This window comes from Anarhichas minor, unplaced genomic scaffold, assembly GCF_050575085.1.
Source record: "Anarhichas minor isolate MPS153535 unplaced genomic scaffold, ASM5057508v1 ptg000030l, whole genome shotgun sequence".
Classification (NCBI taxonomy): Eukaryota; Metazoa; Chordata; class Actinopteri; order Perciformes; family Anarhichadidae; genus Anarhichas; species Anarhichas minor.
Window position 1 is genome coordinate 3,480,967 of NW_027466476.1, and position 72,089 is coordinate 3,553,055.

The 72,089-nt window shown below is 42.6% G+C and overlaps 1 protein-coding gene across 2 annotated transcripts; it reads left to right on the top strand.

Annotated features, from left to right (window-relative positions):
* The first annotated feature begins 1,883 nt into the window (after positions 1-1,883).
* lmx1bb (LIM homeobox transcription factor 1, beta b) lies at positions 1,884-45,358 on the top strand. Of its 2 annotated transcripts, none has more exons than XM_076104960.1 (8): positions 1,884-2,761; positions 3,235-3,421; positions 39,309-39,541; positions 41,467-41,642; positions 42,149-42,226; positions 42,601-42,718; positions 43,915-44,076; positions 45,201-45,358. In XM_076104960.1, exons 1-8 carry the CDS (start codon positions 2,623-2,625, stop codon positions 45,356-45,358), a joined length of 1,251 nt encoding a protein of 416 aa, XP_075961075.1. In that variant the 5' UTR covers positions 1,884-2,622. The 2 variants fall into 2 exon arrangements, with proteins under 2 accessions (XP_075961075.1, XP_075961076.1); XM_076104961.1 differs by having other exon boundaries at positions 42,601-42,667.
* The last annotated feature ends 26,731 nt before the right edge of the window (positions 45,359-72,089 follow it).

Consider the following 72,089-nt stretch of genomic DNA (forward strand, 5'->3'; position numbering starts at 1 on the left):
ACTTAAGGAGACCATTGCTTTCTGTACTGCACACCTGCTGCAACGGTTTTTCTTCCTGCCTTATAGCGGCAGGCGAGGGAGGGCTCGTCACGTAGAGGCTCATTAAAACACCGCCGGCTAAAAGTTGGCGGATTGATTTATTGAATGAATGTTTGATGTCCTCATACACACAAGTGACCTGGCCGATAGGCTAACTGCTGAATGGACACAGGGGGAGGGGAGCGTTACACGTGATATATTAGCCTATATGTTTTTAAAAAAATGTATTGATTGTATTGTATAGTGCTCAGCTCGTAATGCTTCTTAGTGGTAAAATAATCCAATTTTGTGTGAGGCGGAGGTAATTGACCCCATGCTGATAGAAGTGCCTCAAATAGAAGAAAACAAAAACAGCTAAGCCAGCCAGGGGTGGATGACTTCATGACTGGCAGGTATACTGATTCTGGTTTTAACAGAGTAAGTGTACTACACGTGTCCGTAACTAAAAAAATATAGAATCAGGATTCATATCATATTTATTTGAGTTTTAAATGTCCCTGCGGTATGATTCAAAAACTGTGACAATAGGTGAAAATACTCATTTCTTGTCTGCGTTCTGCTCCTCTGAATCTTTTAGAGACCTTCAGCTGTTCTCCCAGTGAACGGCAGAGGGCAACGCCAACAGTCCGCTCTCTGTTTCTAAACTGGGCTACAGGTCATCGCCTCGATGCTCCCCAAAAGACATCAAAAACAGCAGCTCGGCCTTTGGATGGGAGGTAAACGCTGCGCATGAGATGTGCAGAAAAATGTGTTTCCTTCTTTTATTCCTTTCAATATAATAAGTAATTGGAAATATAGGAGAGATTTATTTCCTGAAGATTATCTCAATTTATTGTTATAATAAATATTATTACCACCGTTGCTGTCGTGTCTCTTCATGTCTTCATTGTGTATAATTAAGCAGCAGGTAGTTCTTTTTTATTAAGATTAAAATGAAGGCTGTCATGAGCTTATCTGATCATATATAGCAACACTGCTTTACAATACGGTTCCTTAAGACGTGTGTCCCATGTGTCCGGTCCTCAGTGCGTCTCGCTGCCTGTGTCTGTGCATAGCTTATTTAAAGAACTTGATAACAATGAGCCGCTCATGCAGCGTGTCGTGAGTAGCAGCGCACAATCCCTTTAGCAGCCCTGCAATTTCAGACAGGCCTCAATTTAACACACCTTTGCAAACGTCTTGATACCATCTTAAATACATGTACTGATCTCTCATTAATTATTATATATATATATATATATCATTTTAAAATAACGCTCATTTAGTTGTTTTGGGATTTTTAAGTATTCAGATTGGGTTTGACACGAGGGCTCATTAACATATTTAGCTGCTGTGTCCCTGCAAAAACAATTACAGGACAGGCCTGTATTATTATTACTATTATTATTATTATTATTGGGGCTTCTCCCTGACCCAGAGATGGATAGCCATGGTTTGTGGTGCTGGACAAACCGCTGTTATCACCCCTGATCGCCAGGTGCATCAGCTGAAAGGGGACAGCAGCTTCAACTGGAAACAATACACAAAGGAGCAAGGAAGGCATGTGATGCTGATCGGTATTTTTCACATACTGACGGAAATATAAATATAAATGTATGATAAATATATAATGTTTATTCTCTCACTTCAAGATTGTATAGTTTGCTAAATGGCAACATAACGTTATAGAATGGTTTTCTCAGTAATACCGTGACATAATACGCCTAATGATTCTCTTATAGTGTATTAGTATCTGTTATTATTAGTAGTAATAGTAGTCGCCATAGGGTTATGGGTTATTATTATTGTTATTGTTATTATGACATTGCATTGTTGCTTCCGTGTAAAGGCAGGCGTCTGTAAAATACCAGCTTTCTCTCTGCTCTTCTTCCATGTGTGTGTTGTTATTGGACTGTGTGCAGCGCACTGTACTCCTCTCCAATAGCATCCCAACCGCAGTGAATGGAGGAATGAAAAAAAAGTGTAGCCATGCATGCAAGAGTGGGAGGATCCACTCGCTTCAATCTCGATCTCAGACTTTTGCAGCGACAGGGGCACAACCAGCCAACCGTCTCTGCTGCTTCCTAAGAGTTACTGCCGGGACATATACACACATACACCCTCCTATTTTTGGATTTGTTGTCAAGTTGTGTTGCTTCCTTTTTTTTCCTCCACTTTTTAACAAAACTGTTATTCCGTGAAGAAATCCCCGGCTTTCTCCCGTCGGCTCGAGGACGAGAAGTTAAAGCTTCCTCAGTCCTCAAATCATAACAGGTGACTGTTGAGAGAGAGGGTTTTTTTTTTTTTCCACGTTTATTGCCTCCTTTCTGTCTCTCCACGCTTCTCCTGACGCGTCGGGGATATGTGTAGCCGGTTTACACTTGCCTCTGCCGTGTAACTATTGCGAGCATCAGAGTCGAGCTTTTTTTGCGTTCCATCTAAGCTCATTATTATTATTTTTTTTTAGTTTTCGTCCTCCGAGCTGCAGGCTGTGTGTCAAGCGGAACTCGAGCGCTCTCAACAGGTCCCAGCCTCGTCCTCGCTCTGCCTCCAGACAGCGGTGTGTGCCCGGGATTCTCCTGTTCCGAGTTTGACCGTATTCTTATGGATATTGCAACAGGTCTGGTGTCACTGGAGCGCCTCTCCACGAGAGAACAGTCCGAGACGTGCATCATGCTGGACGGCATAAAAATCGAAGACCATCCCCTGCGATCGGGACAGGCCACGCTCGGAGTCATGCTCGGTGAGTCTTCTTCTTCTTTTACCCTAAAAAAAAAAAAAAAACCCTCAGCGAATCACTTTGAACCATACATGCACAGGTCAAACACAACACTGTTACCCCGGTCTGGATGCCATTAGCCTAGACTGTGCATGCACACTGATGTTTTGCTTACGATCATCAAAAGTTAATATTAATGCATAAAACAGGATTAAAAAAAAATACAGATAATAATGAAAAATCTTATTTTCAATCTAATTGTGAAGGATGCGACTCATGCATGTGCAATCGGTTTGAATGATGTCATCTCCAACCCTTATTGTAGAAACAAATATGACATTACATCCTTTTAAACATGCTTTTTTTTATTTGATTAAAAACACACACGTCAATTGATTTATTTACACTTTAGAGTTATTAATCACAGAGCACAGCTCTTGACTCAGGCCTTCTCTCTTTTCTGACGGGCCCCAACTCCTCTCTGCCGTGTTTTCCAGGGACTGACTGTCACCATCCCTCCGTGTGTGAAGGATGCCAGCGTCCCATCTCCGACCGCTTCCTGATGAGAGTCAACGATTCCTCGTGGCACGAGGACTGTTTGCAATGCACCGTGTGTCAACAGCCTCTCACCACCAGCTGTTACTTCAGAGAAAGGAAACTTTACTGCAAACACGACTACCAACAGTAAGCACAATCCTCTGAGAAAAAAAAAAGAAAAAGCTCTGCTCTCCCACCTTTTTTCTGCGTTTCTTCAAATTGCTTCAATGGTTTAAAAGAAGAAGAATAATAAGAAAAAAAGACACCGTGATGGTTTTGGTTGGCCAGGAGGCCTTGTGTGTGTGTGTGTGTGTGTGTGTGTGTGTGTCAGTGTGTCAGTCACAGTGCCAAAATACAGTCGTTCAGCTAATGTGAAGTTCTATTTGAATTCTATAAGATTTAACAAACATATCTATCAACATGAATATGTATTAAACTGATGTCATTATTTGCTCTGCCGGAGTTCAAACGACCTGCTTGAGACTGCATTATAAAACCAACAAGAGCGAGTGGAATGAAATCTGAGCTTTTTGTGAGCTCGCTCAAACATTTTGAGTTATGAGTGAGACATGGAAATGTCCGCAGCAGAGTGCTCACACTGGCTGGTGGACGCTCGGCATTCGCGGTCATATATTATTGTCATATGCTCGGCTTTCCTATTGTCACGGTGGCCCACGGTGGTGTTTCCACGCATTCGTGTCTGCGGAACGAGCGCATTTCTAACAAAAAGAGATGTGATGCAACGCAGGCCCGATAATGTGCAGGCGGTTGCATCATGTGGCATTTCCTCGTCGTCATCAGCCGCTTCAGATTCATTCAAAATATGGAAAGTATAATTTCTGTGGGTTTCTTCATTGAGTGAGAATCCACCACGCACTGTAGATTTATTTTCCGATCGGCCCAAATTCACTTTTTTCTGTCGGTCTGATGCCTCGATTTGCCTGAAATATAATATTTTCAAATTTTGTTTTTATTTATTTTACGTTTTCAATCAGTCGTGTTTTCATTTAATTTTATGCTATTTTTATTTAATTTCAGGTGATTTAATTTGTATTGGATATGACGTGTTTTTTGCATCCGGTATATGAGACATGGCAACAATTTAACGGTTTAATGAAAAACAACTTGCGCTTTTTATGTCAGTTATACCTGCAAGCTAAATGCCCTAATGTAGATTTAATAAGTAGTAAGTTCATAATTAGAAGTTTCAGCATTTGCGCACGCGCGACTCAAGTATACACAAACACACGCACACAATTGTAAAGCCATTCAAAATGTAGTGTTACATTATCCAGTAAATTACAAGTTTCACCGTTAAAAAAAAAGAAAGAAATCGAACTTATTTTTGGTTTAAATGCTGGAGTTTGGTTAAAACAGCAGACTACTGTGATTAAATCCAGATTGTTAATTTGATCATTTATTCTGTCAAATTCACAGCAACACAATAAAAAGCAAACATACTTATTAATATTACAGCCACTAAAATAATAATTCCAGTAATTATAGATAAATTGAAATAATTTAGGAATTGCCCCCTTGTGCTTTTTGCTTTATAGGTAATTACAATACATTTTCACATTTTATATTGGGCCTGTGACAGGCAGTAGCATGGCAGCCATTAGCCATGGAGTAGGATAAATTAGTAAATTGAATTAGAAAATGATCACATAAAATCAGCAGCGATGGCAGATATAGTAACAGAAGCAACAATGCTGTTTGGCCTGCGAGGACCCCGGGGTGCCCTGTGTTTCTCATCGCATGAGCGCTTTTCATGCTTGTCACTACATTTTCAGCTTTTTGTGTCCGGCCTGTTTAACAATTCTACTTCGATTACCAGGACATTATGGCTCTCTGCTAGATACCTCGCGAGCAACAAAGAGTTACATCTATAGCCGTGCGTGCCATTCATCCAGCTTTGTGACGGCAGTGTAGTCGCCTGATAACAATGGAAAATTCATAGCAGTAACTCTGGGATACCAGACCAGAGCCACGGCGTCACGGCTCAGAGGTGGCTGCAAGCTGAGACTGTCCGGCAGGGAGAAGGATCTCTTTCTCATGCCTGTTATACAGCGCTCTCCATTTGTAGTTGTTTTTTTGTGTGTAAAGAGAAGAAGACAGACATAAACACACACAGGCAGATCTCTTTTGCCTCCAAATGATACTCTTTCCTGGCATTTAGTTTGTGATGTGCCTTTGAAGCACCATATTTGGTGCACAGCTGACCATTTCCCCCGTTTCTGTGCTTCGCTCTGAATGCTGTGAGCTTGTGTGGCAAGTCCGCTCACCCCAGCCAAACACAGCAACCTGCTGGGCAACGTCCTGCTCTCACACACTGTTATTCATCACATCTTTTAATTTTTCACCCTCCTTCCCGCACTTATCTTTTCTTAAAAAATGTTTACCCCTCCCAGGTTAAATGCTAGCTGGAGGGTCCCTCCTCACATAGACAGAAGTATCCCTTTTTTTGTTTATTCTATGTGCATTGATGGGATACTTAGAGATGTAATTGGCACCTTTTTGACTTTTATGACACCCATTTAAGATGCATTTGTCAGCCCACAAACTGCTTTGGGCTGTGTAGAGAGCTCCTTCCCTTACAGAGGTCTTCGTGCCTAATTACATTCCTATAGCAACTGATTCATGCCCCGTAATCAGCTCTCACTAGCTATAATAAATCAAGGAATTGGCAAGCAGTCTTATTTCTGCACCTTTGGAACAGGTTTAAGTGCAGACGGGGGAAAACAATTGTGTACTGTGTTATTAAAACTCCCACCAACACAGTTCAACACATCTTGCTCCATATAGTGCAATTATATAGTAACAAGATTGGATTAGATTGGCCTCTTTTTATGCCAAGCAGCTGCCCTGTATTTATCGTCCCTGTCTTGATACAAAATTTGTGAATAAGGAATATTTTTGACGGGTTTTAAGATGCAGGGTCCGGAACAATCCCACACGTACAGATTGTCGTGCATGTTTTCCAGAGGAGGGGAAATAGAATTTGATATATTTCAGAGGAGGAGAAATACAGCAGTATAGCGCTGCCTTTTGCAAGAATATTTCAGAAGGAGTTTGATATAATTGAAGGCAAAAAGGCAGAGCTGTCAGTTGGACGGGGGCCATAGCCGCAGAGGAGGAACAAGCTTGAACGAGACGGGCGGTATGTAAAAGGTAGAGTGGAATTACACCACCCCGAGAGAGTTTGCTGTGCCCTGGTGTTTGGAGGTCAATTATACATCATTAGGAGGAGGGAGATCTTTTCCCCCAGGGAGACCTTTCCTCCAACCGAGCAGATGCTTTGAAAGGAGCCATGTAATAAGGCCTATCACTTGACCAAAGTGTTGGACAACACCCCTGTAATGGACTGACTTGTTAGAAACTGCCATGGGCTCCATCTACAAAACATAACATTAACTGAACTGTATTTTACACCACGCTGTCTGCTTCTGGGTCCTGCTGATGTCTAAACTTAGCATTTCACCGTGGATTTTTTCTTCTTCTTCTTCTCCTTGCTCTGTAAACTTTTACTTTCTTGCAAAATGTTATTTTAGATACATCGGCATGCAGATTTTTTCCCCAAATTTTCTAATTCACGTGCCGTAAGCAAAATTAAATTCAGGTCACGGTAGTAGTAGAAAAACACAGCGGTGATGAGGCCATAAAAGCAGAGCTCCCAGAACCTGTCTCACCTCCCATGTACGCTGGACGATCCCCCGGTGTGCTGAGAGGTGCTTTTTTAGAAATGTTTGGAGTGCCCTCCTGTGAAATTGTTGTTTTTTAATTAGCCATGCTTGGGACTCTGCAGCAGTGTGTGCCGGATAGATGCTGACGGCTGGGTTTCTGTGTTAGCTCACCGAGTGTGTGTTTTACTCATTCTAGGGCACTCCCGCGTGGCCTGGCACTTTGTGAACGCTCATACGCACACCCCAAAAAAACAACAAAAAAAAAAACAACAACTAGGATGTACTTTGTGTTGTCAACCCAGCTGGGTAGTTTTGCAGTTAATTAAAGACTGTCCTCAGTTCTTCTAAAGTATTTCAGGAGCAGCTCTGATATGCGGGTGCACGTTTCTTTGTGCAAGCCATTCTAACTTTCTGCTATACTTTTTCTTTTTCTTTTTTTTATTTCTCCCTAAAAAGGGTAAAAATGTGTCTTTAGCCACTGCTCTTGGGTAAATAAAAGAAGGACCTCTACAGAGAGACAAATCTAATGTTAGAAACACTAAGCCAGATAATATTGCTTCAGCTTGCTGGGGTTTTTAGTGCTCGGCAAGGAGCTAGCTGAAGCTGGCCCCGTTCCTCTGTAAGGAAGTATTGGGTTTTATGTCAACATGGCTCGGCCTGTCCCAGCAGCATACTAGGATGCATCATCTGTCATCTCATGCTAACTGTCCCCCCCACCCCACCCCACCCCAGCATATTTAGACCCGTTAAAGGACCTGTTGGAGTGATATTTATTTGCATCACTTGCTACAACTTGAATTCTCAGTTTTTTGTCCTTTCCGGTTCCCACAAATAGCTCTTGAGTGATAAATATTTGATTTCAACGTATCGTTTTACATGAACCCTTGTATATATGGATTGTGCTGTTATAAATTGTGCACCATCTACATCTATGCAAGCTTCAATAGCCTTCTGTTTATATTCACTTCATGTTTTTTGTGAGGCTGTCAGTAAAGTAAAGTATTATGTTATGAAATCGGGGGATTTCATAAAGGTTTGTATTTTAAAGGCATTTCTGTGTTTTAGTAGAAATGAGTGAGAGCAGTATGAGCGTGTGTGTGTGTGTGTGTGTGTGTGTGTGGAGCTATAAGCATACTAGTGTGTATGACTGTGTATGTAGCAGCAGCTGGAACACAAAGCACTTTGCAGGATGCTCTGGGAAGCCACAGAGGCTCAGCCACGGTAATGCCCATCACCACTTTAGAGGCCAGACTGGTGGCGAGGGATGTGGAAAGAGGTCTCTGTGGCTTTGTGTGGGGGAGCTGTAGTGCAGGGGAGGAGAAGGATCTGCAGAGGGATCTGCCTGGTGTGCTCACATTACACTGGATGATAGCAGAGGGGTGCAGAGGAACTCAAGCATGCAATTTGTTGGTAGCCACAATTTAACCTCATCTCCTAAAGCCGGCTGTTAGGCAGCCAGTGGGACATGTCAGTCAATCGGGAATACTAATCAGTGACGGTGGAGAGAAAGCCCTCGGCTCGGCAATGTAGTGATTTTCATTACTGGCTCCAAGTCCACGAGCCTTCAGGTTTATTTTCACAGCATGACAACTCTTCATAACAAAAAGGAAAGCAACCACAAACCATTAAATGCAATTTACAAATTAGATTTTGGCTAAATCTGTGAAATACTGTTATAGCTTTCTTAAAGTAGCCAGCCGAGGAATACACACACTCAGCAAATGTTTTCAATTTCAATTTGCCAGATTACGTGTTTAAATCGGAAGAATGAGCATTTCTTTACTCGCTGGATTTTTGCTGCGCTGAAATTATTCATTTCAAATATAATTTACGGTGTGTGTGAAAGTGTAACATTCGCAGAATTATTCCCGCTCGTTTCTTGTATTTTTAATGACATTTTCATATTTCTCATTGTCTCATTCTGCTCCTGTAGTTTGGAAATAGCCCCGGCTTGTGTCTTCCAGGCAGCCTGGTCGAACGTGCATGAGAAATTGAGACATGGCCTCCGCTGCTGGCTCGCAGTATTGCTTGCTGGCCCCAGCTATGTATATGTGATCCCACTCTGGAATGTTTTTCCAACACTAGGCTTTTCACAGATACACTAGAGAGGGCTGGCATCATAGTGGCAAGTGCTGCATTCAGACTGTTGTGTGCCCAAGGCTTACTCTCACACTCACGTCACACATTCTAGCTCTACATGGGAATGGGCAGAGCAGTGTGTTTGTCTACATACACCCCAGGTTTTTATGAGGGTGTGGACGTGTGTGTGTGTGTGTGTGTGTGTGTGTGTGTGTGCACTTGCTTCCTCTCTCTGCTGCTTTCTTTGTCTCTAATCTAAGCTCTCTCCTCTGCCTCACATTTGCTGTCTGTATCTTAAAGATATAGCTCAGCACCTCATCTTAGTTACATGTCTAAATTTCAGCACTATAGATTTTTGTACAGATACACATTTCTTTATCTTTTTTTTTTTTCCTACCTCTTTTAATCTTCATCAAATGAGATTAGCCCCCAAATACCGGTATTCCTGCCCAAAGTGACTGACAGAGATTTGCACTTTTATCATTAAGTGTGACACTAAGCTGCTCGCAGCTTTGTCTTCAATGGAGGGTCTGACGGAAACGGGGGCTCCTAATCCTTTTATTTGTGTCGGACCCAGAAATAGGGAAGAATGGGGCCGGGGTGGGATGGGGCTGCCGAATGCCACGGCCCTTCAGACCCCGGCCTCCACAGCCAAGTGAGCATGAGACTCATCCTATGTGGTCTATGCACTCGAGCGGACGCATACACACTCATGCGCACACAGGCACACAATTTGTGCATCTACAGTATGTTGAAGTGTGTGCTCAAGCAAATGCACACGATCGTGAATACACCGTCTTGTGTTCGAACACATATGTTCACCCGCTTTTTGCCTTCCAATCGCAGATGCGCCCACACATGCACAGTCATTTTGTGACCTGCTCACGGCAGAGCATGTGACTGTCTGTGAGTGCATGGGTTGCAATAAGCAGGAGGTTCAGTCTAGGATGAGATTAATAAAGTTTGCCGGTTCCCTGGTCGAGGTCCAACGCTAGGCTTTTGTCTGCGGCTCACATCGGGGTTGTGGGGCTTCAGCTCCTTTTGTGTGTGCACTCTTGTGGTAATCCATCTCCAGCGGGAGTCCCCTGGGGCACTTTATTTACTCATTCAACTGTTTGGAAGTCTGTTAGACTGCAGATCAGATGCAGTGAAACCAATGTGATTACTTTAACCAGCACTTGCAGATTCCTGCCCAGCATCTCCTCTCACCCGGAGCTGGTGTGCCCTGCAGGTGGGAGGGAAGCGCCACACTGGCTCATCCCGCTCTGTCTGTCCTGTTTACCAGCCTGGTTCGAGGGCTTATGAAAGTTCTGCATTAGTTATTGAACCTCCTGTGCCTACACACTGTAGAGCTGACTTGAGTCCTTTATTATCCTTGTGTATTTGAGTTTATTATTTTTCTCCCTTGCATCTGAAAAGATGTGAGCTCCAAAACTGGTGGCTGACTGAAATTTGTCTCTCTTGCAGCAGATCATAATTCAGCGCCATAGCAAGTGTGGTGTCACGGTGTAAAAACTAACATCTATGTTTTATTGCAAACAATGAGATGGATTTGGTTATCCATCCATCAACATAAATCCAGAGCTATGTATTTGGGACTAACCCCCCATGTTAAACCGTTGCAGGCTGTCAGGCTTTCTGAATTTACTCTCCGCCTCTTCCCGCTGGCGTGGCTGGGGAATATGGTTGAAATCAGCTGCCAGGACCGGCATCTACAGTGAGAGCTCCCCAAACTCGCTGTTTAGAACCAACCGCTGATTGGTGATGGCTGTCTTGGCGAGGAGAGTAACCCCGTATGAAAACAGTGCAGATTGGGTTTCCATGCATCTGACTCACTCTCCTCTTCTCTGACGCCCCCCCACGGCAAGCCAGCGTGATTTGTGCATGAGGTCGCTTGACCCATGGAAGCTTCAAAAAGCAGCGAGGGGAAATATTTGGATGATCCTGATGGGGGAGTGGAGACGTGGGAGGGAGGCAGAGATGATGATGGGGGGGGGGGGGGGGGGCTTGGTAAGAGCAGGGCTAAGCGGTGTAAGGCAACGCAGATGTGGAGTCTCTGCAGTGCAGCCGTGATGACAGAGGAGTGTGTGCGGACAGCAGATGACTGTCCATCTTGGACTCTTATCCAGACACCCACCACTAGCGTTCCGTAGGACAGCTGTAACACAGACGTCATGTTCTGCATAAAACGGTGGCTAACAGTAGAGCAAACCGTGCACAAGGGGGGTTGGAAGGAGTTGCAATAGAAGAGGCATTTTATCATCAGGTACCCATGCGCTGATACTGTTCATCTGTACCTCACCCCCCTGCTGCACCCCCCCCCCCCCCCCCCCCCGATCCCTCCTCCTCTCCCTTTACCTTTTCTTCTGCCGGTTGGATATTAATGTTTCCCAGAAAGCTGCTTCTCTGGAAATTCCATGAATCATGAACGCTGCAAAATGATCTGGTGTCTATGAAATGGATGGATAAGGGGATAAAACATTAAGATTCTTCAAAATGTTTTTTGTGCATGTGTGATTTCGGAGTGCTCTCAAGATGGAAATTTCTATTCGGTTGCCTTGAGAAGAAAAATGCGTTGCTGCATTTGAAGGCTGAGTTGTTTGCTCCATTCATCTACATTTTCTCCTCTCGCCGATTGTATTGTTTGATTCAACCTCACAGCCTCATAGCACATTATTTATGCACAGAATCTGCCTCTGGGGCCAGTTCACTGGAAACCCCATTGAACAGAAATAGCTGTAGTAGACTGAGGCTTGGTGCGAACCCAGACTCAGCAGTTAAAATAGCAACGCTTTGGTCTGAGGCAGCTCCAATCAGTCTTTGGCCTCTATGCTCGTCGCTGCCTCCTACTGAGAGTAGGTGGGTTGACTGACCCCTAGGGTGTCTGTCTGCCTTAACGCCGGCCCTGCAGGCCCAGCCTCACAGGGGAGCGCCAGCCCCGGGCCAGAGTTGTGCTCTGAAACCAGAGCTCCAACGTTGTGTTGTGATCCCAGCTGGAGAGACAGCTCTGGCTCTGAGCGGAGCCCTCTCGCAGCGTGCAGCCGGGGTCACCGGTGGCCTCTCAACCTTCATCACTCCACTGTGCTTTTGCACAACACCGACTAGGACTACGTTATTTATTGACCCAACGTCTTTGGTTCTTCTAAGACTCTGTCTAGCAACAAATATCAATCAATTACATCTGTAGAATGGGAGGTTAAGCTACACAAAATGTTAGTTCTGCCTGTGCAATTTTCAAGACGAATGTTTCGCATGACTTGTACTGTCAGCAATAGCACTCTGTCAGTGAAGTACAATGTCATCTGTTATGTCTGTGTTGGATGGTCTCACTTTAAAACTTTAATCTGTAAAGTAACCATCAACCACTTTTGAGCGTTTGTGGTGTGAGTGTGTCTTCAAGTCTGTGTTTTTGCAGTTTCTCAATACAGCATGTTTATCATATGCTATCCTATAGGTTCCAGCCTCGCTTTGCATTCAATCGTGTTTTTTTTGCATTCCTGTGTGAATGTGCTTGCATGTGTGCAGCCATATGTGTGTGTAGCGTGCCCTCTTGCTTGTGTGTGTGTAGTGGGTCTGTCACTCGGCCAAGCATTGGACATGCTGTTGGCAGGCGACACAGTCTGTGGATTCTCCTCTTGGTCTTGCTGCTCTGGAGGCAGAAAGCGGTGCGTGCCACCCAAACCACCAGCCAACCCCCCCCCCCCCCTCCCTCCTCCTTTCTATCATCAGCAGACCGGCCTTCTCCCTGCTCTCCATGCTCTCCTTTTTCTGGGCCCCAGAGCCTGGGCTGTGGCCTGTGGATGAGTGCTACATCCTGGCTGTCAGCACAGGGGTTAGCTGGGGATTGGCCTGTGGTGGAAGTGCAGTATCAGGCCCTGTCTGTCAGCTCCTCGTTCCACTTCCTCCCGCCCCTCAGCGCGCAGGCTGCAGTCAGTGGCACAAACATACGGCGAGCTGTGACTGCCTCAGATCTCTGGCTTGAAAACGAAAGGATCACCCTCAGAATAGGCATATTCATAACCATGCCAATGAAAAGTGGCTGTTTAAAACCCTTAAGTGCTTGGGTGTTGTGTTTTTAAACAGACCGCGAAAGCTTTGACATATGGTTTACTATTTCACCCGGTGTTTCATTTCAGGTACTTTTAACAGTCGCTGTCTGACTTCCGAGGAAGGACCACTCACCCATGTGTGTGTTCGCATACAGTTACAGCTACCTGGCAACCGCTTTTTACTGGAAAGACCTATTTCCATTTATCAGATTGATGAATGTTGTTTCTCAAGATATTTCATAAACCTTGTGGGATATATATTTTCTGCCAAGATTCAGATTTTGTGCATATACATGGAGCCTCTGTGTACAGATGATCTGATACACACGTACATACATGCTTACACACACATGGACACACATCTGTACTGCACATGGTCGCTGACAGGCCTACACATGTCGGAGGATTTGCAACTATAATCAGATTAATTGGACCATCTCTCCTTGGAAACATCACACGTACACATAAAGGCCTCTGGTAGCGTTCAGCTGGATGCTGACTTTACACTAACCAGAGGCCAGGCAGCAGGCGCAAGGTCGGCAGGGTCGCAGCACGCTCTCTGGCATCAGCATCTCTTTATGGCTTCCATGTTCGAAAAATTATTACAGCACTTACAGCCTTGTTCTGTCTGACAGAGCAGGAATTTCTATCTGTTCCTCTTGAGGGTTCCGGCTTATTTAAGCTGAAACTTTTTCCCCCCCCCACAACATAAACATGAAGGTCGGTGTTGCTTGGAAGAAGCCTCAGCGTCTTCAAAGACAGTGGCAAGACACGCTTGGGCCTTTGCGATGAATATTATAAGTACATTAACCATAATCCTTATGAAGATTCTCCAAGCTGTATGCAGGTTCAGCGCCTCAGTACGCACTGTATGTTTTTCTTATTGCCCACAAGTATGTCTATGTTAGGGACTATTTACACACATGCTGCCATTCATGGTTTTATTATAGGTTTTAGCCTCACCACAACCCATACATAGGAAAGACTAATGCTTTCTGTCTCCTTTTCAAATTGTGTAATGTCATGCTATCTATATATACTTCTATTGGCATGTATTTGAGTAAATATTGAGTGTATTTAGGGCAACTAATGAGTCATCATTACTGGCAGTAAACGGTGTTAATGGTCGGTGATTCACAACCAGGGGTACCTGTGCCCAGGGGGTACTTCAGGTGCTTCAGTACTTCAGTGGGTGCGTGTAAATATATTGCAGAAGCTCAAGTAATTTGGGAAAATAGAAATAACAATTTGATTTAACAAAAAATACTGCTACAACACGTGAACACCATATATTGCGACTAAGAGTTGGCCCTCTGTGAAAACTAGTAACAGAGGAGGTAGAATTGTGAGCTAAAAGTAATCGAAGAATTGTTGAATTAGTTAACTGAAAGTAATAGACAAACAGTTGAAATATCAAAACCTAACAGGGATGCACCGAAACCGAGATCGGATATCGGGCAAATACTGACTCAAAATAGCTGGATCTTTTTTTTAATTCCAGAATATTATATATTTAGTATATAAAAACAATTCAGCAAATATATATCTATATGTCAAAGTTTTGAAAACTAACGTTTAAGTCTAGCCATCTGTTGCCTGACACATTAAAGAATGATCCCAGTCACTGCCACACATTGAGGCATCTTGTAAATTAAACTCTGGTATCGGATCTGTACTCGATATCAGACGATACCCTGAACCCAGGTATCAGTATCGGGACTAAAAGAGTTGGATCGGTGCATCCTGAAAGGATAAACAGTTGAAAAAGTTAGATAAAATTAATAAATAAGCGGTTGAAATAGTTAGCTGTTAGGTAAAAGTAATCAATATGCAGTTGAAATAGTAAGCTAAAAGTAAAAAACTGTTTAAATGGTTAGATGTACCCTAAAAGTAATAAACAGTTAGCTGAAGGTAATGGATACACAGTTTAAATAGCTAATAAATAAATGGCCTCAATAGCTAAAAGTAGCAAATAAATGGCCAAATATTATAACAACCACTGTTGTATCAATAATAGTTCACTTCATCAATAATATCACTTCTAAAACTGATGTCACTGAAAGGGTACTAGAGTTCATCTGACAGGGCTGCACTAGTTTGGGAACTGATTTTGTGGGTAGAAATATGATATTTATACACAAGTACCAACTTCCTCCCAAGAATAATGGCTGTATGAATTTAGTTTAGTGTCATTTATTTTATCCATCTCCAAATAGCAGTGGGCTGTGGTTTACCAAATCAGAAATATTCAGACAGTGTTAAGCTGTCCATCACAAAAAGACCTTCTCATGGGCTACTTCCTTGTGATTGTCCAAATGTTCTGTCGGCCTGCTCTGGCTCATGTGGGAAATCCCCCCCCCCCCCCGCACCGCTGGCACTTAAGACGAGCAAAAGAACCCATAAAAATGTATTTTGCAAATAGTCTATTGCCCAGCTCTGGTTCTTTCACACATTCTGGCTCTAATACGCTCTGACACACCCTAAACAACCACCCTCTCAAAGAGTACATCTAGTGTGGAGCGGCGGTTTGGTGTCCAGGGGAAGCCTGTGGTTCTGGAGCCAGAGAAGGAGTCGTGCCCTGCCGTCCCACAGAGATGACAGGAAGATAAGAAAGAGAAGTGGCCTCTCTGCACAAAAACATCCCACCAGGAACTAACCTAACCTGGGGGAGAGATGGAGGGCTTCAGGGCTCTTGTCAAAATCTATCCTTACTGGAAGAAAATACACAGGGAAAAAAACACAGTTTCTCCGTCAAAGTGAGGATTCCTTAATCAATGTCGACTAGAAACGTTAGTCATTCAGTAGCCATCAGACTCCACTGTAAGATGTTCCTGTGGTATCACAAATATCCAGTTTATACGACAACAGCCTGCCTCTGCATGTCACAACTTTGGCTACAGAACAGCCACAGAAATAAAGAGGGGGGTGGGCGGCAAAGTATAAGCGACAGACTCTTGGCAGACATAGCCCCTGCAGTTATAACTTAGAATACCGCTTATACTTTGCAATATTTGAGAAGGCGAAGTGGAAAGGTAGCCATTTCTCCGAGATGATGCGTAATGAGGGAACCGTAGGGAAGGAGGAACAGCGAGCGGTTTCTGGAAGCGGCACTAACACAGGGATCAGCAGCATTAAAAGAGATTTACACCCCTAGCTCTTAAGCAGTTTTCTTTTGCTCAATGGTTCCTCTTTTACAGATATTTCAAGGAAGTAATAAACTGCACTGACAAGCCTTCGAGTGTCTTTGAAACATCCCTCATGGGCAACAGAGGTCCATCACTTCTATCACAGTGGCTCTGCATCGTTATTTCTGCAGAAGTCGGCCTGTTTCTCTCTGTTAACAGCATTTGGTCTCGACTGGATATTATGATCAGCTTGTTGTTGTTTGCATCAAAGAAATGTTGCATAACTAACTATAATACATCAAGCGTTACATCACCCCCAAAGGGTAAGTCAGTTCAACATTTATCTGGTGGTGCTTTTGCCGTGTGGTTAAGGCCTGCAGACTGTTTTTCCTGACGGTTAAGTTCTTTTGAAGCTGTCTGCATGGTCCAGAATGAGGCCCTGCACAGTATAAGATGTCATACTCCCACTGTGCTGACCAACATGTTCTGTGGGCCTTGATGTGCCCATAACATTTAATGGTACTTTGGCAAATGTTAATGGAAACTCTTACTTTGTCTAGCAATCGCATTGTGTTCCCTTCTCTCTGCTTTAAAAAAAAAGAAAGAAATCTATTTCCCATAATTATTTGTTTTCGTCTTTGATATACTGAAGAATGGCTGAGAGCAAAAGAGTGGAAAGAATATGCATTATCTGCTAATTATTAAGATGAAGGGTGGGATAAATAAAGCAGGACGAAAGGGAACATTTGTCTTGAGTAAGGCATGGTTCTCTGCGTTCTGCTACCCACAGCATGGATCTTTGTTGTCTCGCTGGGACAGCAGAACATCACAGAGTGTCCCTTTTGGATGTGGAGCTGGGACCAGGTTTGGGCGAAGTACTCGGGAGGAGGAGAGGGTTTTAGGTCATGCCGTGGCACGTAAGTCTCTCAGTGTGGGACGAGGAAACATCTCGACCTCGCACAGGTTCAAGAAGAAGCAGCCTGCTTCTGATTAGTCCCTCTGATTCGCAGTGATAAACAATTCCTGTGGTCTCCTGCTCAAAGACACACCACTGGCAACGATTGAGTGTTCACGGGTGGTTTGTGTGTTTGTATGTATGCTTAGACATGCAGGCTTTGAGTCTGTGCTTTTGTGTGTTTAAATATTTCCAAACATTAGATCTAAATAATCAGTATCTTACCAAAAATAGCACGGTTTGTGATTAATCTGGTTGGATTTGGTCGTCAGTTACATCTGTGCATGCTTGAAATGGAGTAATGTGATGTTCTTATGCTCTAGCATGACATCAGAGTTGTAATTTACAGTCCAAAACATGAGGGGTTTGTGGTGATCTTCTTAAGTGGGGTAAGATAGTCACATGTTTCAATAGCAGAATAGATTAAAGACGTACATGATATCTCTTCATGCCAAATCTGCAGGCCACAACCGTCCCAAACCATAACCAGAGGGTGATGGAGGAGTTTTAAAACATTTCACTCAGAGAGCCTGTTGTCTTCTTTTTGTGCACTATAAACTGCCCTTCTGTTATTTTCTCACTGATTGGAAGAAATCGTGTTTGACTTTTTCATTCTCAGGGAATTTCTGGGGTCTGGGGAGAGTATTTTGGCGTCAGACAAGAGCCTTGTGTACAGCTCAGGTCGACTTCTCTCTGGCGCTCGTCGACCGGGAATGTTTGATTGAGTTGACTGTTTTAGCTGGGTACGTTCACAAATGCCGCCTGAATCCCCCAACCCACGCTTCATGCAAGATTACACAGAGGGGCAAAGTTGAGGAATCCATTTGACTTTTTAGACCTTAGGGAAGGTAAACCATATGTTTTTTTGCTTTGTTTTCGTATGTGCTCACGTACAAATCAGGTTTTAGGAGTTTGGCCGCTTTATGAGCCAAAATAGTAAGACATTGTTTTGTGCGTGTAGCCTGTAGGAGTCCTGCGGGAGTGGGAGTGGTGTACCACCCGGGCCCGTCCTGTCCAGTCATTTGCTTGAGGCTACAGCTTTAAGTGGGAATTATTACTTGGGAGATAAGTATGGAGATAAGCCGGTCCTGGCCTGCAGAGATGTATGAGGTGTCTGAGCACTGCGAGAGGTGCACCTGACCTGGAAATGAATGGTGTGAAGGTACAAGTGCAGCACGTGAACCTCCTTTATCATCCGGCCCCTGTCTTGGAAGCGCAATGCCCCAGATCATGACACAGATGTTAAGTTGTATTTTTGTGGGATTATAAGATTCTATCTGGTGTTTAGGTTAAAACATCAGTACTTTGTGTATTGTTGTACTAAAGCTATAAGGACTATGAGGTGCGGTTGCTTTACTCTTTAAATATGCAAAGTGTGTGTATATTTTATTTGGACCCTCGCCCTCGACTTGAAACAGTAATACTGTCTATGTAATATATCAAAATATTATATAAGTGTTGTTACCACTCCATAATTACTGACTCGATAATGACGAGGTCTTATATGTTCATGGAAAGTAATAACGAAATAGCTCAATAAAGATTGTAGTCTTCCAAAAAAGTCAGGTTGCAATTCCCTCAGCAAAAAGAAAGAAATGCATAAACCTCCCCTGCCTGATATTTATATATGATATTTTGTGTACAGTCCCTAAAAGCTATATTGGTTTACTTTAAAATAAGTGAAATTTCAACATTTAGTATCTTCAGCGACACTGAATGCAAATGGAATTCAGCGTCTAAACACTTTATTTCCTTCTCAATAATTATGAACAAATACACAATTAAGGGATTGGAGATTCTAGTGATTAGTGTGCCGTTTCACTGAGGTGTGTGGGAGAAACATTCATCTTGCTTGGTATGTTAATTCACAGCTCCGGGGCCTGAACCAGCCGTCATTCTTTGAAGTGTCTCTTCTCCCGTCAGGTGAACTTGTGGCCCTCGTGTTTATATATTAGACAATCTCTCACATGTAGAAGATGATAAAGTTGACACGTTACAGGGTGTCAACGTTGAGGGGAGCGCCAGCACCCCAACAAATTTGAGCTTTAAGATATGATGACACGTACATGCCAGAAGAGGTTGCTCATTGGATGGCTGCCAAAAAAACAAAAAGAAGCAAAGTGCTTACAGGATCATTTTGTGCTCACCTATCTGTCACTTCTTTGACTTACAAATCCCTTTAATCCATTTGATTCATTTTAAGAACTTGTTGTACGTCTGTGTTGCACATTTCGGCTGGTTAGCTAACTGGAACATTTCTTCTTATCTGCCAATATTGCTTTTTTTTCTTCTTTTTTTTTTCACCAAAACTCTACTAAGAATCATTGTCAGGCAGCCAATTAATGTCCAAAAAGGTCACCCGCTGTTATGATTGAAGCGAGCACTGGTGGTTTGACCCGCCGCACGAAGAGTTATAGGTGGCCGGTCAGCTTGTCAGTCAGGTTGGGTGGTTTTTTAATCATTTCATCTTTGCTGGGGGGCTCTCCTGAGACCCCTGCAACGTTTAGCAGTCTGCAGCTCAGGACCCCGGGGCTCGTCTAAGCTCTGCCTGTATCCGTGCTGCCATTATTAGCTCTGCTCTCCAGAGCACGCCGCTCATCTCTCCCCTGAGAGGGCGGCTGAGAAATGAAGCGAGCTGGTTGGGCGCGGCAGTGGAGGGCCAATAGCCCGACATGGAACAGTAATTACTCCATTGATATTCCTCACACAATAACACTGTCATCTCTCATTTGCATAACCTCGGCTCTGCTCGCCACAGCAGATGAATGCATACGATCTTGTCAGGAGGCTGCAGGAGTTTAGATGGCGTGTGTGAGTGGAGGGGTTTTTCACCTCCTTCTAGGTGCCAGTTTTGTTTCAAACATGCAGGATTAACTGTGTAATTGCGATTAAGTTGGCAGAACGAAAGATGAATCCACGTTTCTTCTGTTCTGTAGAGGTGTCTGGCTCAGCCGTCTTTGTGGTATTAGAGCATAAACAACAAAATGGAGAGAGGAGGCTGTGGTTTGTAACGTTGTATGTGCACGTGTGAGTCTGCCTGAGAGAATGAGAGTGTGTTGAGGGGGTGGGGTGTCAGCGGATGTCATAGGGCCCTGTCTCAGTCCTTGGTTAATGGCCATTGGTCATAGGCTGTCTCCCCTTTATTTCTTTTGCTCTCCTGCTCTATCCTTCCAGGTCTCCCGCTGGAGCAGCGCCCTCAGGCACCGCATCATTTATTGCTGTCAGGAGTCACAGGGGAGAGGAGAGGGAAGAGAAGAGAGAGAGGGGGGGGGCAGGAGGAGGGGAGACAGGGAGAAGATGTGCTGCAGAGAGAAGCCAATGGAGGCGATGGGGAGAGGCAGGCACGCTAGACTGTCAAATCTCAGCCGTTGAATATTTAATGGAGCCTGGAGTGTTTATTTAGTTAGCCTGTCGATTTTTACCGCTCTGTCAATAGCGGCTCCCGTGTAGCCTGCTGATGATCTTTAGTGTCTCTTCCCCCAGGAGAGGCCAGGCACTAAATGCAATTATGGATTTTCCTGCACCGCAATGTGTTTGATATTTTTACTGATCTAATTTGCAATCTGGTAGTTTATTGTTTGGCATTTTAGTGGCGCTCAAGTGGCGAGGCAAATTTGATTTCCCCTCATAATTCTTTATAACTTCATTAATGCTGTTAGCACATTGGCACAGATCTTAAATAAAGCTAGAGAATCATCGCATGGATGAATGCATTCCTCATTTTATTGTCTCCTTGCCCCATTCTTTTTTTTTACTGATTCTGGTTCTAATTAAAAATCATCCTAGTGGTGTGCTGTCTTTGTGAAATATGAAATCATAATCTGATTTGAATGGCTCCCTTCACAGAGAGGCATGCATATTCAACCATACGCCCAGATCGGTTGCGGGCAGGGTGAAACCGAATAAAAACAACTTCCTTTCAGTGGCATTCAGCATCTTCAGAGACAAATGAGCGTATTAGCAGCAGAGCAACAAAAGAGGCAAAATAATGCGGCCGATTGTCTCAGGGAGAGACAGTGTGGCTCCACGTGTTCCTGTAGAGCCGTAGGATTTCTAGCCCTATGACGGATGTGTTAGTTAGAGGGGCAGCATTAGCCGTAATGCTGTTAGCATGTAGCCGTGTGAGTGATGTGCTAGTTAGATGCCCAGCAGTAGAGCTAATGGTGTTAGCGTGTTGAGCCTTCAGAGGGATGCAATCGGTTAGGCTGTGATGGATGAGTGTCGTGCCGCAGAGGCCTGCAAGCCTCCTCATTCGCCAAGCTGTCAGCTTCTTAAGTGGACGTGCACAATTAGTACTGAAATCAGAGACCGCTTAATCTGATGGTAGGCTTTACATTCAGTAGGAAAAATGGCTCATCTAGCCGGTGGTGAGTGAATGATGACCGCTTAAAAAAAGAAAAAAAAAGAAGAGTCAAAGCAATGTGAGAGAGAAGGCGCTGATACACATCTTTCTCATTCAGTGTTCCAGCAAATCTACAGTCAGTAGTACATGACGCTGAAACTTGGTCTTGGTTGAGAAACCATTGATAGAGGAGAGCTTTATTTCAAGAGCTTTATCCCACAACTTCCTCTCCGTTTCACATTCAAATGAAATTATCTTTAAAAGGATCGAATGCTCTGTCGTCGCCACAGTTCTCTGCTGCTGAGTGACTGAATGACAGACAGATGCTGTTGTGTGTCTTAGAAAGCAGAACTCACCTGCTGGTTCAGGGGGAAAGGACAGCGCTATCAAACACCCGCAAAGCACGGGAACATATTCTCACATCATGGAGTTTCCAAAACAAACAGAGAACATATCAAAGGCAGTGTAGCTCTGCTATACTACTACAGGTCAACAAAACCTGTTCTCATTTGCCCCGGCGCTGTGCACATACCTGTCATTACCAACCAGGTTACCGGCTTGATTCATCTGTTGCTGTGATGACAGATTACATAATTGCATTTTTGTAATGTCACAGTTATTATTTAAAACTTTTCACAAAACGATTTATTAAATCTAAGTATGTAGTTTTCCTCTTTTCTCTGGATTACTCTCCATTTATTCAGCTAATTACTGTGGTGTTATCCCACACGATGTAACAATACGTTCCTGGAATTTACATGATGAGAAACATAATGATTTACTGATATTTGAAAATTGCAGCATGGGTTGAGTTTGATAGATAACTTCTATAAGGTAAGAGAAATTATTTACAGACATCTAAAGATGCTCCAGACATAAACTCTCCTATAATTCTGTCTCTAGCTATAAATTACGAGCACCGTAATAGTATTACCATTTCTCTATGATCTAAGATCTCTATGAACATCTCTGCAGTGTTACCATATGTACTCTCTACAAACAGAAAACACGTTGCTTTTATTTTTAGTTAAGCCTGCAATTGCCCATTTGAACACAAGCTTTTATTTTGTAAAAATGTCTCCTGACAGCAAAGATCCCCTCTCTAATTGAGGACTGTCATCAAATCAGCTGCAACTCTCACCACTTCCTCTCTTGCATCACTAGTGGTTTCAGAAGAACGCAGACCCTCTCGGCCAAATCTTACTGATATGAGCAGAGATGAGACATGTTTGCACTCCAGCTATGTATACATTTCATTGTCCTTATCAGCTCAGATGACAGGGGGAAGGAGGCTGGGGAGGATTTCTCTTGGAGCAGGAAATGTCATTTCTCTGTAATAGTTTATGATTCATCCCTCCACCTTTGACTAAATAATGAGGGATGACAATTAGAGCGGGCCATGAGAGTAGGAATCAAAGGGTTGAGATTCCCCTTGGCAGAGTCGGGCCTGTCTGAGTGTGCTCCCAGCAAACTGGATCCAGATGTCGAGGTCTGTGCTGCCATAGGCTGCTGCTGCTGCTGCTGCTGCTGCTGCCGCCGCCGCCACAGCCTCACAACAGGCTCTTTCTGCCAGCCAGCAGCTAGCCAGCCAATCTCTCAACCTCCATGCTTGCAAACATGACAGGAGACTGGGAGACAGACAGACATGTGAGAGCCTGGGACAGAGGCCCCAGCTCCAAATAAAAGAATTCCAGCTTGCGGCCCTTGCAGCAAAAGTATGATTTCTTTGCATGCTGTGATTTATCTAACCCTCGGCCCGTGTCTCTATCCTCTCTTTGTCTTCCCTTGTCCCTTAGTTTGTGTCTCTTACTGCTTACCGTGCATGCTGGCAAAAAAAAAAACCCGCTATGGATGTAAATAGGATTTTAATAGGTCTAATATATTTACAGATTGGCACGAAATTGTTGCAAGAGTACCAACAGATATAAAATGTATTTATTTATTTGTGCTTTGATTATCATCCAACTTTTTTTCTTTTGCAAAAAGAAAAAGGTACAGCCCAAAGGTCGCTTGTGATTCGATGTGTCTGCTGGCGGAGAAGATGTGGGTGTGGAGTCGCGGGGGGTCGGGTGTTGTCACTCAACGCGGCGGCCGAATCAATGGTCCGGTGTGGCAAAGAAAAAAACCAGCAGAGCGCTATTGATATGTTTAACAAATTAGCCCCGATGACGGCAGGTGTGATTGTGAAGCGAGGCTCTGGGGTCAGCTCGTCATATGGTGGCTAACAGACACGATATTGCTGCGTGTCCTGATCTCTCCATTCCCTCACAATGGCATTAGGGGCACCCCAGGGAAATAAAGGGTCCCACTCCCCTATCCCCAGTGCTCTTCAAATTAACTCCCCAGAAGGTTAAGCTCCCTGATTCATAATTATTCAAGCCCACCACCAACACCAACACCCTCTCCACATCCACTTCCCAAACCTCTCTCTCTCTCTCTCTCTCTCTCTCTCTCTCTCTCTCTCTCTCTCTCTCTCTCTCTCTCTCTCTCTCTCTCCCTCCCTGCCACTTCTCCTGAGTGGCACTTGGCTTTTTGTGGGAAAGCCCAGGAATTAGATTATCTAAGCCTGACCTGTGAACGTACAGCCAGATGACGGGAGCGGGATTGGACTTGATCCCTGCCTGTCTAGCTGTCTCTCTATTCAATCTAGCTGTCTGTCTCTCATTTGGTGTGTTATTGCTTGTGAGCGTCCCTATGGATGAGACATTTTCTAGCCGCAGCTATTCTGCAATTGCATATATAGCTCTCCGAGGAGCGGCCAGTGTCAAGAGTACATCTCACTTGCATGGACATGATTTGAATGATACGAGGTGCTATTGGCCTTCAGTTCTCCCTTAGAGGGCTTGTGACATTGAATATGTGCCACCATTAAACAAAACATGGTGACTGTTGAACAAAGAAAGAAAGCACAGTCTTTTTAAAACTGTAGATGCAACGGCTGAACAGTCGAATACGCTCACATGATTGCAGTTTGAGGTTCTTTCCTCTTAGGGTATTATTTTTTCTTAATATCTATGATCTTAAAAGGAATGTTGGCGGTTGAAAGCAATGCACTCTGCCGCTTTTAAAAGCACTTCCATTTGAAATAAAATGCACCAGGATTATTCATGGTTTTTAAGGAATTTTTGTTTTTTTTCTGAGCTTACTTAACTCTGGATTTCACTGGAAAACAAAATCTCTGAGTCAAGAAAGAGAACCTGAGTGGTTATAATGAGGAGAAGGTAAATTAAATCCAAAAGTATTCCATCAATCTGAATAAGAGTCCAGAGTGGGAAACTGAGTCCCAAAACGTCACAAAAAGAGGCTTTTAACCTCAGTGGTTTGGAATTACACTAGAGCAGCACTACTGCTGCTGAGGCCATGCAAAATCAACCGTTAATAGTTGTCACACTTCTCAATCAGTGTAGGTCTTCCGTGGAGGAGCCGTGTGCCGCCAAAGTCAATTGGGTTCCTCTGGAGGCCGAGGTAATGTAATGAGGGACCGCTCCGACTGAGGGCCGGGCTCCTTTCTTCACAATCACATAATTAATCTCCTGATTCCACCACTCACCATGTCATGACAGATACGTTTGTGTTTGGTGCATAATGGTGGAGTGTTCTGTGCCTTCGTTTTGGAAAAACGGTTATAAAGCCCATTCCTTTACAGCCCACTGAGGGTTACATACAAAACAACATTCCCTTTGGGCCCTATTAGGAGACAAAGAGAAACACACACACTTCTGCAGCAGGTACCTTAATAATATGTTGGCAATTTAGATAATGACTGGGAGTGAGATAAACTGAAGTGTGTATTACAGGTAATTGGATCTGCAGTGTTGTTGGCTACCTAAGCATCTATGGGGTTGTGTGTTGTGAGCTGGTTCTTGGACTTACAAGGGGCACTAGGAGATGGACTGTCAATGATAAGTATTGTACGGCTTTCTGGCATACGCAGTAATAATGGCCGATCTGAGATATTTTAGAGAGAGATATTATCCTCCCACACCCACGGACATCTTCAGAGCCGGAAGCAAATCAGAACTGGCTGCGGATATCTGACTCTGGACAAGGCAGACTTTTACATCATTTCTCCTCAGATCCCCGGCGCTCGCGAGCACGTCCAGTTAGTCGGAGGATGACAAATACAACACCCGGGGCTGTCAGAATGATCAAGTTGAGAGAGGTTTTTTTTTGTTTTTCTCTAAGGTGAAGCCTAGAAAAGTTGGAGCCATAATGAGAGTTGTCAAGCCTGGGAGGTGAAGTGCAGAGTATAGCAGGCGGTGGGAGCAACTACAGGATGCCTTTGGGGGCCTGGTGGGCTGGATCTTCTTGGCCTTTAAAGAGATTACCTTGGCAGTGTAAGGAGCAGGTCTACCCAGAGGGTTTAGGGGAAGATAGGCCAAGCAGCCCATTACCAATACTGCAGAGGACCCTCACAAGCTTCATTAATAATCTGATGATGAATCACTACTTTAATTGGACCTTTATAGCTGTTTCCTAATCCCTAGTACCATCTTCTCAACTCTGTTTTTAATTGGCTGGTAGTTTGTTTTTATGTCATGCAATAATCATATTTGTAAATGATTAAGTTTTTGTTACTTATTTCATGAAGGATGGATAAATAGTCATTGTGGCTAATGTGACGACTCTTTAACAAAGGGTTTCTTTTTTTTCTCAAAATGCTGAATTTGCAGTTGATCCGATGTCCTTATGGTTCAAGGTAGTGCCCGTTTTAAGACTACACACAGGGTCAGATTTCTCCCACTCTTAATTAGATGAGGGATTGTCTAATTAAATCAAATTCATTATCCACAGCTCTAGAAATCAAGAGGCTCTATTGGAAATAAGGTTAGGCTCCCCCTCATCCATCATGCCTTAACTAACCAATTTACAGGCCAGCCTTTTGCATGAGGCATTATTACCTTGTCATAAACACTTACCTTTAAAAACCTCGAATCAAGCCCTGATATGCTAAGCTTTTATCACATTAGTTTGTGCTACTGTGTCAGCCTCTTTCTGCCTGAGATAAAGTAGGCTCCGAATAATTATATTAGCCACATAAGGCGGAGACAGTGCAAACGACTGCTATTTAAAGCTGGCTGATAATTCTGTATAATTAAGACATAGTACAGGTCCTCACACAGCAGAGGGATCGAGGGCTTTTCCGCGGTGAAACGTTGAAAAACAGAACAAACAGGCTTTTTTTAAAGAGGCAAAAGAGGTGCTACAGAAAAATCACTCTAACGTCACTCTCTTAATAGCGTTAACTATACACTCGGCCACAGTGTCTCATTCCTGCAGCTGTGAGTCGCGAGTCACTCCGCATCCATTGTCTAGCAAACACAAAAAAGCTACCGTCATGATTATTCTGAGCTCAGCTGATCTATCTGAGCAGACATTCATCATATGGTTTGTGTTTGATATTACTGATGCCGAAAGTGATTGCAATTCGGTGTTTTAATGAAGTGCCGCAGCGCTGTTTCGATCTTTGCATATTTGTATCTGATTAGCTCAGGTTTAGCATGTGAATAGTATGGCAAAGATGTGAGAATGCTGTTGCTTAACATTTATAACAGTCCACCATAGGGCCACAAGCTGCACGGTGGTTGAGCCATATTCTGAAACACACGAGGCCTGTCCTCTGATCTGTGTTGGAAAGTGAATTAGTAAGCTCCATTGTAAAGCCAGTGATAGCAATGGGCCGAGAGCAGTGATTTGTTGGCAGTGTATATTACAGCCCACGGTCAGGGAGGGAGGGATCAGAGAAGCGCGCGTGTGTGTGTGTGTGTGTGTGTGTGTGTGTGTGTGTGTGTGAGAGAGAGGCATAGGACAGGGGGCCTTATCACTCAGTGTTTACTCACAGTAAATTGAGTTGAAATAATAGTCTTTCTCTGAGGCTAAACAATGGAGCAGGCTGCAGGCCGAGGGCCCAGGCTGGTGCAGAGCTGGTCTGCGCCACTTCAAAATGAAAGGCTGAGCCCGGGGCCATGGGGAGGAGGAGCAGCGGGAGGGGGGGGGGCCTTTATGTGGACGGCTACACCAGTCACGGAGCAGACACCCCTCTGACAGGCACCTGGGTAGGACAACGGGGAGAGAGGAGCGTGGAGCTGGGAGTGGGGGGGGGGGGGGGGTGGAGTGATGAGGCCTCGGGGCTCTGTCATTAGGTTGGTGGTGGAAAGGAAGATGACTGCCCCGAGGACAGAGGAGCGACAGGTCCCGGTGGGACAGCGACCGCAACCTCCCTCATTCCCCCGGGTCTGCACTGGGACTGGTGGGACGTGTCAGTCTGTTAGCCCCCCCGGCTTCAACACGCTCACATAACCTCTGGCTATGGGTGAGCTCCGGGAGTCTAACCTGCAGAGAGAGAGTGTGTGTGTGTGTGTGTGTGTGTGTGTGTGTGAGCAACAGAGAGGCAGGCTGAAAGAGAGAGACGTAGAGAGCATATCCATGTAGTGCACGGACCCTCCTATGCCATTGTTTCTGCGTGTGTGCGTGCTTCAGCTGCACCTCAGCTCTGCCCCTTCCCCTTCATTTATCATTCTGCAACATAAAGTGCTGCCACAGCATTATAGAAACAGCTGCTTTTTTCAGACAGCCGCAGAGAATGGGGCTGCTCCCCGGCACACAAAGACACTCCTGGACCTAAAGAGAGTGTAAAATTGGTTCGTGAATACAAACCTTTTTTCCTTGCTGAGAGGGCTGACCACGGGTGTCACTGCGGCGGGAGACATTGTCATCGCCTCTGAAGACAAATAAGCATCCATATCGGCCCGATCATGTGTACAATGAGTGGCAGGGGCACCAGTGAGGTCGGCCTTGTTCACAGCTAAATATGCATAACTACAGCTGCTGCCGCATCGCCCTCTCTTGAGAATTCATATCAGGCCGTTTAACCAGGCGTTATATGTATGAATCATCCGAGTCGAGGCACCTGTATCTCTGGGGGCGTCACTACAATGCGATGTCAATTTATTGAGTCACAGGCCAAAGCACGGGGAAAACAAGCTCTGTCAGTGCTCTGTTAGGGGTCATAATGCACTCACTAAAGGGCCACGGCAACATCACTGAGTTGACTCGAGGAAAGCGCCGCAGGGCCATGCAGATACACTGTCGGTTGGGGTTGCGGAGAGACCAGACATGCCGCGCCATGCTTCACCATTCCATTTTGTGCCTTCAAGGCTCCACGTGGAGAAAAGGGAATTTTGCCGAACCTGTTCTCTTCCAGTTGGAGAGATCAGATTTTAGACTCTGCCAACCGCATGACAGAGAGGTGCTCGGTGTGTGCGGTGGGTGGGAAAGACAGACAGAAGTAGAGAGAAAGGGCATCAGAGAACTCCTCTGCCAGACCTCCCAGGGCAAAATGCATGCTTGAAAGCTTTAAGACATGAACTAAATAGTTTCACAGTAACACTAGCTACGACGGAAAGATAATTTCCCTTTCAAGACTAAACACACGAACGCACCCGTACACAATGCAGGTTGCAGCAAGTCCAGACAATTCATTTATTGTTCTTTTTGTGCCTCGTGTGGAATGCGTAGCTAACAATGAGGAAATTATCAACAGAAGCGTTACATGCTGCAGGTGTTTGTTTTAAAGATAACACAAAGACTAAAACAATGCAATCAGCAACAGAAATATACATTTAAACAGCAGATGATTCTGCAGTAAATTAGGTGAGGATACTTTTGTTAACACGTCTGCATCGGCAAGTGATGGATGAAGTCTTCAGTTCCTTTTCTTTAGTAAAAGTTATGTGCAAAATACTCCATTATTGGTTACGTTTCCTGCTTTAAAAATTGACACTTGAGTATACGTTAAAGTATCAAAAAAATATTTTTAAAAGTACTCATGATTCTAAAATACAGCCCATGTGGGTGTTGTACCATTATACATTTTTATTTGATTATTAGAATTTTACTGTACTCGGTCAAGGTGGAGCTAATTCTATATACTGTTAGTTTAAACAATGCATCATATTTTATGAGATCATCATATGTTTTGTATTTAAAGTCTTAATCTGTAACTAGCAAGTACCTCAATTTCCCTTGAAGCACAATAGTAAATGTGTTTAGTTATTCTGCACCAATAGTCATTTATATCTAACAGGGTAACACAACGCAATTATATTTCTTTATATTTCAGATTTAACAGTTATCTGTGTTGCATCTGTGAGTATATGATGATAATATAGAAAAGGATTGAATCATCATCAGTGTCTAATGTTAATCAGAAATAAATATTACTGCAGTTAAACCCTTAGTAGCTCCCTTGATGTACCCTACGTGAAATATAATTGTTAAATTGCGGTAAATTTAATTGGATTACTTTTAACAACACGTTAACTGCGTGCGTGCTAGTAGATTGTTTGCACGTTGCTTGCTGTATTTTAAAACCTCTCTACTTTAACCTCATTGCGTCAGAAGTAACTGAGTGGAGGCGCACACAATGTCGTTCCTAAGTAGAGCTTTCAATCGTTTATTTTTCATTCTTCTAATACAAATTCATCACTTTTATGTGTGACTCGCTCAGCAGCCAGACACCCTTAAATAAAAACATGATGAAAAATCATGAAAAATCATGATGATGATGCAAGATGACCTTTCGTTTCCCTGTCGACCCAAAGATCCCTGGAATTTGTTGGTGGTCTCAATAATGTAGCGGATGGTCTTTAGTGAACCAGCAGGTTTTTTGGTTTGCTCTGCGGTGTGTGCGTGTGTGTGTGTGTGTGTGTGTGTGTGTGTGTGTGTGTGTGTGTGTGTGTGTGTGTGTGTGTGCGCCCCTCTTGTCTGTTTGACACATTCCAACACTGCACCCCTCTCCTGGGCTCCTAACTACCAGTCAGTCGCCATGGTTACAGCCATACATCCATGCCAGAACCCTCGCACTCAAAGACATATTTGTTTGGCTAGTGTAGCTACGTTCCTGACAAAAAAACACAGCTTTTTAGCATAACACCTGCTAATCTTGGGATTTAGCTCTTTGAAGAGGATCGCTGATCAGAAATTCAAATATATTATTTGAATGCTAATCTGAATGTTAATCCCTGGCCCCCGGGTCTTAAAGCATCCTGTCTTTCAATAACAATGTTTATTTTTCATTTGCTTTCCCTTTTTCATTTTCTCTCCCCCCCCCCCCCCTCTCCCCCAACCCTTGTTTAGCCCTATTCCCCCAAGGATATCAAGGATGGACTCGTCTTTTAAAGTATGTGGCACTTTAAGAGCGTCAATGATGTGGATGCTCCTGTAGACGTGGGTTATTATCATTGGTTTTGATGAGAATTTAAATTGGTGGGGAAGGTTGCCCTGGGTGAAACTCTTGGTATCGATCCCGCTTAATTGATGCATCCTACCGCCGTCTGATTTTCAAGGTGTAATGTCAGCTGTGTCTAATTTTAAACTTTTGCTCAATATTTTCTTTGAAATTGTGATGATGTTATGTCCATCCGTCATGAAAAAACGGGCTATATTCATTATTTTTTTTTGCACCATTTTCATTGTAGTTCTTGTCTATTTTCCTCTCAATTTATTTGCTATTTCCCAAGATGTTATCTGCGTCACTATGTGTTTGTGTGGCTGATTGTTAACAACTCAAGGAGATGAGATCTGGGTGTTCTTTAAATTCATTTTAGTGCAGATAAATAAATGCCGAGAAGATAATGAAAGGCAGACCAGACCAAAACATATACATCCTTAGAAAAACTACGACCGCTTATTGACTTGTCTGAGTCGTTAACATGGTGTACATTACTCTGTAATTGCTCACTGTATATCATCATCCAGTCGGCAGACTTTACCCGGCCTGGTCTTCTTTCTTTTGTCTTGGTTAAGACGCAGAGACAGAGAATCAAGGGCAACAGGATCACAAGCGCATGAATCCGGATCTAATTCCTAGTTGCCTCACATTCTCTCACCCTCCAAACTAATTTTGGGCTCAGACTGAATCTCTGTTAAATAAACAGATCCCCCTCATCCAACCAGCCTCCATCACAATGATCTCCAGATCATCTCTGCCCATTAAAACCTGGGCAAACACTTTACTTCACACCAATATACTGGAGATTGGAGGAAGAGAAAAAGGGGGAAACACACAAGGGCTTTTTCCAATCTTTCCCAGATTGTCTCTCTTTCTCCTTTGCTACCTATTAATCCAGTATCCTTCAGCCCTGGTAAACTCCTCAAGATGGACATTGCTTGGTTCAGGGTGGAATGGGGTCAAGCTCCAACGGCCTCTGCACAGAGCTGTGGAATTTTTCATTAGTGCACAGCTGGGTCACAAGTGGCTCCAAAGCCGTCTTAATATTGTGTAGGCCCACAGATTAGGAGCGGAGAAAAGAAGCCAAAGCGTGATGCTCTCCACCAGACCCTGTCTTTGCATATTTGCAGACTTGTGCTTTAGAGCACCTCATATTACTGTTTGTTTTATTTCTTAGACCCAGAACCTCTGGGTCAATAGTAATTATAAAGCCCTCCAATCCAAATGTTGTTTTTTAACCATTCCAGCTCTGAATCCACTAAGATGAGTCCATTTATTTTCTTACAACAAAGAAAGTAAAGTATGTTAGCGTTACTTCATCTATTCATCTAGTTCTTGAGAACCCTATTTTTATTCGGACATGAGACCATAATTGTTCTTTTTCCCCCATAAGCGTCGTGATTTCTAGTCTAGTCTCATTAGAAAAATAATACAAATTTAAGATAAAACCTTGTGTATCTGTGGGCATTTACAGTCAGCCAAAGCTCAATAACATGTGATAGCCATTACACTTATTGTAGCCATCACTCTCTCCGCTCTCCCAGCTCTTTCAGAAGCAGCAATCACTCACTGTGGCTCGTTGAGCGGGCCGAGCCCCTAATGGTGGGCTCTGCTCCACCTCACGCAGATTAGCTCGGCAGGACAGAGACCCAGTGATAGAAACGCATAAAGAAATATATAAAATGGGTGCAGATGATTTTACAGGTGCTTTTAACAGGAGCTGTCTGGGGGATTTTTTTTTTTGTTCTGTTCATGGCGTTTGGCTTTTTAGAGGCACCGCGTTGTAAACATGTCACATCTCCAGCGGTGACGGCCCTTACAAACTGCTTCACTTACTGCAGTGACAAAAGGCAGAGCTGAGCACTTTATAACAGCCTTGTAATTCACAGTCTTTTCATTTATTTGTTAACGGATCAACTCCACTTTGGGAAAAGGTAAAAAAAACAAAAAAACAAGCAGGTAAAAAAAAAAGCCTTTATAAAAAAACATATATCTTAACAGTCATAATTTCCGATGCTGTTGCTCAGAGTATTGTTTGTTGTGCGCTCTGAAAACTGAGCCTAAATGCGATGTTTTACTCATTTGACATACTCAGGAACACCAGCTGTCCAAACAGCATCATGTGTGCCTGCCTGCTTACTCTTGTATTTAGATGTGTACTTAGCCTCCTCTGCTGCCCAACACACTGTCCTTTTCACTCCATGAGCTTTGTTCTACCTGTGTGGCTGGGGAGGATTATTTCCACGCTGTTTTCCGAGTGACTCATTTGCAGATACATGGGTCGCTTGATGCTGCGAGACGTTTCTCGGCATACCGCTGTTGCTATTGGAGCTTTGTATGAACACGCAGTGTGGAGTGTATATGTCGTATTTTATATAGTAAAGCAGCATAAGTTACACCCCATCCCACATTTGCTTTAGTCAACAATTACAAAAGATATACATGCACACTATTTGCATGTGTTTTATGCTCGTGCGGTCGGTCAGAATGCACATGAGTGCCTCGTCCTCTCCAAACTGTATTTCAAGTGTTTAGTAATCTGGGAAGCACACAGCCTGTTGGAATGAGATCATTTGAATAAGGACTTAAGGGTTAGGATTTCTTTGTGCAGCTGTGCGGTATAGCGTTATGTACAGATATGCCTGGGATGTCTGTCTGGCCGGGGACCTCGTCTGAGGAGCCGCACATTCCAGCACATAGGAGCTCATGCTGCCATAGAAATAAAGTGGCCATATTTATTTTCACAATAGCGGACGTGTGGGATACGAACCTGGAAACACCTCGCTCCAGACTAACTGTAACCAGTGTCTTTTTACAGATTCACCGTAGTTCTGCTCAGCAGCTATTACTAAGTGTGTTCCCTCTGAGATGTAGGGCAGGTGCGTATGCAAACACCGACACACACCGAACACGTCTCCACTATCATCTTTGCTATGCCAAGTGCAATCAGCCCGTCTCATTCCTCCCCTGTGAGCTCGCAGGCAGCCGGTTGCTGTGCTTCAGTGCGGGGAACAAGCAGAACCCTGTGGCCAGAGCTGCGTGATGAAGAAGGCACCTTTGGGCTATTAGTGGTGTGCACATCTCCCGTTAATGTGTTTTACTTTTACCTGCTGGGAGTTTAATTAAAAAACAAAGAGCCTCAATTTAAAGGCCATTATTATGCTAATGTAGTAAGCACCGGATGGTGATTAAGCAGCTTTTAGAGCTGACTGGAGCTGGCCCTTGGGAGCAGAAGGATGGCACTTTTTATTTGGCTTCATTACTCTCCATGAATCTATGCTCCAAAGAGAAATGCTGATTCTATGAAACGGGGTCAGCTACTGAGATCATTTATGGAGACAGCATTTTTTGGCCCCACTTTTTTTGTACTGCGCTATTCACGCAGTCCGAAAGTTTGTTTTGACCTCGTAGATAAAGAATGAATCAGGATATGCTTTGGCTGCTTATATTTACACACGCACATCCATTGTGTTAAAGTGAAACTTTTGGAGTCTACTTTTATCCTCCGCCCCTTCTGTAAGCAATCAAAGACTTGTATTAGCTAAATTCAGGTTGCTATTTTTAAACCAGTGTCCTCAGCCCATACATAACAAAGTCATTTTCATGATGTTGAGACAAAGTTGAAAAGGTTTGCCTTAACATCTGGGCATCAAATGTTTTTCCTCTCGAGCTGAAGCTTTTGATACTGTTGCTAAAAACCAATTTTCACATGCTAAGACATGTCTCGTGGGGCTGAGAAGTGGCTGTTTAACACTTCAAAGACTTCTGCTGCTTCTCTGTGACCGAGATGTTTGTTGTATTTCCAGACAACAAGATTCCACCTGAAAATTTGGACAATAAATCAGCTATTAATTCATTTTGGTAAAAATGTCTTCGAGGTATGGGAAAACTTTAAGGCAAAAGTTTTAGACATTGAGAAATATGCTTTATTGCTGTGAGTAGGATGAGAAGATCAATACCACTCTTTTTTGGTAAATACATGGCTACGGCCAGCAGACAGTTAGCTTAGCTTAGCTTAGCTTAGTCGAGCTTAATTTAGATACTGGGAACAGGGTACAAAGGTGACAAAATGCTTGAACCCACACCTCTAAAGCTCACGAATGAACGTGTTCTTTGCTTCAGACACCGCCAGGCTAGCTGAGTCCACATTTCCAGTCTTTATGCTAAGCTAAGCTAATGAACTACATAATACACTTATTGTAAGTCGCTTTGGATAAAAGCGTCTGCTAAATGACTGTAATGTAATGTAAATGATACTTACTGAACAGATATGGGAATGGTACCAATCTTTTAATCTCACGGCAAGAAGGCAAACAAGCATATTCTCCAATATTAACAGCATTAAGCTATTTTACGTTTTTACACATCTGTTTTCAGTCTTTATGCTAAGCTAAGCTAATCAACTGTGGTCAGTAGCCATATTTTCAGCCAACAGCTATAACAGTGGTATCACTCTTATCATCTAATGCTTGGCAAGAATGTGGATGAGAGTATTTCCTCGAGCATCTAACTATTCTGTTAAGACTCACATCTGTTTTGAAAGCAAAGAAACCAGGAAATATCTTGGTCAGCAGCCTGATTCGAGATGAGGCCACTAAATCAGGAAGTATGAAGCGTGCGCAGTTGACCGATTGCTCCACATGCCCTTCGTCTTGCCCGGAGGCCCTTGTCTGACCTGCCTCCCGGGCCTCATCTCTCACCTCGGCCCTGATTGGCATGGCCACAGGTTTCCTGCTCAAACACAAGAGCCCATCTTCAAAGTAATAGCTTACAGCTGCTGCCTGGATAATCCTCATCCCCTCTGTCTTTGAAGGGATGCGGTGACATAATAGCCCGGGCTATTCTTCCCTAAATTGTTATGGTGTTTCTTCGGGTGTTGTTTAATAGCAAAAGGGGAGGTGAGACTGTTGCACGTGTTGCTAAATGTAGCATGATTATCGAGCGGCATAAGCAGCTCCATACTCCCCCCTCCCTCCCCACCTCTTCTCTCTCTTTTTCTTCTGGGTTTCTTTTATCCCGCCCAGTCCTCCTGATGCTTATCACTGCGGCAGAAGCATTAAATGTAATGTCTGTAGAAGGGAAATCATTGGCAACATGTGGTGAGAGCTTAAGATGTTGTCACACTTTAAGTTGCCTATAATCTGTTCAAAGGGAGAGTGCATAGTTCTCCAAAGTGCCTGGAAAAAGGGGGGAAGAAGAAGAGTAGCGTAGAGGCCGAAGTCTCCCAGCTACACTTGGCTCGGCTGAAGTGTTCATCAGACAAAATAACTGCAAGTCCCTGATGGCTTTTGTCTTCTTCATAATGCTCTTTTATTTTTTTTGTCTGTGTTTTTCTGCATTTGCTAAAAACACAGCTGGTAGTGTTACAAGCCTCAACAGTGTGATCATCTGTCACGGAGAGGAAGAGAGAACTATAGATAACGTAAGAGAGAACAGACAAGGGATTACAGGTATATGGACACAGGATTAAAAAGAGGGACGTAATGATTCCTCTGGGAGGAAGGTATGTGCTGAGATGGGCTCTTTTTTTTTAATTTACGAGTCCAGTTCTGGGGAGGCCTTGGGTAAATATTGACACTTCTCTCTGCTTGAGATGCGGCCATTGATCCACACAGGAGCAGTCTCATCACTTGATCTGTGCGCTCAGGTGTGGGAGGAGGAAAAAGCAAGAGCCGGGGACGTGGGTTGTCATGCTGGTGGTCTTCTTTGTGGTGTCTTTTATACACAGACTAGCTTAAAGGAGCTGAGCAGCTTGCCTCTGCGACACTGGGAGTCGTGTTACCCAAGCAGCTCAACGTCCAGAAAGTGGATTTTAGGTGAATACAGGTCTTAGTGTGACAGGTCACTGGGATCAAGTAGAGGCAGAACGTGGTAAATGATCACCTAAATCACTTTAAGTCTGATTCCACTCACACCTACAGCACTTTGATACCTTTAATATCCCAGTAGAGTCTAACAGAGAGCTGTGAAGTCTCCCTTTGCGCTATGGTTATTGTTTTTCTATATATATATAAAATTATCATTTACATCGCCTCCTCTTGGCCCACTGGCCTGGTCCTCAAACCACTAATCAGGTAATGTTGGGGAGGTTGAATGGCGTGCCTCCCCCTGGTCAACCTTCACTGCTCACACAGTGGTGTTGTTTTAAAGAGCATTCTTTAGCAGCTGAACTTGGAAAGGTATTAAAGTGGGATTAGGCTCCTCCACAATCCACTGCTTGTGTCATTCAGGGAGTTTGTGTTCTCCTCTCCCCACTGCCACCTCCCCACTCCTCCTCTGTTTGATTGTGGCTAGCCGCAGGAGTGGGACTGACTGTGCCTTTCAAAGGAGAGGGGTAGGGTTAAATCCCTAGTCCACTGCTCCCTGCTAATTCTCCTTGTTCCTTAGAGAAGGATTTACTTCTGCTGCCAGCTTCTCAAAGGCCTTCTCTGCCCATCCGAAAAGTCGCCGTTGCCTTCCTGTGGAGGTGTGGTTGCCATAGAAGGGGCGTCATGCATGGCTATTCCATCTGAACCCCGCTGATAATGGGGACCGGGGACTGAAAACAGGCAGAAAGTCCGGATTAGACCCGGGGACAAAGCAGGACAGGAAGATTCCAGAAGGGACGAATAGGAATTACAGCAGCAAAAATAATGCAAAGTGACAGAGAGGGGAAATAGAAAAATAATGGCTTACAAGATTAGACGCGGCGAGGAGAAAGAAGAAAGGAAAGAGGGCTGAATGAGAATGTTTTCATCTAGATGAGAAGATTTGAGAGAGCGGTCGTAGGTGAATGCGGAGCCCTGGACGTATCAAAACCGCGCTAACAAGTCATTTCCTCAACTTTTTGCTCTCTTTCTTAGCCCTAAGCCGGCAATCATTAGCTAAACATTAGAGTTAGAGCTGGGAACTTGTCTTGACAGATTCATCACCTCTTTTCCCTGATCCCAGCATGGAACACACTAATCCCTCTAAAAACTAGACACAAGTCCCTGAATATTCAGTTTATCTCTACACGAGTGTGTCCAAGATTTCCGTTTTTAGTTTAGTTTTTTTTCCACATTTTTTTTTGTGGGTAGTGTTGTTCTTGCCTTTTGTTTTTTTAGCGTAAAAAAACGAACTCGGAGGTTTGTTTAGAAGACAGATTCAGGTTGGCAGGTCACTTAAACTAGAACCCTGCTTGTTTGAGAAACACGCCAACATTTCTTTTTCAAGGGATTATCCTTGAGGTTTTTTCCATAGTTGAATAATAATCTTCTTAACTTATTGTAATAAATGAAAGATTAAAGGATTTTATGAACCCTGTGAGTGCCAGCTTCTGATATCTCTGTTGCTTTGCTGCTGCATGGTGGTTCAAAAAGTGTTTTTTCCCTGTGCCAGATGCAGGTGGTGATCATAATAGAAGGAACTAGTACAATAGTCTATCAATTGATGGGATGTAATTAAGATAACATAAACTCAAATGCTGAGTTTAAGCAATTATTTTAGAAAGCTGCATAGACAACAACAAAAACAACACTATCGTGTTTCCAGCGTGCATACAGCTGCTCACACACATGCACTTACACGTATGAACACATACGCACACACACACACACACGGTATCAGTACTCAATCAGCACCTATAACAGCATTACCATAACAAAACCATCCTTTGGTTTCCCTCCGCTCATATTTACACATTATATTCATCGCTATCGCTCATCCCTGTCCCGAACCAGCAGATGATGTCAATTGCTCCTCTTGCTGCCTCCCTGCCTTACACAATGAAATAGATGTTCACCACAAATAGATAGGCGGTTGCCAGCTGTCTTCCAGACCAGGGCAAACAAAGAGGCCACTAATAAATCCAGCTTTACGGCTGGACAAGATCAACCACACTCCCTGCCTTCTTGCTCCATTTAATGTGGCTTCTACTGAACAACAGAGAACAAATTAAATGCCTCTCAGTCACCAATAAAACAATGCAAACATGTCCTGAAAGGATATAAAAGAAGACGGAGGTGCTGTCGAGGGAATGGTGATAGAGGCAGTGTTGCGCCATGGAGGCACAATATTAGACAGTAAGATGAAATATGAACAGGCTCGAGGGCAGCCCGGTAGTCAGCAATGAATCATGGTCTCTGATATGGTATCTGATGCATATAGAGTGTCGTGGATATGAGAGAAACGTGTAGATTGTCAGGCTTGATTGGGATCATCAGGTTTCTGGAATCACTGCACTAGAACATGATCCAGCCTCTCTTTTAGATTTGCGAGGAGGTTTGGGTGCCCATGACTGAGCTCGCTTGGAATTACGCAGAGCCGGGCCCCCACCCTCGAAATTTTAACAGATGAGTTGCTGCCAAAAGGAGTCACCTCCTTGGCTGCCCACAGGATCAGCAAGCCAACTTCATTCTTTACGAGCAACTCAAAAAATGCTTCGGGACTAAATAAATCCACACGTTATATGGCTTATCATTTCTGCTTTGCATTTAAAAGACAAAGACTTTGTTATTTATTTTAAAAGTGACATCGTTTTTCTTTAAAACAACGTCATTTTCTGCATCATCAGCACACCCACAATTATCCTTTCTCTCTTGTTCTACAGGTTGTTTGCCACCAAGTGCAGCGGCTGCATGGAAAAAATCGCCCCTACAGAGTTTGTGATGCGCGCCCTGGAGTGCGTCTACCACCTGAACTGCTTCTGCTGCTGCGTGTGCGACCGGCAGCTGAGGAAGGGCGACGAGTTTGTCCTGAAGGAGGGGCAGCTGCTGTGCAAGATCGACTATGAGAGGGAGAAGGACTTACTCAGCTCGGTTAGCCCGGATGACTCAGACTCAGGTGAGCCCTCTGCACCCTCTCACGCGAGAGTGAGAACAACACGGTGGTGTTATCATCATATGGCACCGAGGTGTTGTATTCTGTATGCTGTGTTCCATCACAGTGGTAGCCAACATAGACATCCACCATAATGGATCCAAACTGAATCTAACTGGTTTTAGTTCATAATATTAAAAGGAAAAAAACAATATTAAGTTGTCCTTAAACTAGTTGCCACATCACTTGCTGAACATCTGAGATTATTCAGAGATCTTGCATGTGCAGCCCCCAGGCAGTAAAAAACTTCTATAAAACATGCAGCTTTTCAATGGCTGATTTTGTATCATTCTAATTCAAGCGAGGAGCGTAGTTTTATGATACAGTAGGAAGTGGAAACAGGACGAGGCCAAGCCACCCTGTATTAATGGCTCTCCATGCGTGGGCAGGATCTGGTGCTGGAAAGAATTAAATCACTGTATCACGGTGAGTGACAGAGGGATTTGGGGCCTTTCTGCAGAAAGCCTGCGCCTCCGCTCTTATCAGCTCTAGTGTTCCTCGCCTATAGCCTCCACACACAATGAGGCATCTTGCCAAGCCTCACTGTTCACTACCATCTGGCTCACATTTAAACATGCACAAAAGAGGGGAATTTGTCAAATACATCTGTGCCTGTGTCAACTTTTGTCAACTTGTGGGAATATTTGCTCTGCGTCCTCCTCGTTCGGTTGCGTCGCACAGGCATGTCCTTTGTGCACGTCTCCGGAGGTTAACCTCGGCTTGTGGCGGACAAAATGTAGGTTTTCAGTAGAGAAATGTAGGCACTTATCAGAACCAGACAACAGGAGACACTCAGCCATCATGTGCTCGTTTCCTTACAGCCTCTAGACCCCAAAATCATTAGGATTCATGAACAACGCTGCTGCTTTAGATCAGGAAACACTTATTTTCAGCCCAACATAGACGAATAATTTATTTTTTCATTTTAAATAATTCATTTCCATGTTATGTTTACATATCGCTGTGGCCTTTGTGGCAAGTAAAACTAAGATGCAGAATTAAGTAACACATTTTCCATTATATGTCATGCCACAAACAGTTTAATCAGAAGCAAAAATGATAATGACTTTGCCCTTAATCGAGGATAAACTTTGACGATACAGTGTGTGTCACAAGTTTTCGAGTTTCACATTGTTTTCATGCTCTTTTCATTTAATCATTGCATTAAAATTTAGGATTACTCCTAAAGAAATAAATTGTTCTGGGAGAATACTGAATATATAATTATTATATATAACAGCTGCAAACAGTGAAAAAATAAAAATAAACTAACAGGCATTTTCTTAATATGAGCAATCTAATAACACAGAGTTATTACATTTTAAAGGGTACGTTGTAGGAAAGAAGCATAAAAATGACACAGACTTTACAACCCAAAAACTGTAATATCCTGCTGCTGACAGTAAAAATCTATCCATATCAAAATTGTCATTATTTTAAGGTCTGAAATTGAGCAAAAAAATGGATTTTCCTGCTGTGTTGCGGGAGATGCATTTCTCCCATGTACTCATGTTGGGTTTTTCATGTTGCACTTGATGTAGTATCCTTATCAGAGATTGATTTAGTGTAAATCAGACAAAGCTGAGCGCAATAAATTACATGTGACGCAGTGTCCAGTTCAATGACAAATGTGCATATTTAACTGCGTTCTCCAAGAACAAGAGCCGCAGACTTCTGTAAGTCTAACCGTACATGTGGCCTTTTCCTTTTGTAATAAATTGATAACAAAGTATCAAAAACACATGTCTCCTTTGATTATGCACTTGTGGTGTGTGAATCTCCCGGAATAGGGAAGAACGAAATATATTTATCAGCAGACTGTCACTGACTAAAGGGTGTAGTTAGTTCAAGCTTGTGCTGATGACACAGAAAAATTGCTCTTTCTGCAGAGAAAAGCGACGATGAGGAGTTGGATATCAAGCCGGAGAAAGGCATAGGAGGCCAGGGGAAGGGGGATGATGGGAAGGATCCCAGGAGGCCCAAAAGACCACGAACCATCCTGACCACTCAACAGAGACGGGCCTTCAAGGCCTCCTTTGAGGTGTCCTCAAAACCCTGCAGAAAGGTAAGACAAAGCTTAAATAATCTGTGAGCAACATTTTTTTATTTATTCCCTGGTCTGTATTTGGGGTAATGGAGGTTAAGATGCCGACCACGAGCCCTACAGCAGTTTCACAAATAAAATTCTCAAATTAAAAAAAGTCTCCCCCACCTCAGAGCTCCGCTTTGAAGTGGCAAGCAGCATTCTGTTCTGTGTTAACTGAGGCCGGCTGGTGTAACGCAGACAGCCTGCACCAAATGTCATACTGAGATAGGAGAACTGCTTCCATAGCCTGGGCCCTAAAACAGGCGCTGCACCTGGTCCAAAGCTTTGAAGAGGCAATAACCAAGAGGTCCAAAAAGACCACTGTATTCATTCAACATTTCAATGAAATCAAAGCAAATCAAAGACGCAATGTGCCTATCGGGAAATGTGGAAGATATGTTAAGGAGGCAAAGTAGTTCAGTGTGCTGTGTAAGTGTTTTGTTTTCTCGTGGGATGCTGGAAATCTTTTGTCTTGATGCTTTCAGGTGAGGGAGACGCTGGCTGCAGAGACGGGACTCAGTGTTCGGGTGGTGCAGGTGTGGTTTCAGAACCAGAGAGCTAAGGTGAGAGCAGCTAACACAGGATAAATTGGATTTTGCGTCCGCATACAACAGCCTTGTTTCGTCTTAGAGTCCAGCTAATAAATCACCACAACTATGTGTGTTAAACTTATCACTGCATTCCTTTCTCAAATGTTTGAAAAAAAAAAAAAAGCACAAGGAGTTGAAAATCTCGCTCACTCTTGCATTAAATGTCTACGCCCTCCTCTTTTCTGATTATTATCTTGTGAAAACCTTTGATACTTGACAATGAAGTGCACTCAGATACAGATTCTGTGCAGTTCATTTGAGGGTGAACAGCGAGGAGCATCCTTTTTAAATTAAAGAGCACATGTTAGTTTTGGGGGTTCCTCACAACTCTGACTCCTCCGTTTCAGATGAAGAAGTTGGCAAGAAGACAGCAGCAACAACAAGAACAACAGAATTCTCAGAGACTTGGCCAAGGTACGAGACAGTGCTTACCCTGCACACACGATGGAAGATCATTGTCTCAAAGCTCTGTCTCTGGGAAACTATTTACTATCTATGTATTCACATTTTTCTCTTTCACCTTTTCCATCTTTTAAAGCCCCATTTCACTCACTTAGTTTGCTTATTGTTATTTCATTTTGTTGCATGAGCTTCACCGTGCAGAGTTTGACACTAGAAGGGCAGAAAGTTTATCCGTGCTTACTTCAAATCTGAGTTCAACGCTTGTACGTACGAGGAAAATAACATCACAACAACTGGAAGAAAATCATGGTGCAGCATGCAACTTACACAGTGCAGAAGAAGGAGTAGATGTTATTTCAATACATTTTACCTGAAACTGTTTTCAGACACAAATTATTATTTCAAGCAGAGATTTTTTATGTGTCATAAAACATGTCAGAAGGGAGTCTTTAAGTGTTTTGTATCCCAGCAATATATTGTTTTAAATGTTGACATCCAGCTAGTTAGAAGCCGTACATGAGGGCTTCTTTTGTTGTCTGCGAAACAGCAATACCATTGAAAACACAGAATCAGAAAATATGAGCTACATTCTGTCAAATGTGTTGTGAGAAAAGAGTTCACACATTCAATAATTGCACTCAATATCAGATTACACATATGTCAAAGTGTAAACACGAACACGAAACATCAAAAGCAAGTTAGAAAATCTGTCTGGAAGCCAAAAGAAAAGAATGGCCGACGTCATTCTGTAAAGCCACTGCAAAGGAAAGTGTTGGGGGGGGGGGGGGGGGGGTTCCAAGGATGAAGCCACAAGAGTTTTGTGTCTTTCTCACAAGTCAGTTAGCCAGGAGCAATGTGTTTGTGAAGGGAATTGTGGGAGAAGCCACAGGAAAGACTACTGTTGGTTTCCATGGAAATACTAACAGAGGCAGCTAAGCAATCCAGGTATTTGGAGGGTTTTGAGTCCGTCTTACAAGAACCAGAACTCAGACATTTAACCTTATCAAGTTTTTGCTCTGGCAGGAGTGCAGCACAAAAAAAATTTGTTTGAAGATCTAAAATTGCGCGTTACGAAACATGTCCTCACTGTTGATGCTCTCATCATCATTGTTTTCCCCCGTTCAGCGACACATTTCTGCATATTGTGCGCTGCTGCATTTACATTTTGCACACTCTTCCCAAGTTTTTTTAAATTTATTTATTTTATTTTTTTACATTTCCTGTAATGTTTTTCCCCGTTTGCTGTCTTTGCCTTGCAGAGGTGATGTCCAATCGGATGGAGGGGATGATGAACTCCTTCACACCGCTGGCTCCGCCGCAGCAGCAGCTGGTCGCCATGGATCAGAACGGTTACAGTACAGACCCGTTCCAACAGGGACTCACCCCCCCACAGATGCCCGGGGACCACATGAACCCATATGGTGAGCATCCACCTACTCCCCTCCCACCCCCTCCCCTCACCCCGCTACCCCCCAAAAAAAACCACACACCCACTCCTGCTCTAAAAACACACACATGCCTGTCCCTTGATCAACCTCATAGCTCCCTAGTGTGGGACATGTGTTCAGGCCACAGCTCCCCTGATTTAAGCCGCTCACAGAGACGTACGAGCAGCTTCTCCTCCCACATGAGATAACACACGCACGCTCATAAGCTATTGGGTTTTGAAGTTTATTTTCAAATCTGTTTAATATGGTTTTAACTCTCCGCCTCCACCTCTGAGACATGCCCCATTACTGATGATGTTTTCCAATGGTGGTAAAAACATGTGGTCAGTGTGGACAGCTTGAGATAAAGTGCAATCCAGACAATGATTGAGGGTTGTGTGAGCTAATGAATCAATATGGGAAAACAACAAGTCTCTGATTTCTGTGTGATGTAGGAAAGAATTAAAATGCAAAGGAGGGGGGAATGAGTCAATCAAGTGTTAGTCCACAGGATGTAACTGGAATAACACATTTCTGAGTGATGTCCTCAACAAGCCCCAGAGGGACCATTTCCTGAAGTTCATAACTTCCTTATAATTTGCCTCCATTTAGTTCATCTCGGTAGTAAGAACCCAAATCCCCAGTCTCATCACTCCTTTGGTTTGGGGAAAAGAACAATATTGGCAAGGCATTAAAAGATATGTCTCAAAACACTGTCCCCATTTTGTGCAACACTATCATTAAGATCCAGAGTGTAATAAAGTTAACTATTCCCTCCAGAGAAATAACATGTTGAGGTTTTATGAAAGGCGGAAGCGGTTGCTATTAACCAGATCTTTTAGGAGGATGCCCCTTGTTTACATGCTCCCTCATAGACCGCAATCGTCCCAGCGAGGGCAGCAAAAAGTGAGCTTTGATATCGAACAAAACAGCTCTCCCAATTGTGATGACACACAACAGCCATTTCTCAAAGTGACTATTAGTAATTATAATTTCCCAACGCTGCTATAAATCTCAAATACAAGATTGCATTGATTTTACAGTCAGAGTGGGGTGTTGTTGGGTATCTTTTGAATGACGCAACCGAATCCTGACGGCTGTCTCCGTATCCTTCACAGGTAATGATTCTGCATTCCATGACATAGACAGCGACACGTCTTTAACCAGCCTCAGCGACTGCTTCATGGCATCGTCGGATGTCAACTCCATGCAGGCCCGCGTGGGGAACCCCATCGACCGCCTCTACTCCATGCAGAACTCTTACTTTGCATCATGAAAGAGAAGAGTGAAGCCAATCTTCAAAGAATAAACTGCCCATCTCAACCTGAAAGAGCGATGGCCGGGAGTTTCCACACCAACACGGACACTACAGAAGAAACCTCGCAGTAACTCCTGGTTATGTGCTGAAGCTTACGCAAAGATAGTAAAACCACTTGATGTAGGACAGTGACGACTCCTGGAAAAGACTTAAATATTGTTAGAGATTATTCAGTAGGATTGCTTATCTGTCACAGGAGATATTAGTCTTTTCTTTGGTCACGTAAAGAAAACAAGTAGATACTGAAGCCACTGATTACACTCTCTCAAGCCAAATGACACAGTGAATTTATACAGTGCATGATCAATTGTAAACTAAAACTTTTGGTAAGCCCCGCCCCTTGGTTAAGATGTGGTGCTTGGACTGTTTCTTCTTTACACTACATGGATTTCCATGTTCCCCGTTAGCATTTTGATCACTTTCAATAGGTTTAGATATTGTGTTAATAGTAAATAGGTGCAGCATGTCTGCAAGAGTGGCTGTACATTTGTGTGTGTATGAGAGTTTGTGGTGAGAAAGGATTGTTTAGAGGAGAGAAAAAAAGGAGGATTTGTTGGACAAGTAGGATCAGTGAAGTGTAAATACTTTCCCCAGGCAAATTGGATGTGCATGTTACAAAATGGAAAGCATTCTATTTATTTAACTATAACAGGCTCTTGAAGGTGCATATTAAACATGAAAAGCTTTATTTAAAAAAAGGAGAGCATTTTTTTTTTTTCGTTGAGCAATTAGTGAGTTCTTGAGTATCTCAACTCATCTGTATGCCTTTTTAATATGAAGATTAACCCTTTTGTTTCGTTTCTTCTTCAGCCAAGCTGTAAATGAGCAATGTTGCTATTTATTTCGTACAGACCATAAACCTTTTGTTGTCATTGTCATATGTGCATTCTCAAAATGTTAAAGTTGCTAAATGACCAAAGTTGACTGGTTTGATGAATAAACAATGTCTTTCTCCTGATAACATTAAATAAATGCCATTCAGTGATCATTCTAATGGTAACATGTTAAAGTCCCAAATATCACCTGTTTAAATGTATTCTCAACTAATTACACCAGGAGGTTTTACTGTGGCTCTTAACAGTATCGGCATGTTGGTCAGTATGCTTTAAAGGGCCAGTGTGTAGGATTAGGTGGCTTTTAGCAGTTAGTTTGCAGATTGCATCCGACTGAATACTACCCCTCTGCTCACCCCTCCCTTTCCAAGTATGCCGGAGAACTACGGTGGCCTTCAGTAAACGTGAAAGACTCTCTCTGGAGCCAGGGTGTATCTGTTTTGGGCCACTGCAGAAACTCCGTGTAGAGGTCCCACTCCCTGTGTAGATATGATCTGCTTATTCTAAGAAAGTGCAACAATTCTTATTTTGACATGATAGTACACTAATGAAATCATAGTCATGAATATTATATTAATGAATCTCCCTAAATCCTACACATTATTCCCTCCATTATTGGATGGATTGCCACAACATGTGGTACAGACATTCATGGTACCCAGAGGATGAACCCTAATGATCCCCTGACCTTTCATGTAGCACAAATATTTGAGTGGTGTGACAAACGACGGGGAAACTCACGACTATCCCATCAAGTGTACCATGTGTTTAGTGGCACTGTAATTAGCAAATGTCAGCATGCTAACACTAAAGTCAGATGGTGAACATTGTTGTCAACATATTTAGCATGTTAGCATTGCCATTCCAAAGTAATGCCCCACCGAGCCATTAGCGTCCAGCACATTCTGTTATATGATTTCAGCGGTTGACCTGATATTCATTCGAAGCTTGTAACCATTCCAATACATAACTTGAGTACACCTTGGCAGAAACATGTACATGTAGTGAGGGTGAGGTCGGAGAGAAGTGCAGGTGACATACAAATACAGCTGCACGACTAGAGTACAAACCCCACCTATAACCTCAGGGCTTGCGGGGCGGCTTCTTGGAAGTGCCATCTGGGTGCTTCTTCATTTCTCTGACAGCTCCTGAATGTGGCCAGGCAAGCTTCCACACACTGTCTGCGCAGTCACATGACCATACAGATAAACAGTGCATGTATTAGGTTACTATGACTCAATATATTCCTAATGTCATACTCATGACAGGGTTTAATAATCTCGGCTGCTATGCCTGAGCAGACGTAGCGCATGAAATTGTCAAATTGTGAGGGTTTAGAGAAGTGTGTTTTATATACACATATATATGTATATATAAATACTATCAAGTCTTCAATCTGACAGCCAAGTGTTGGACATGTTGGCAAGGTTACACTGCCATTTATCTTCACTTGTCACACCAGTAAGCGAGCATAGCCGGGAGCACTGCTCAGTGACATTTTATTGTGGAACCTGATTGGATGAGATCTTTTTTATGAGTTTGTTGATTTTTCCTCGTTACCTGGCTGAGGCTGCTTTGTATGCGATGTGGAGAAAAGCATGTGGAACAGGAAACAGTCAGTCTGTCGGTCTGTGTTTGTGTGTGCATTCATGCATACGTGTGTAACCATAAGCAGGACTTTTGAGTTTACGTCAGGTTTGCAGTATATATATATGGGGATTAAAGCATGAAAGACTGAGTAAACAGATGCGACAAAGGCTCCCATTTACAGTAAACATGGAAGGGGCTGCTACGCACACATTGTGTTTGCACGGGATAGAGGGTACAATTGGTTTGAACCTCTCCCTTTTCAGGGCAGGCCAGGTGAGCTTACAGCGAGGTGTTTAGGTGTAGATGAGGACAGAAGGCTCTGCTGCTGACACTGTAGTGGAAATGTGAGAGTAAACCCTCAACAACCATACATTTCCCCACATGATGTTTTTTCTAAAATATCTTTGTTCTTATTTCTGTTCAAACTTATACGGTCCTGTAATTCATGGAGTTATAGAAAAAAATATTATTTTCACAATAATATAGGTAAATACAAGACTGCAGTCACTCACTTCTGACATACAATGAAAATGTCCAGGATAAAAACACAACAAAACGTATTGCCATTGAGGCCGTCATAAGAAAGGGGAAGAAGGTATGATGGCTGATCATCAGGTCAAGAAACCCAAACAAACAGTCAAAACTGGTTTTATGACTCTATTAACCATTTCTTTACCAATAATTAATCAGACCTCTACTCTGGGTAAACAGTATTAGCTGGAGTAGTAAAAACAAAAATACATTTTACCCGGGATGCATTTTATTCACCATTTATACCTCAGTTCAAGCCTCCAATTTGCCTAAGAGTAAAATAAGAGTGAATATAACCAACGTCACTGCTTGTTCGCTGGCACTTGGGCGTGAATCGGCCAAAGACGACAATTAGAGGTTGAGGTAAGTGTGGCCTCAATATGAAAACAGTCATGCTGAAATTCGAGCTAAAGACACACACACACAAACTCACGGAGAGTTAAGAGTCGGCCTTCAGTAAACTGTTCACACATTTACTCTTCTGCCGTTCTGGCACCTCATAGGAAATGAGCCTAGTGACAATATTTTCATTAGATAACCGAAATCCTGAAATTTTCCACCTGAGACACATTTGGACGTTTGTGATTCATATTTTCTCTTAACTGTTAGCTTCTCCTGCCCTGCCCATGAAAAACATACGGAACTGGATTTGTTATTCGGGGTAATTTAAAGACAGATTCTCACCAGCCGCCCCATAAAAGCACAGCATGACCTAAAACAGTAGCAGAAGAGTAAGCAACAAGGCCGCATGTCCCACCATCGCTTCATCACACTAAATCAGTTAGGGAGTGACTCATTCAAACCATGCAACACTTTTTGAAATGCCTATTGCTTTAAATTTACTGTACTTATAATTGGCATTCCAAACTGTCGTTTTTCAACATCACATTTATAACAGACCGATATTACAGTTTTTTTTTAAACAAACCAAGCTCAATTAATTGTTGCTTTGCAGGGCCAAAGACACTCAGACGTTTGTGGGTTCAGTACAGTCTAGATTTCTTCTCATGATTTCACAGAGTTCACAGGAGTTCACAGCGAGTCCCCAGTGGGAACAGGAGGGCTTTTTGGGTGTTTTTATTGGGCATTTTCCATGGCTAGTGGTTAATTGTTAAGGGAGATTTTTAACCAACGTCTGACACATATTCTTTGAGCCTTGAGGGCTTGTGCATAATCAAATGACAGACTAAGCTGCGGTTTCGACCATAGAGAGGAGTCACAGCCAAACATCCAAGCATGTCCTCACAGCAGATTCTTGCTTTATTGTGTCAGTCAGTGGCACCAAACACTGCCGGTATGAGGCATTGTTTGCATGCTACAGGTCCAACATAGATGTAGTAACAGTAGTTTACTGTTACATTATTGATCCCACAGTAGGAAACTATTTAACCGAAATACCACAAGTGATTCAATACAGACATTTGGACACAGGAGAGTGCAATGGCAATACATTACATTACAGTCATTTAGCAGATGCTTTTATCCAAAGCGACTTACAATTCAGATTCTATCACACCGTAGGCACAGCTATGGGAGCAATTTTTTGGGGTTAAGTGTCTTGCTCAAGGACACATCGACATGCGATTAGCAGAGCCCGGAGCCGGGGCTCGAACCTCCGATTCTCTGATTGAAGGACGGCCCTGCTCTCCACTTACCCACAAAAACATGTAAATAATAACATTACAAGAAAGCCACAATTCAAAGGTTCAGGTGCAGACCATTACATTTACTCCTCATGTCCAAGAACAAACGAACATTTGAACCTCTGGACATTTCTGGGACTTGTAAACTGTTTTTTTCACCTCCTACTTCTGTTCCTGTGCTGAGAAAAAGATGGTGTGGGATTCACCTCTCAGTGCCCAGGGGTGCAGATAGAGCCCTGGATAGGGCTCAGTAATCCCCACCACTATTGGAGCCCATCTGTTTTGGTTTTCATTTTTCTGCATTATTAGTGCTTATTGGTACATGGACTAGGAATGTATCCAGGGTGTTTGAAGTCAAGGAGGAAGGTGATGCCAGGGGCATTAGTTGAAGGAATGATGACCTTAAGGTCTAACACAAGCCAGCACTCCTAACCTCCAGGAGCCTCTCCCTTGAAGTTGGAATCCAAGTCCTGCACTCTTGTCTGCCTAAGACGCCGTGGAGTTTGCAATTTGCCAATTCATCTGGCAATTGAGTAATTTCGTAGTCATGAAGGTTTCTGGTATGATGATGAACAAAAAAACTCTGACAATACGAGTCTCATCATCAAGTCAGTGATGAAAAAAATACCACAAGTGTCATTTGACGTCTTTCCTAGAAAACTAGTTTACTATTCTACGTAAACTATAACAACTTTTATGTTTCCAGTTCATTATCTGCTACAACTGATCTGTGACCTTCTACAAAGTGTATTACAGCAAGAGGAATAGATAAAAGATGCTCTGTTAGGCTGCACTTCGGCACAGTGGTACTTTGAGCTAAACGCTAACATCAGCATGCTAGCATGCGCACAATGGCAATGTTATGATGCTGATGTTTAGCATGTATTCACCATGTTCACCATGTTAGTTAAGCGTGTTAGCATGCTAACATTTGCTAATTAGCGCTAAACACAAAGCGCAGCTGCGGGCTTATGGGAATGCGATTAGTTTTGCATGGTCCTCAGAACTTTTAATAGCAAAGTGATATTTGGTACTGTAAGGCCCTCAAAGAAATTAAACTTCCAGCAAACATTCTAATTGTCCACGAACCGATTTTTGCTTTTATAATCACTGCATCAGCTCAAGGCTGTGCAGTGGTGTAATGCTGCAGAGCAGAATCATCATGCTGTCCTTTAGCTCTAGAAGAGGAGAGGGTATGCTCCCAAACACATATGATTCAATAAGCACTGAATGACAACATAGATCCATCAAACTCTACTCGTATGAAGAGTGATTGGTAATTAGTACTGATATGTTTTACACTTCTTGACATGGGCAGCCAACAGATACCTTGTTAAGCTTTGTTATAATTATTCCTGCTTAAATTACGTTCTGGCAAATGGAAGGCATTGAATAAGTTTACTTTTGTTCTTCGGATTGTGTAGCATGGGCGTGCATGTCAAACCGGAGCACAGAATTAAATATGTCACTGAGGCGGATAAAGGCAGCAATCATATTAACCGCAAGAGTTGGAGGAGAGTGCACAACACAGTTCAGATTACTGAGCAATTTAATCATGCAATAAAGATCCCTTTTTACGTGTGTTACTCCTCTTCCCCAAAACATTTTTGCGTATAAAAGAGAAATGTTATCAGTGTAATCCGAAAGCTCGTTAAAGTTTGAATTCACAGTAACTCGTTTTATTTCTGTCTGGAAGAACTTGTAGAGGAGAGGAGGCAGTCTCTTCTGGCTCACACACATGGCTTAAAAACATTACCTCTGGATGTGGGACACGGTGCAGGACAAGGTGAGCCCTGAGCTGTACGTTTCAGCCCTGGATGTTTCGACAGAACTCACCTGTGAGGCTCAATAAATCACTCGCAGTGTACGCTCGGAGTAGAGCGCGGACAGTAAATCTGAAAGTCAACAGCCAGTGAGGGCTTAAACCAAACTGTTAGGAATTCTGTATTTGGCACATTTCCTGTCATGTATGCCCTATTTACTAAATACCCCAATGACTCCAATTTCTGGACGCCATCAACGACTTATGAGACGTACATTTGCTGGGAAAAAACAGCTTGACCTCTGCCCTTCAGCTTGAAAGCTACACCTTTTGTTTGTTTATATAAATTAGATCCAATTTAGTGATTCCCAGAGATCCTTATAAAACTGTAAATCAGTGTCTGGTGACTGCTACACACTATTGCACAGAGATCCTCTAATGACCACTGGGCCACATTTGACCTCCTGCATGACCCGTTCTAACTTGATAATCAGTGTTTTCAGAAGACAGAGGTCCGTGCTACTCTGCCCTGGTGTGACCTTTTTCATTGTAGCAAGAACCAACATGATTATGAGTTCATCACGACAATTATAATCCATAATGTTACATATGAATATCATTTGTCACTCGTGTCTTTCTGTCCAACCCCCCCACAGAGACGGAGCTCCTCTAATAGAGCTTTGATTTGGAGTGCATTGATTAGCCTCAGGACCTCCTCCAGTTAACAGCAGACAATCATCCTTTGTCCACCGACCCGGCCTTTTGGTGTGTTTTTGACAGTTTTATTATAAGTACTAAAACAGCCCAAATAAACCTGCTGACAAACAGCCTCCTCTTGCTAGCTTTTCAAAAGGTTAGTAAATTTCACCATATGGATTTTTTGGTGTCTCTCCCAAATGTCACAGTTTAATTATTAACCGTGGGGCCATTTTGGAAAGAGATTTGCACCTTTACAATATTGTTGTTCCTGGTGAGGTTAAGTGTTGAGAGTGCAAAGAAGGCCATTGTCCTTCCTCTGTGTTTAATGAAGATGGATTTAGAGATGAAATGTAGGGTGTAATAAACACAGCGTGACCTTTAAGGCCTTGCCACAAGTCGAAAAACACACTGATGGTTTAAACAGACAAATAAAATGCTTTAAGTAAAAAAAAACACAACATATTTAATCAGAAATAGATATTTATTATATATTTGCTGTCTTTGAACGCCTTACTGTAATTGTTCAGTGAGATTTTTTTTTCTCCTCTTTGATGGATCTATGAGCTCTAACTCAAGATTATAACCAGTCACGAACGCCTAGAGGTTGTGACCTCCCAGTGTGGCCGTTATGAGTAAATATTGATTACACTACAGTCAGTCAGCTAAGTGGAGCCTCCAGAGCAGAACACAGCCGTGTACTGTGGTGTTCTTTGAAAGAAGTAATATCTGGCCTAATCCCAGCCTCAGCCCTGCCCTCGCCCCAGCCGGTGCACTTCTCTCTGCTGTGCATATCAGCATGTGCTGCACTGTGCCGGGCTCAGGTTTCTCAGAGCTCCTGCTTGGTGAAGTCAGACCTTCGCGGCGACGCGTCTGAATAGGCTCCTGAATCTTGAAGTCCTCGTGCTCTGGGCTTCCTCGGGGCACCGACCGGCCCGGACTCCTAAGATGGTATGGCAGTATCTGAGTTCACATGTTCCTCGCCCCCGCCTTCATACATGTCATCAGACTGGCTGTGCCCGCCTCAATGAAGGCTCTCTGTTGACTTCCTCTGCTGACAAGCGAGACGTGACCAGCTCCATGGCGTTGAGCGCTAACCACTGAGCAGGGCCTTGAAATAGAATAAGTACAACTCTGTTATGGAATATTTTACCTTGCCAAATTCATGATATATCCCATACTGTGGCTTTCTCTATTAAATAGGCTCTTTCTGAGAGCGGGCAGTGACGTTTGATTCATATGCAAGAGATTATGAATAATTTAAAGGAATAGTTTGACATTTTTGGGAAATGCTCTTGTTTTCTTTCTTGACAAGAGTTAAATGAGAAGATTTATACCACTCTTCTATTATTATAGCAACCTCCTCCCAGCTCCTCTGAAGCTCACTAATTAATACTAATGTATTACTTCTGGTTTGTTTTATCTGCAGTGTAAACATGACAAGTTGAAAGAAAATCAGCGGAGCCTACGCAGATTTTGTTATGTCGGCAACACATTCTCAGTCCCTACTCGTGAAATAATGACGCTTGGTCAGTGGTTCTATGTCTCGACTATGAAACTCTAGGTAGCTCGCTAGTGTCAGTTTTGGACGTTTCAGGAACGCCATGTCAGTTTCCACTCGTGTCTTTTCATAATAAACTTCCAATGTTGCTTAACTTGATTTTAGGTTCACTTATGCAACAATGTACTTGGTTCGGCTTTCGAAGATTGTGGTTTGTGATAAAATAAGTACATTTTGTTACGGAAAAAATAATCAGTTTCTTATGTAGTTGATGTCAGTCAAGTGCAGAAGTTGACTTGGTTTCATTGTTGAATGCTTGAATTGTTAATACTGACACGGATGGGTTTACATTGGAGTCAGTAGCCTGGGGCGTCTCATACAGATGTTAAAGGGTACGTCAGTGTCAGACGTTGTGGGCCATTGACCAAGCGTCAGTATTTGACGAGTTGGAAGTGAAAACGGGTTGCCTTCGGACATGGCTAGGCTAGCTGTTCCCGCCTTTTCCAGTCTTTAAGCTAAGCTAAGCTAACCAGCTGCTGGCATTAACATGATATGTAGCAGACGAGTAGAACAGATAGGAGAGTGATATCAACCATTCTCGGCAAGAAAGTGAATAAAATATTTCCAAAAATGTCAAATTATATTGCTTTAAGATATTGATCTAAGTGTCCTACCATCATACATTGTGATAAAATGGTTTCATTATTTCATAACTCCCAACACAAAGAGGATTTTGAACCATGCCACAGTGGTTTCAACTGTAAGATTGACAGAATGGCCTGATTTTCTTCTTCGGGTGTTTTGGAACTAGAGGCTCAGGAGGAGACAGCATGCCCTGACAGAGAGCTGCCATTGTACACAGCAGACACCTACCCACAAACCTTTGCCTGTGGCTTGCCCTTTGAAGGTGCATGTCTCTTCTTGACGTTTCTTGTCAACTTGCCTTGGCAACATTGGATTCCATCCTCATGGTCCACAGATTGTGTTCAAACTGTCTGGGATGATGCAAAAGATATAAATCACTTCAATGTCATTCAAGGGAGGTACACAGTCATTAATCCTCAAAGTCGATATTAACCGTTCCAAAAAAATGTAGAAGCCTGGCTTCTCCACATTCTGGTCTGACTTCTTGATGTGAGGCTATGATTTGCAATTCACACTGAAAATATATATTATGCCCTTTTTTATTTATTCCTATTTGCAGAATAGCACACCACCCTTCTCCATTCTCTCTTGTATGCCGCATGCCTGAGCAAACAGACACGCACAGGAGCTGACGGGGAACACAGCATATTTTTGTCACTCAAGCAATTGGAACAGAACAACATTAATAGACCATGCTGGTTGTAATACAATTAAAACATAAATATGCAAAGTACACGGGGTGCCGCTGCAATGCTGCATCTGCAGAGACAGGTGCCAGCCATCTTTAGTGTTCACGACAAAGATCCTCCAGCAAATGGCATCACAGTGATCCGACTGGATTAATACGTGGTGCCTGGGAGCTTGAATTTCAGTCCGACTTCAGTCGAAACCAATCTGAAACAGTAAATGATCTCAGCAGGAGGAGTCCCGGTCTATAACAATAAAGTAATCTGAGGCGGATATGTGGGAGTACTTACGTGTACGAATGTGGTAAACTGTCTGTATTGAGCAATGTTGTAATGAGAAGAGAGTTCTTACATTGGGTGGCAAAATTGGACAAACACACCAAAGACATTGTCCTTCTCTGTCTTTTAACAAATCAAATCAATGATTAATGATCATTGTCTGCCCTTTGATATGTAAGGAGGTGCGAAAAAACATTCTGCATGTCTGAACAGAAAGCTTTTTGTGTGCTCCGAAGCAACTGAAAGCCAGCTTGTTCCAGATAGTCAAAGCTGACAGAGTCCTGTCGGTTGAACTGATTCTGGCCCTCTGACGTGTCTTCTGCTCTCTCTTTCATCAGTTTCATTCTTGACGGTCTTGTGTTCAATTTGGCTGATTGAGCGGATGGTTCGAGTTGCTGCCTGGCAATTTCTACAAGATGTACACAAATTGTCAGTCAAGAAGTGACTGTTCAATAATATAGCCTTTACAGCCTATGCCCAAGGACCTGTAGGCCATTACAGGGCCATTACCAGTGAAATCCTTGTCTGGACAAGCGGAGGGAAACTAATGTGTTACTGTGACGAAAGGTTCTCATTGTGAGGGTTGCAGCAAGAGCCGAACACGGGAGATAGGATCAATTGCAAATGAAGTTAGTAGCTGTGAGTGTAGTGTGTGTGTGTGTGTTGCTTCTGCATGTAGTTCTCATCATTAAAAAATAGAAAGTAGTTTTTTTTAGGTGTATGCCAATTGGTTTGCTTGCACAGTAATTCCTTCAAAATGCTGCCGTAGTTTCCCCCGTTTTGCGCCGTATTTGTTCACATTTGTTACAAAAATCTGAATCTGCAGAAACATATACAATGCTAATGAACATCTCGTGACTCATTCTCATCTCGTTAGATGGTATGATGAATGTGTTTGAGAATAAAGATTTACACAGTAGCTCACACATTTACATTTGGTGAAGAGGCATTCAGCCTTGTGTTGACAGCTGCTGACAGCTAACAGTAGAAATAGGAATTAGAAAATCATCGTTGATTTAACAAACTTAAAATGAAAATGAATGTACTGTATGGTTATTGTAGTATAGATTTGACAAATTGCGGTACACACTTGGTTTTAATCAATGTGTTGCATTATTGTACAGTAAACAGTTTTTCATCATAAAAATGAGCCGTCTAGACAACTTCATTGCAGCCACGTTTCTGACAAACTTAATTCTTGACTTCCACATCTGTCTTTATTTTCCTTTTGGGTTTCAACTGTCTATCACAATGTGGACTCCAATTATATATTTACTTTCATATTCTTTCTGTGGTTAACCTTATATATGTTAGTCTTTCCTCCAGATATTTTTTCAGTAAATATCCAAATGCACAAATATGTTTCACTTCTTTTTGTGCTTTTCCAAAAAAAAAAAAATAGAAATCATAAAAGTTCTCTGACAAGAAACCAGGAATGATCTACAAATAATGGAATTACTTTAAAGCTTTAAAAGTTGTTTCCAGTCCGGCACAATCAAAGTTGCTAAATAACGAACAGTGTAGCCTGAGAAATATCTACAAGCTAAGTGACCATGACATTAAAGTGTGTTAGCATTCACTCTTCTCTGGAGTGAAGCAAATTTTTGTTCGGGTGGGGGAGAGGTTGTGTCTTGGATTAATTAAGCTGAGGAACTCCCAGTTTGGGGAGCTTAGCATGTGCAGGGTGATGTTTTCTTCAGAGTCTTTTCCACAGGGATAGGTTTGCACTCATCTTTGATAGTTAACCCCATGTGACCCTTCCCTAGAGCCAGTCCCACTCCCACCTCACTACTCCTGCTTCTCATTAGAGCCTGTCCACTATTCTGACTCGGTCTAAGTAGGCCGCCACCCAGTCCACTGACGCACCGGTCCTTAAAAAAAACTAAAAACAACAAAAAAAACGTACTGTGTGTTTGCATAATTGCTGTGAGTTTCCAAGGAAGCTTATCACTGAAGAAGATGTCAGCGTTTAATACACAGAAATCTCAATTTACTATCAGATTAAAATGCATGCTTACTGAAATTACAATTCCACTAATTAAACAGTTTACTTTGGCATGAAGCAGCATTACAGTAAATTAATATTTTACTGCTTTAATAAAAAAAAATATCCATTTGTCAATTAAATGGACCAAACAGAGCAGCATTGAATTGATTCAAGGCTAAAATTCCCTACATTGCAATGAATATCACATGTAACACATATTTTCTTTATAATCAATTATTTCTGTTAGAAATGATTGCACAGATAAAAAAAAAAGAGGTTGCTTGTGTTTTCAAAGCACAACATATATTAAAAACATGCAAATAAGTTAATATAAAATATCTTTCACCTATAAAAGAAATCTATTAGCTGATCGCACCGCATGAGATAAGCTGTTTTGATGAACATTTTTTACAGCAGAGGCGACAGGGTTGAAATTGCAGCTGAGTCATTACCCTGTATCATTGCTATCTCAGTGTATGATGAGACGTGAATTTGTCTGACCTCCCCGGGGCAGCACAAAGGGCTGAATTCAAAGCGGGGCACCCAGGGGCCAAGCTGGCGGCGGTCCCAGCTGAGGAGCAGCAGCCAGCCACCACCTGCATTCTGCTGCTCGCCCAGTCTCCCTGGATATGAACCCCCCCCCTCCCTTCCCTCACTCCCTTCCCTTGGCTACTTCAACTACCACCCCCTCTCACCCCGCTCTGACAAACCTCATCTGCATCCCAGTCATATCCTACTCCCACTCCTAATATCTGCCCAGTCAATCTGATCTGTCCATCACACAGTCTAAATTCTATGTGACGGCAACACTATGGCCTCAGCTGTGAACACTCCTTTCAGCCTGTCACCGAGATGTTGCCGAGTTGATTTTCAGATCCAGCAGTGACAATAAATTGTGCAAATTTATTTTTTATTTTTTTAAGTCCGATTTTAATGTCCCCTATATATAAATTAGGGTTTAGTGGCTAATTTTATGGTTTTATTTTATTTTTGTTCATATAATCTTCTATGTTATAGTTTGTTTTTGCAGATGAAATCTCCAGCACCACCCTTGCATTTTTTCCTTTAAACCGATACAACCTCAAAGAATAGTAGAATGTTCCAAAAACTCAACTCAACAGCAATTATCTTATGAATCAGATTTTGCGTCACTTAAATGAATGTGGTTTATCTGATCAATCCTCCGAGAAACATACAGTCACACCCAACCATTTTACTTAACAAACTTAAGGTGTCTATTTCACAAAAGTTGTTTCAGTCGAATGATGGCGGCTATCCTGTGACAAAGTGAACTTTGACACTTATTTCAGCTGCTGAATCCGTATATATATATATTTCTTTTGTGCAAAAATATCCAAGCTGAAAATGATCAATAAGGGTTTGATTATTTGTCTTCCATGTGTTCAGCCTCCACACAGCTTAAGTGTTTCTCTCAGGCTCAAGAGTCAAAAGTGTGTCTCTCTCTTAGCTCAATAGTGCCCCCTGGAAAAGAGTTTGTTCACTGCAGCCAAAAAAGCTGGATCAGTGTAAAAAGATGGCAGCCCCCTGGACTGATCATTTAGTCTTCCCATCTGCCTCCATTGAAGTTCTAAACAGGTAATGTTGACGCTTCATTTTGGGACATTTTAGGACACATTGCTGTCAAGATGGCTGTTGAACCACACATATAAAGCCAGACGAATCATGTGTTCACTGTAAGGATTTTCTTTCGTAACTGTGGGGGTGATATTGTTTTGATTAGCATGCTTGCTAATAACAAAGGCTCCCTTCATTCACTTTCTTTCTGTCTCAATGAACTGCAGTTTTCAGTTTTCACCTCTATTATGATCAGTGTTTGCAATTCATTTCCCGTCGAACTAAGATGTCACAACCCACATGACCGTTGCCCTTGAGCAAAAACAATATCAAAACACTGAGCTGGGAAGACAACAGAGCCAGACAGCGAACACTGGGATGCCAGTACCAGACAATAAGAGGGCGAAAAAGGTAGAAATTCTCCTCCCAGCTGTAGACCTTGTCGGATCCCTATCCTGAATTCCTGAGCTGTCTGGAGGAGCCCTTGGGGCTGGCAGAATGGCAGGGTGCGTTGTGGGAGTCTGTCCTGTTTCTGTAAGCCCAGGCAGGGGGTCAGAGGAGGGGGATTGTTTGATAACGCTGCATTTTTGACCCCCTAATGCTCTCGCTGTCTCTGCCGCAGCGTCTGATTCACGTGGAGGCATCGGCAGCCCTTTTAAACCCGTCTCTTAGATTCATGCCAAGACTAATTCGCCGTCTTGTTGTGGGCGACAGTGTTTGACACCGTGCGTCAGCTTCCAAAGGTGGACTAATGGGAGAGTTCACGGAAGGTTAAAGGGTTAGTATGCTTTACTGCTGCTCAACCTTGATCACCAAAGTAATTATGAGGGAGGGAGTGACTGAGAACATGCCCGAGGCTATGGACGTGGCAGAGTACAAGAGCACAATGGTAACATGTGTGTATATGTTTATACGTGTGGATGGCATGGGTGTGTGCATTCGCAGTCAAAACACAAGCAACACCCAAACACATCATATTTCACACTTTAACACAGATCAAACTGACCACAATTTAAACAAAGGTTATGTAGTGTTGTTGTGCCTCACTGTATCCAGGCGCAACATTTTTTTCAACTATGTAACAAACAACATAATGACATACAGTGACACCGAATTTGGCTTTGGAATAATCTGTGGCACTGCTGAGTAACTAAATGAAATGAAGCAGATTTTAAACACTGAGCGGTCACAGATGTGTGGAGTTTTTCCTTGCAAGTGAAAGAAATAGCTCAGATGGAAACCAAAGCCTGTGCATTGCTGCTTCAGCAGAAATATCAAACAACTGGAAGGAACTCTCCAAAACTTGGCAATTGTTCTTTGTCTTTGAAGTTCTACATACTCCTGTCTTATAATACATGCATAGTTGTAGCTAAAGAGTGATCAGAATGAATCAGAATGGTACGAATCCAATTCACACGAGGAGACCTAACAGCCACATTCTTGAAGGGAGACACCGAAGAGAAAGAAAAACATCATATTGCTCCCAGTCTGTTTGAGGCTGTCATACTGCATGAAAGTTGACATGTCATATCATGTGTGTTCATCAATGTGCCGCAGCTCTCCTCGGAGCGCAGACCGCAGGTCCGTGTGCAGGACCGGTTCGGCCTCCGAGGGGGCGGTTCTGGAGGCGATCCATTATCAGTAATGGGTCAGGGTCACACAATGGGGGCACTTTGTCAGATCTGTTGGGGATGCACTGCGGTAGGCAAAAAGGGTCGCTTTGATCTCTGTGCGCATGTTCACCGAAGTGTGCCGTGTCTGTAAACTGATCCGCTCTCTGACATTTCCCTCCCATAACCATTTCAGGATCTCTGGATCACATAGAAAAAAAAGATGAATATTGTTTAAAATCGACTACGACTTTCAGGGACGAAATTACAAATCCGCTATTAACAACCGATGCTGATAATATCTTTGTCTTTGCTATTGTCTCTCCATTGTATCAAAGATAAATGGGCTGTTAACAGTTTGTGTGTGTGTGTGTGTGTGTGTGTGTGTGTGTGTGTGTGTGTGTGTGTGTGTGTGCGTGCGTGCGTGCATGCATGCAAGTGTGCATCTCTGTGTCTCAGATAGGAGCCTGGACAGCCCAGTGTTTGTAGTTTTTGTCGTCCTGAGGGCCCCTGGTGGGTGTGCTCACTTTAAAGGGCCCAGTGAACTGTGAGGACTTGAGACATGAGACTGTGCCGCCCAACTGGCCCCAGGACACGGGTTCACCCGGAGAATGTGAGCTGAGCAGGGGAACTGGGCCGAGACGGGCTCCCACAAACCTCCACTCCATTCCTCAAGACAGCAATCCCATCTGAAAGACTCTGCTCTCGCTTGTCAGAGGGAAACTCTATCTCGCTGTGGTTACTTGTTGGGATCTGATTTACATCTAAATCTACTATCTTTGTCACAATTGCTGTAGTTTTAAGCTGGTTCCTTCACATTTTAGGTGCACATTTAAAATCAGCAGAATACGTCATGACTCGATATTGTATATTTTATGTAAAGCATATTTAGTCCCAGAAAAATGTACGTCTGATTTGTATGTCGGTGAAGATTCACAGTCAACCAGTTCGTTGCATATATGCAGGTCCTAAGTCAAAGCTGGCCTCACTTTGGTATTTGAAGTATAAGTATGGTGGCATTCTTTATTTATCTTTTTGTCAAACAATCTCATGAAATTACCAAAACCGACAATGAACTGATCCTAGTATTTAGAATAGTCAAAGCCTGATATAGCTCATATCTGTGCCACAGAGTTCAATTATTGTCCAAAAACTATGATGAACATATCAATCAGCCACACTGCTGCACTGGGTGACATGTTTCTTCATTACGATGAACATGGCTGATGTAGTAGTGGAGGTGAAAATAGTTCCCGGCAAATGCATTACTTCCTCCTGTTTGAGTTACAGTTAATAAAAACTAAAGTTCCTAGATCTTTTATAAAATGACTTGGCATTTTGTGAAAACACAACACAAACTTTATATTTATGACCCGGTTTTTTTTATCCTTAGTATGAACCAATGGAATTGGGAATGAGAGCCACAGACAGGGTAGGGATTGGGAAAGTAATGAGGGACAGAGTATATCATTGATGGTTTTGGTCTTTTATTGGGATTTGTTCACAATAACAAAAATATAGAATTTTTCCAGATTTATCCTTTAAGATTGATCGGGACTCTGAAATTAGTGGCACACTTTAAGACCAAACTGAAATACTAGCTGAAAGTGACTGATTCTAGTTATATAAACTAAATTTGAACATTCTTTTGATAATAATATAATATTTGATCTGAAGACTGAACGAAAGAATTGTCTTCTATTCCACTGCACCATCTAATAGCTATGAAACATGCAGCACTAAATGTCACTCAAGTATGACATTGTGGGACATTTATTTTACAGGCAACAATTCAAAACCTGACTAGTGAGCTCATTGTGCCGCCTTCATCTCTATTTATTCAATGTGTGTTTTCCAGTCACTATTTTTTACGTTAAATATTCCCCATCACAGTAAAAATCATTATATAGCTTTCCAGATTTTCCTACTGAGGAAAACACCTTGGATATCAAACAAGCTAATCATCTGTCTCACTGATATAGTGGTATACAGATATCATTAAAATATCTATCACCACATCATTTTTGAACCTCTGACACCAGCTGTACTGTATGTCTGATTTATTTTTAGCCATGAGGATAGTTTAAGGAAGCCCTTATAGATTGCCCCCTCCCAGGAGAGATAAACAGAGACTGCAGAAGTAAAGCGAACCCCAGCTGAGTGTCGATATCAGGTTATGATGTTTGCTGTTTTAACATGAGCCTCTTTTCTCTTTTCTCCTGTTGTTTCTTCTCCTCTCCAAGGGGAGACAGGCAGACAGAGCCCGGGGGCCGTATCTCCCCAGCTGAGACCTTAGGTTAAATGCTCCGACGAGAAAAAAATACCACCGTTGTTGACTTTTTTGGTGCATTTCTGTCATGCATCTCTTATCCGCTGGCCAATTTCCATCCCATGATTATGTTGTTGTAATTTGCCTCAAAAGAAGAAGGAGGCACTGTAAACAAAACAGACACCAATCAATTTGCAGTGATGAATTGTGGCTATGGATATTCATTCTGTGATCTTGGAAAAAAAATGGAGTACTTAATAATCTAATCTCTACAGCACTGGGAGACAATGAATGAAAAAAAAAAAACAGCACCAGCATTTTCTTTTATGTTCACAGAGCAGCATTCAGGTTGGAGCTCTGGGTGAGGTCTGACGGATGTCAATTAAAGGGCTATTTAAATATTTAAGCAACAAAGTTTGCAAGTCGTCCCTTGGGTGCAGTTATTGGAGAGTTGGGGGGTGTAATGCAGCCTCAGCTCTCCAAGGACCAGCTGAATGCCAGGCAGGCAGCGTGGATAGTTGGGAGGCATCACAGCTAGGGTTACAGTGTGAATTAAAGCTGACACTAAGAAGCGCTCCTCACAATGACCTGCAGAAAACAGCAGACAAAAGAGCCTATTTTAAAGCAGGACAAAGGGGAGGTTAGTGGAGATACCTGAGCTCAGGCTGGCCTAGTCAGCGTGTCTGTGGAAGGACGAGTGACTGGTGCCGCGGGACCACCGCAGCCAGACCCAGCAGGAGAAGAAACACACAGAGGAGCACATTCCTGCACAGCCATAACACCAGAAAAGACATATGAGACACACACATGCATACGCACAAGAATATCCCGAGCACAAGCTGCAATTTGTACGACATCATTTTTGGTATTAATATCAGTGTTGTCAGTGGAGGTGACTGGTGCACGGTGTTCCTGGTTGGTCTCACACACACACACACACACACACACACCTACACACACACACACACACACACACACGGTATATTTCATGACAGTTCAAAACAGAGAGGGATTGTCAACAATCTGTTATGCTCCCTGGAGGACTTTGTCATCTGAAAAGCATATTTAACCTTTCAGATCTTTTCAAAAATTAAATTTTCTCCGCAGAAAAAACGAACTCAATCATTACTATTGACATTTTGTGATGAAATTTACATCAACCAAAATGCTTCTGCTCTCTCGTAGCAACCCTCGATCCCCCAACCCTGCCTATGCTTGTGAATTCCACAAGAGTTTGCGCTATCTCCCCTTCATCTGCTGTCACCATGGTCCTCAGCGTGCTTTCACCTCCGTCCTAATCCCCCACTTCATCTGAAAGTCAGGATGACAGCTCTGGCTCTTGTCCTCTCTCTGTGTGTTTGTGTTCGCTCTTTTCGATTTTCAACAGCATCCACCTGCTCTTGGAGTGGGGAGGCTGCAGTTAGAGAGGCAGAAATGATTTTTGGAGTAACTGGGATCTTCACGCTCAATTACTCCAATTTAATATTTTGTTAATACGCATAACAAACTACCAATACCCCACCCTATTTCCAAACTAAAGTTTGTCTAATAATTGATATAATTACTTTTTTTTTTTAGACAATATATCATTTACTTCGAGCAGTCGACAGCGTCCGTTTAAGTAATGACTTTCTGCAGACAGCTCCTAGGGTGCACAGCATCCAGACACATTCTTTAAGTGGCGTTCTGAGGTTCACAGGTCGCTCTGGTACCAAACTAGACTGGTCAGAATACCATTTGAAACACTGTCTTTGTCACTCTTTCACTGTGCGTATTCAGATAATACTCTTGGCACTTTCTGAGACACAGAGGAGGAGCTGCAGTCTTTAAGATTGTTTACAATAAATGCTATCAAGCTAACCACTTAGGCCTGGTAGAAAAGTTAGTTTTCACACTATGAAAATAACCAGACTGTGACGCAACTTGCCACAACCAAGATGGGTAATTAGAGAAAATGTACAACCAAGCCGACGGAGTCTAAAGGAGTCTCCTCATTTAAATGTGCCGTTAAAGTAGATATAAAAGAGCTATGCACGTAACATATTCAGGTGTGAATGAGACATAACAGGAGTGCTGCAGAAAAGATTAACACTATGGACTACCAGAGATATGCTGAAATGAAAAGCTGAGATTGTCACAACAACAAAAAGGTACTTCATTGATTTTATTTTCGGTAAAAAATAATATAGTAACAAATGGTTAATTTATTGTTGAATATGGGGAAATGGGGGCTAATTTGTTCATATATCAATACATTACATAACTAATGTCGGCCAACATAAAAACTGTATGTATATAAAATCAAAGCAGTTATGTTAACTATTTTTAAAAATTCTATCTTAAAACAATATTGACATATCGAGATGTTAATTTAATAAGAATGTGGTCCCTGTCTTTGCTGCTACTCTCAGTGCTGGCTGTGAAAAGACGTCTTTCTAACACGATGTCAGTGTTGAAATCCACAGTGTAAAGACACAGTTTGGGGTTTTGTTCCTCATCTCTTACATTAAAATTGCACAAAAATAGATTTTTTTTAATTTTTAATACCCACTGTAGGTAGGATTGAATATTTTCAGCAATAACTGTTTCAATGGACATGGAGAAATGATAATTTTAAGATAGACTCGAAAACATCTTGTATTTTGCCCTTTTTTATTGATTATCTACAAATATATAATTCAAAGTAAACTTAATACCAAGATAACTTCCATGTAATATATATTTTTTATATTTTAAGAACACAATAATCAAATACAATTGGGAATAAATGTCAAGCATTTATGCCTACCAACATTTTGTTTTTCACAATCCCAGCATTTTCTATTTTACATCTGTGCTTTTCCTACTGTGGTCAAAATATCTTCATTGAAAAGTGCCTTTAGTTTATGATTCAACATTTACTCAATTGCTCTTTTTTAAAATTTAGTCTCTAATAATAGTGATATTGTAGCCAAGTTACTTGGTCAATATTATTTGAAAGGTTACTGGTTTAACTAAAAAAAATCCATTGTTAATAATGAGTTTGTATTGATGCATGTTTTAAGCGTAAAGCCTGGTCACAGTGCACAGTCAGACAGAGTAGCCCCAGCAGGAAACCAGCAGCTTATATGTCTCCGGTCTCTACTGATTAACATGGATAACTTTGACCCACAGAACGGGTGAGGATTCCTGTCTAATTGAATTACAGTCAGTCTCCTAGCCTCCAAATATTGTCTTGAACTTATACCCCTCTCTGTTGCCAGAAACTATTTACATTCTATATGTTGGAAAGTTTTTTTTACTTTCGACTGAAATTTAGTGTTAGGCTTTGGTACAGAGAACACTTGTTTTACTTCATCAACAACGAGACAATTGGGCTGTATTTTCTTGCACCATACGTCTCAACCATAAAAGAGTTAGTAGGTTGTCAAGAAATAAACCCCACATGATAGAGTCCTTTATATGTTGGGTATGATAAAAGCACATTGAAGGCAGGTTTGTCTGAAGACAAAGTCAGTAGACTCTTACTTCATTATACTGAACTAAACACCTGCTGTGTTTTGGCCCCAATATGTTCTACTTAAAATGGCTTTTATATGCATTCAATAAAGCTTACCTCATGAGGGCATACAGAACTTAAACCTAGAGCTGTGATCTAGTTGAGGTGGGGGAGGTGGGCAGAGGTTGACGGGAGCGCAGGTCTCATGCTTACATGAAGGCTAAAGTTATGTCACTTATTGCATTGCTCTGGAATGAAGTGCAAAAACATGGCTGCCAGCTCTCTTCCCCCTCAGGCCCTTCAAAACCCAAAGGCAGGACTTATGTGGCGTTTCATGCATGTTATTCATTCTGCATCATAAGGAAATCACACAAGATGAAGACCCCTCAGCAACACGGGATCCCAACAGAAAAACAGTCTTGTTCTCACTTGTTAGCGTCTAGCAACAGCTCCCTTATATAAAATGCATTTGACTTGGACATTCAAGTCACACAGACATGAAAAGTCTATTAAATATGCATATCTCAAGTGTCCACGTCTGATTCCAAAGTGGACAGTCTAAGATTTATGGCACCATTGACCCTCATTGCTTTGCTGCTTCCTCAAGGGAACCTGCCACAGGCTGCGTGCCAAATGCTTTAAAAATTTAAAGAGGTGATGAAGAAACTATCCAGAGGAGACAAAAACACATCAGTTCTGCCACAATAAGACTTTTCTCTTCCTTCCTTCCTTTCTTCCAGCTTCTTCTTTCCAGTTGAGCTGTTTTACCCTGAAACACTCATTGCCAGCCATTTGAACTTGTTTTTATACATTGAAATGTATGGTGGTGGGTATAATATATATTTGGAAATCCTCGGAAAATCTGATACAACTTTCTCTGTAAAATCCCTACAGGACCCCCAGTTTGGATGAAGTGAAGAAATCCTTGGCTTAGCTTCCAATAGATAGTTCTCTGATACAATGATGTGCAAATGACCAATAAGCTTTACATGCCAAGATTGCAAACCAGAGATATTGGAAACTCCATCATTGCGATTGCCATGTGAACAGCTTTGCCTGTGCCTTGCAGACTGCAGATTGAAGGAGGCTCAGGGATGGTGAAGGGGAGAATTTTTTTCTTCAGGCTGTTTGCTGCAAGCAGAACACCTGCATTATTTCCCTGCTCTCCCGAGGACTCTGAATTTGACCTCGGCGTGCGAGTGAAAGGGTATCCAACTTCTTCAAAATGTCAGAATGCCACATAACTCTATTGTTCCTGACATGTTCCCTCTACAGAGGCTCAGATAAAGAAACACCCGTCTTTAAGCGGCGAGGCTGACATACCTTTCATAGAGCAAAGACGGAAACAAGAACTCCCATATTCTCACAGCAGCTTTCTGATTTCTCCACACTTACTGGTAAACTGATAAAGTACTGTGACAATACCTCTGGAGTGTCTCATAAATGCTTTGTATTGACCTAAAAGCATTTTCTGACTACAAACAGAACTACAAACGGGGGCATTTCTCCTGTGGGTAGGAGATGATTTTCTCCGGCACACAGGATCACTGTCTTGCTACTCTAAGCTAACCTTCCACAGACAGCAGCACCTTCAATGGCTCCAGGCCTTCAGCCTGAAAATCTCTCCTCTGCGGGATGGATTGGGTTCCAGGACCCTGTCCTCTCCTGGGACTGACCCAACCCGGGGAACAGAGGGCTTTCATGGGAGATCACAGGTGCTTATATACAAAATGGCAATTTTCTTTTTCCATAATTCCATGTTACTGCATTACCAGATCTTATCGTGAGGCCAGTATCTCATTCCTGAGGTTTTAGACGTTAATGAAAGATGCTTTGCCTCCAGCCACTGGGGGCTAAATCAACAAGCCTAGGATTCCTGTTGGCCTTTGTAGGGGAATACCAAAGGCAGAGAGTGGACTGAGCCGAGGTCAGAGACAAAGCAGGGAGCTGAGGATGGAAATGCTGCACCCAAAACAAGCTTGTATGCGATCTAGTGCAGTGGTTCCCAACCTCTATTGTCAGACGTGCTCCCACAGCCCCGTCAAATGTAGCCTACCCCATCAGTGCCACCACCTGCCGTGTTCCAAACATGTTCATATTAATTGGATTTAAACTGGATGTTAATAGATTACTATTAGTCTAATTATATATGTGGATATTGCTACATAGGGTATTGTTTTTATGTAGCTGAACTGCATTCGTACTGCATGGAGGGGCATCTGCTGGATGTTATCTGTTAGGTTCACTCATTAATTAATTTATTAATTGATTTTAGCTAACAATTTCAACTATTTATCCATTCGCTGTCTATAATAATCATCCAATAGCTTTGTATAGCAATGTCTTAACCTACTTTTAGGTAGGCCTAGCTATTTCATCCATTAACCTACTTCAGGCAATGTTTAAACCTTCTATCCATTATTTTATCCATCACGTATATTAACTGTTTATTCTTTACTTTTGTCACTTTGTTTCATTTATTACTTTTAGCTAAATATGTGAACAGTTTATTATCTAGTTATCTATTTTAACCTTCATCCATCACTCTTAGCTAACTGTTTAGGCTTCTCTGCTCTTGTAATTCTTTAGCCTGCTAGTTTCTCAATTGCAAATTATACTTTCTAATCAATCATAATTTTTTTCAAATTAGTTGTGCTTTCCCACAATCTCCCCATGTACACGTTTGCAGCAGCAAGAGTACAAGTAGTTGGGAATTACAGATCTAGTGTTCACTAGCAAGCCGACTTAAAATATATTACCCTTCTTATCTTTCCCAGGTCACACATGGTAATCGTCCAATGCCATCATACTGCACGTTTATAGTAGCAGCTAAATATTAAAATGAATGTAGGCCAACTGGATCTATGTACACTACGGTATCATAATACAAAATACTTATTATTCTTTTCATTGAGGAACTGAAACATTTTGATGACTACCTTTTATGCCCTTTTGTGTGCCCCTGAATCAGACTGAAACAACCTCAACAATATGTGTTGAGTATATGTAATTTCAGCCACTTAGGATCATTAAAAGGAGATCATATTGAATATCACTTCTCGGGCGGGAAAGAGAGAGCGAGAAAGAAATAAAGAAGAGATTTGTTTGTCAGTCAATTCTGACCCACTCAATCTCCTTAGCCTTGTGAAAGAGGGGGAGAGAAAGGGTCGGGGTCAGCTTTCTGTAAATCTTCTGATGAAATGTTGACAAAACAGCCAATTTTCTGTAATTTTGCTGCAGCCGTCTTTCAGCAGCTTACTCACTCAGAACCCCTTCATTTCAAACAGCAGCACACTGCGACCTCTGACATGTATCTCGTCTCTGACTTCTTTGGCCTGGCAGAAAGACAGTAACAGTTGTGCCTTTTAGGTCAGGTGGATGCCGTTTAAGGAGCCAGCCTCATAAAGGACGCCTTTGTCTCTCAAACAGGCTCTCTTGGGCCCCAGTAAAAGGATAAGAAATGTAGTTAATAGCTCAGGAGTGGCCTAATCATCAGCTGCCATTACTGCTCCAATATCAGCAGAGATGACAGACTTATCAATAACAAAGGCCCAGCTGAAGCCTCCACCGCTCTGTCATTTTGATCTTTGCTCCACTAATCAGAGCTTTCATTTGAGCTAAGCACCGGGCAGCACACCTCTCATTCTCTTCATGCTGTGCCAGATATCACTCATCTTTACAAGCCACTCTGTATTCCCTCAACCCCAGGCCACCATTTCCACAAATTGGCTTAATTTCTCCGGCAAATATATGACACATCTGAGAGCTCATTATCCGTGCAATGCAAGTGATTATTGCACTTACTGGTAAAACTCTCTTAGCTTTTGAGGTTTTGTCTTGAATGGCTTTGGTTGGAGTCCAGCTGATTTTTTAAATGAAATGAAGATATGTCAAACTGACTATCATTGCATTGTATAAATATTTCATAAGCTTATGCTGTGTTTGGTTTCATAGTACACTTCCATAACACAAAATGATTTTGAGGGATGTTGTTTGTTGGTCTAATACAAAGCATTGACTGAAGAGTAACACCTTCATATACCTTATGTGTTGTAAAACAAAAACAAGACTTATATTAATAAAAAGCTGTCAATCATCTATATAGAGTAGATAACTGTCTCAGGAGAGCAAATCGCTCTTATATAGAATATTACATACGCTAAAGGGAGGATGTATATGATTTAATTGTAAAATACATACTTTAATGTCAATATTTCTCTTGTTCATTCTTCCACAAAAAGCTCCTCCATCAAGGAGAAACCTGAGAGGACCAAAGAGGTGCTCCCGCACCTGGACGAGCTGGCCCTTTCATTTACAGTCATGGTGAGGATCAGGCACTGACTGACTCAGACACCTGCTATTGGGAAATATGTTCTCCATCAGTGAGCTATAGACTACTTCTGGACAGGAGCACTGGGAGACCATTGTTCTCCCCAGCACTGACAGCCAAGGTATTCTGTCGACTTTTGGCACACATAGAAAACAATGTGTTATTCATGTTAAGCTTAAAAATTGGACTATACTTATTCAATGTAACCAAACAAACTGCGGTTAGAGGGGTATATTTGTTGATTGCAGCAGAATTGTTTGATGGCTTTAATATTGTAATAAAACTGAAAACATTGCATATTCTAAAGAAAAGGGTCACATATGGTTTTTTTTTATATAACTGCAATTGATGGAACAAAATTAGAGAAATGGAAGGATCAGAATTATTGAAAAACGAATTAGTATTGTTAGTTTTACTCGAGTATATTCACAGAATCACAGACTTTTTCTTTTCAGATCAAAAATAAATACCTATCTTTCATATTAAACATAACCTATGGTCTCAGGCTTAGCATAAAACAGTGGAGCTCCTTATTCCCTCAGTTTGATACATGATATGTGCTCTTTAAACAAATCATCTGGCCTCTGCTCCTATACAGTCTTATACTGGGGCTGGGGGTTTGGGGATTTTGCAATGTCATCTGGGATTAAAAAGGAGCAGCACATCAGAGCCCCAGGCCACACCACCTGGAGCCCCTATACGATCCCTGGCTCTGCACCACTCAGTACCAGCCCCATTAGCTTGCCGCCGAATAATTCCTGGTCAACCAAATGACACTGAGCTAACAAAGCCCCATTTCAGAAAAGATTACAACTTCAACAGGAAACCCTTTGATTGTGAGTTTGTTTGAAATGTTATCAATACCATGATCATTCCTGCGGATCAACAAAACCATCTCTAATCACCATACCTTGGCTGCACCTTCAGTTGTGCATCAATCTGCAGAAAAGAAAAAAAAAAGAAGCAAATTACGGTCGAGAATAGAGGAGGGACTTGTTTAACAAGAAGCACGTGCAATGACAAAGCGATTCCTTTCTCAACGTTGATCACCCACCTGCACACAGATTAGGTCAGATATTCACCTGAGCTGCCAACCTGTCACTCACACTCAATAAAAAAAAAACACACACACACAGCACACATTCATCTCATGTTAGTGCTTCTAACAGTAGACAGCAGACAAGACTTTTCCTGTCAGAAAAACAGACATCGTCGACACACTGTTTGCAAGCAGCTATTACAATAAAATTAAGTGAAATATGGCCATGAACTTT

Bases quoted from the DNA above. Each gene is read 5' to 3' on its own strand.
- lmx1bb (XM_076104960.1), top strand. From the start codon at position 2,623: ATGGATATTGCAACAGGTCTGGTGTCACTGGAGCGCCTCTCCACGAGA. The intron at 2,762-3,234 runs GTGAGTCTTCTT...CGTGTTTTCCAG, and splicing joins CACGCTCGGAGTCATGCTCG to GGACTGACTGTCACCATCCC. The intron at 39,542-41,466 runs GTGAGCCCTCTG...CTCTTTCTGCAG, and splicing joins CCCGGATGACTCAGACTCAG to AGAAAAGCGACGATGAGGAG.